We start from the raw sequence: 72,089 nt of genomic DNA, 5'->3' as shown, positions 1-72,089 counted from the left end.
TACCTTACTCGTGTTTTTTTTTTTAAAATATTTTGAAATTAAACGAAATATCACTTTCACCCATACTTTAAATCATAAAGTCATTTATAATTTGTGTAAAGGTAAAATCATGTAAAGGATTAAGTGTCAGATTTTTTTATTTTTTTTTTAAATTCAGAATTTAGCTAACAGAATAAAGAATAAACGGTTACATGTCAAAGCCTCACTTTTAACTCAAAAAACAATTTTAACAACTTATATAATTTTTTTCTGTAAAATTTCGTAAATTTTGTTGGGACTAAAGTATTAAAATTTATTCAAAACCTCTAAATTATGAATATTCTAAAAAAATGTTTTTCCTTGTTTTAAGGTGAATTTCTCATTGAGATTTGAGACACGAAATGAATTTTGATTTGAGCCAAGTAAAATATCATTTTAAACCTTTGATTCTATTTTTCTAAGCAGTAAACCATGTCTTCAACAAAATCTTGAGACAAATCTTTACATCAAATTGTAGCATTTCAAGTGCAGTTTCCATATTGACGAATATTATTTTAGAAACTGGTATATATAACTTATAATGTTCTTGTCAGTATAATTATAGAATCAAAATATATTGTAAATGTATAAATAAGTGTGTCTATCTAATACTAGTATACTTATCAACACCATGAACTTAAACCTATAAAATTAATATAAAATAAAAATTAACTTCAACTTAAACATACTCTGTATGTATTTGAAGTTTGGAAAGGTATGAATTGTGTTATCATGCTGTCGCTTATAATAAGTTGTACTATAGTATAACGTTGAGTCTGAGGTTAAACATATGAACACACTACACCTTCTTTAAAGGACTCACGTTCGTTTCTTACAAGCTTTCAACAAGCTCTATTTTCAAAAAATTACCGGAAGGTAAATTTTAGAATTTAAAATTTGAAAAATGATAGATTTGATAAAGAAGTGAAGTTTGGATTAATAAAAAACAATAAAGAGTGAAAAGAAAATTTATGGATAATGTAATTGAAATATAAATTTTGAAAATGTAAATTAAGATTTAAATAAATTTTACATTAAAATAAAAATTATTATAAAACCTTAATAATTAAAAAAAGAATATTTCGTGATAAAAGTGTTTTAAAATAAATTATCAAAATTTAATTAATTTTCTTTTCGTTTATTATTTATAATTTTATATTAATAAAATATTTATTTCATTTTATTTTATTTTAACATTTTTATTTTATTATAAATTTAATTATTATATATTTTAAAATAAAGGAATAAATATTTAGTTACATTTATTAGATGTAGTCGATTACTTGATATGGTTAATTGATTAAAGGTTAAAAAAATCAACTTTGTTCATAATAATTAAAAAAGGAAAGTCTGACAGTGATTTTTTGTTTCGTTTTTCATTTTCATAATTTCAGATCTTGTTTTTCCAACTTCCTTCACTTACAACCAAACACACTGAAAAAATGCTCAGAAATCAAATTGATTATTGATATATATATTAAATTTAAAACGATTATTTCCAAAGAAAGTATTAGAAAAAAGAATGAACTTGGAAATATTTTCTCATCTTTTTCTTTTTTGGGATCATAAGTCACAGATATGGGTCATCTAAAGTGATACTGCACGTGGTGGGCCGAGCCATTGACTTCAGATGAGTATTTGTTTTCTTTATCTTTTTAAACCGAGTATAATTTTTCAAAACAGAAACCAAACACAGCCTTAGAACTTGCTTTTGTGATGGTATTTATGAAATCAAACCAGAAATATACTTTTAATCTGATTTATCACGCTCCAATTTACTAGCCCTCACACAGTAAACATTATGAAATTGACTGCAAAATTTGAAGGAATGACAAGCTAACAAAACACATAATTTTCCGTGTTACGAATGCATGAAAAACCGGAGTATGACTCCGCCTGGGAACCACAAGATAAACTTCAGGTAACAAGACGCTTTGCTTCACATTCCAATATCTACGCACGTTCGGAGGTTGCACCTTTGCCTTCATCAAATTGCTCGAGGTTCTTATCAAGTTCCCGTGCTCTCTGAAATGGTACATAATGCAGTGAGACATGCATTCGAACTCAGAAACATCTGAATTGAAGCATTAATATATACAATTTCTGTTACGCCCCCAGCTTCTGACAAGTCAAAGAAACTGGTCAAGACAAGGGTGCTGGTTTCTTATTAGTTTTCTTTTTCAGTTGATATTGATGAACTTTTTACATTCTCTTTTCCTGCTTTCTTGATTTTTTGATAAAGAAGTATAAATATGAATTTATATTGTTTTCAGCATTCCCTTCAAAATCAAACAAAGAGAAAACCACTAAACCATCTTACCAAGAACATTAAAACACACAAGTGAACTTATAAGCTATACCCACATTTCTAATCATATATGATAAATGATACCCATATATTGTTCATACAAACAAAATCAGACCTAAAACTCACCCCCCTTACCCTTTTATGTGGAAGAAAAATGTGAAATAATACTCTAATGTTGAATGTCCTCAACATATTCAGACAAGGAAGGACAGTTAATTCACACTAAAATATCAACGTAACGCGGGCCACCGTAAATTACAAATTACAATTGCAGTCAGCTGTCTGTTTTCTGTAAACACTTCCATCCTTGAGAGTCACCACCAGTCACGATGCTCAAACAATCTACCTCAATTGACCAGTAATAATATAAAAAAGAGGCAATTGAATCGGGTGCTATAAAGATCGTACCACTACAAGAATATTATAGGCAGACTTACTAGGAATTTTAAAGAGGTTAATTCCTCCACTCAAAACCTGTGACCTCCTAATCAATGGCACAAACTCTAACTTGTACCAAGGATCTCCTTCAACCAGTTATAATAGAAATTGACAAAAATATTGTTCAGCGTGGCCATTTAAGCAATTAGAGTCAATAACAAGAAATTCAATCTCAACAATCATCACCATACTTTCCCTTTCCCAATTTTTTACTTTATTTTTCTAAGCAGTCCGTTCTCCTGACAACACCCTTTCCACATTATCTTAATTGTATCACCCAATTCAACAATCCACATACTGTTCAATTTTGCCTCTTACTAATGTGCAGAATGTGATTCAATTCTCGCATGAGTAAGCAAGGCAAAGGGCATCGTGACAGGGCAGAAAGGGGAGGGTCTACGCATCTGTCTCCTTCAATTATTGTGGTCTCCTAGTTCCTATTTCAACAATGTTAGCTCTAGGTTTTCAAATTGATGGGAATTAAATCACCCATAACAGATATTTTTCCGTAGCAGCAAATTTTCCCAACATAGCAATATTTCAGTGATTGGAAAGTTGCCTTAATTGTGATCACCCCTGCCTTGCGGCTACTTTGAGCTGCCTAAATTGCTGTGTTGAAAGGGGTATTTAGTTTCACATTGACTAAGATATAGTTTAAATAGAGTATACAAAACTTGGACAGTCCTCACTTTATGTTAGTTTCCGTGGGGGGGAATTAAGCCCTAAGCTAAAATTCTCAGACTTCCTTAAAAGAGTAGTTCCACAAGAGGCGATTCAATTTGCATGTTTGAACAACGAAGAGGGTCAAAATTGAAATAAAGCAGAGATCAAAGAACTTTTGCAAGACAAGGAACAAAACATGTAATCAAGCCAAAAAAGATGAACACAACAAAAATTTCTTCCACTAATAGGGTGCCATGCGGCAAAACATCTAATCGAAAAAAAGTTCCTCCTCAAAGGGATTCATTTCAATTCATAAGGATGAACTATTAAAAAAAAAAATCAAGAATGCAAGTTAACTACCCTCACAGAAAACCTTAAAAGATACGTGGACAATAAATAAACAAACACCAGCCATTTTGAAGACAGCAAGAGTTTAATAAGCATCATTGTTAGTATAGAAGTTTTTACTGTCAATAAGAAATTCTGTTATTAAAATAGTTAAAATAAAAGTCAACAAAATTAAGGATACGTGAATGATGATGTAAAACATATTTACATGGTTCAACAAGGAAACAATAAATGCACAATTAGTGCTAAGGGTTCTTACCACAACTGCCTAAAAAGTTATATCTAACACAATTTTTGATCGGAAATCAAACCAATCTTCACTTCATAAGATCGCTCACTTGTTATATACTATTAAATAAATAAAAAAAGGCAATAGCACAGATAAACCCAGTTCAATTATATTAATAAGAAGGAGGGGACGTAACAACCGTAGAATGTGTAATAGGAGGCAATTGAATATCAAAGGAGCTTAGAGACATGTTAGCGATCTCGGCGATGGCAGCGTCTCTATCCTCCGCCACGTCACTGCTCAAATCCTCGTACGCAGCCTCGAAGGCCTCTTGCCAGAACCGCGGCAACCTGATCCTACGGTTATTCGTGTACACGTCCCACATGTGCCTCACCACCTTCTCTCTCTCCTCCATTTCCTGCACTCACATTTACCCAGTATTATGTCACACATGCCGTTAACCCAGATACGGAAAGGGCAAAAGGGGAACTTACGAGGACGTCGAGGTGGTCGTGGAGCGGCACGTGGAGGTCATGCGAGAACGTGTTAAGCGTGCCCGACCACCGGAGCGAGACGGTGCCGGTGAACATGGACCACAGTGCGAGGAGCAAAATGGCCGCTAGTGCCCAGAATTTGTAACTTCCTCTTCCGAATAAACCTGAATCTGAGGCTAGGGTTTCCTTTTTTGCAATTGGGAGTGTTTCTTCATCCTTCATTTCTTGGATTTGAATTAAATAGAACTGGTTGGGTATGAAATTTGGGCCTACGATTTTCTTCTATCTTCTATCTGTAAGGTGGTGGTGGCTGCTTCTGCATTCGCTTCATCGCTCGGACTCCGATTTGCCGAAAGGGGAAGTGAACTCGATCTAAACTGAGGAAGAAGAACAACACTGAATTTCAGTAACTATTACTATTTTAATTAATCAAAATAATTCTGAAATCGTGGTGTGTTTGGATAGTGGGATGCCACAATAATGTACTGTCGAATCCATTAAGATAGGTTGACCTTTGTCTTAGATGGCGCAATGGTGACCGTTGATTAGACTCAAATCACCGACATCGATACCGACACACAAACGGCATCGTTTTCGTCACACTTGTTAACCCTTTCCACTTTACAAAGTTCTTCATCATGTTGTTTTTCATGGACGCTTAACATTCAAATTAGTTTACAATAAATGTAGAATTTAAAAGGACTACTTAAATGCTAAAACTACAAAAGTAATGGGGGTGTGATAAGAATTAATTTACTCGAGTCCTCTTTCGTCTATAATAGCCTACAAAAATTTCCCCTCACTAAATACACCAATTTAATATTTAATGCTATATTTTGCGGTTGTATCAGTATAATATTTATATAATAAAACTAATAGAAAGTAGAATTTCAGAATTATAAATTAATATCAACTAATCAGCAAAAAAATAAATGACTGAAATATATGTTTTAATTATTTAGGCACTCGTTTTTTTAAGTGTTTTGTTATACTGAGTTAGAGATGATAGGAAATAATAAACAAAAAGATATAAATATAGATTGCAGCTTGTTGAGTTTTACAAGATTTGGGCCAAAATGCTACATAGTTTTGGCTTAAACACGGTGCTTTCTATCTGGGATCAGTTTTCTTGACTACATTTTGACCGCTGAATACTTTGGTAAAAAGCATTTCCATCTCTTCCAGGGGCACGCCTTTGGTTTCAGGAAGGAAAAAGTAAAAGAAGAACCAAGCAAGTATAGATACAGCAGCGAACATGAAAAAGCTTCCACCAATGGTGATTGCTTTGTAGACTGAAATAAAACTCATGGAAACCACAGCATTCATGGTTCTATTCACTGCAACTCCTATGCTCGCCCCTTGCGCCCTCAACCTCAAAGGAAATATCTCCGAGCTGTAGACCCAAGTGACAGGCCCAAGCCCAATGTTAAAGAAAGCAACATAAGCATATGTGGCCACAATGCTAAGGCTCAATGCCCACAACAGCTTCTCACTAGAATGATCAACCATGGTCAAACTAAAACCCAAAAGTGTGAGCCCACAAATCATTCCCCCAGTGCTTACTTGCAAGAGGCGCCTTCTACCAACTCTGTCAAGCAAAAACAAAGCCATCACCAAGAAAACTATCTTTGTCAGGCCAATTCCAACAGTCGCAAGTAAGAGCTTATCCTTACTTCTCACACCAGCTTTCTTAAAGATTCTGGGACTGTACAACATCACAGCTTCAATGCCAGTTGCATGCTCGAAAAAATGAATCCCTATCGCTGCAATCACCATCCAGCGAACTTCCGGTGTGGGCCTCACAAGCAACTCTTTCCAAACCCCTTCACCCTGTGACTTCTGAGGCACCTTCACATTTTCATCACTGCCACAATTCTCATCAAACCCTACCGCCACTTTTATTTCCCTCAACCGAAGTTCAGCCTCTTCTCTGCTGTTTGAAACTTTCAATAGCACCTTCTTCGCACCTTCCAAACGACCCTGCATCACTAACCACCTTGGCGACTCTGGCATTGCTAGAACAACCAGAGCCAAAGCAAGTGAAGGAAGTGCAGCAACACCAAGCATCAACCTCCATCCAAGCTTCAAGGTCAATTTCCCCAAGAAGAAGTTTGATACGTAGCCGAGTAAGATGCCAATGCCGATACAAAGCTCGGGCAAAGAGGTTAGAAAACCCCTGGATGATGCAGAGGAAATCTCTGCTGAGTAAACTGGTGCTATCATTAGAGCAAAACCCACACCCACCCCACCAACACACCTTCCAAGCATTAATATTGCATAGTTTGGGCCATACCCCATCACAACTGCACCCACCATGAAGAGGACGGAGGCTAAGAAAATTGTGTAGCGACGACCAATGTAATCAGAGGTTCTTCCTGCAGCTAAGGATCCTACCAATGCGCATAGGTTCAAGATTCCTGCAAGAACCTCTTGCTGGGTATCGCTGATTCCAATATCATCCTTGATGAATATCATTGCTCCACTCATAACACCCGTATCTGAAATCATGAAATACAGTTTAAATATACATATATTATACACCTAACTTCTCTTTTATAGTAATCATTTTCATCTTCTTCTTTTTTCTCTTTTCCTTTCCTCTATACATCTTAAATTTGGAATCTGTCTTTAACTTTTTCCTATAATATTCTAGGATTCGTGTCTGCTTTTATATAATAAAATATAATTATTTGAAAGGAGACATAACAAAACAAAAAATATTAAACACAAATTTTGGACGCAAGCTTTTTCTGTATTCTCTAATTATAATTGGTTTTTCTTTAATGAGAAACTCTAATACTATCACACACAATCTAGATAATTTACATATGCTAACGTTTAATACTGTTGCTTAAGTTTAAGGAATGCATTTTGGCAGTAAGGAAAATATTATAGGTTATAAGATATTACAACAAGAAAAGAATATATTAATTAGATATTTAAACAGTTTATACGTCTGAAAATCATTTCTCTGTCTATAACATGCTGTGCAGAGAATATAACGCAGTCAAAAAAATAATAACATGAAAAGTGAGAGAGAATGCAAAATTACCATAACCAGATATGATGGAAACCATTGAAGCAACTACAGCACAAGCAAAGGCATATTTGTTGAACGTCGTCGTCTGGTCTTCTCTGCCACCTTGCTCCATTACGATAATAATAATAATAGTAATATTATTAATTATAGCTATAATATTTTTGAATTTAAGGTCACTTTGGCTTCTTCCTAGTTACAAATTTGATGAAGAGTAAAAGGGTTCTGAAGTGATTTGAGTTGAGTCCAATTTCCTGAATTCCAAAGTTGTTTATATAGGAAACCAAGTATATGGAGAAGGGATTGATATGTTCCCAGTAACTGTGAAGTAGTCAGAGATACTTGGTGGTTGCTGTTATACTTAATATATAATATACAAAAAATTATGACCTAAAACTCCAATAAAAATGGGGAAGGGTGGAAACGTAAACAAGAGGTAAAGTTGGGTTTGAATTAGTTAAGCCATGTGGCACACGAGCCCAAACCAATGAGGATGGTTGAGGTGGAATTCCTTCATGTTGTTCGTCTATTTGTAGATGTCGTAATCAATAGCAATTCAATCTCTTCATTTTTATAGTGTAATTTAAGATTTATAATCTTTTTAAACTTTAATGAATTATTTATTAATTATTTTATTTTACTTTATTCATTTTTACATCATAATAAAGTAAAGATTAGATGAAAAATGAGAGTATAAACGAAAAAGCCTAATTATTATTTTCTCAAACTTTAAAAGTAATACTTTCATAACAAAATTAAAAATTCAACCATTGAAAATAAATATAAATTGAAGACTAATTATGATTAAAATGGATAAAGATTGATCACAAATTACAATACACAACCTGATTATTGGTAGAATCTCGTGGATATGTACTGAGAGGATTCTATTGAAAGAAATTGTATGGTTTCTGAAATTTATTCAACTATATTATGAAGTAAAATATGTATCAAGCCTTAATTAAGTCTAAGTGTGAAGTCAATAGAATTGTATGGTTGATTTGAAATGGTGCAGTTTCCTACAGCCAAATCCCTAATTCTGAAAATAAATTAGAGGATGAATTTAAATTAGTATATTTGGTAGAAAATAAATAAATAAATAATTGATTCTATCCGTATTTTATACTTTATACTTTCTCTTTTTTTTATCTCTCTCCAATGCACTGTTTTAATTTAATTTTATTTTATCTGTTTTCACCATTTATTTTATTTATCTTCTCTTGCGTCGAACATACAACAAAAGAGAATGCAGGCTAAGATTAAAATAAACGTGCATGACATGACAAGATTGTGTAACATTTATAGACAAAAATAATAAACGTGTTGTTTTTTCATTATCTGAAGACAAAGCGAAACTATAAAAGGCTTAGGCTACGAATCTTATCTTACCGTGTTCAACGTATGACTTATCCAACTACTGTAATTTTGTCGCTTTATTATTAAAATGGAAATTGTTTTTTAATAATGTAAACATATATATATATATATAATCATTACTATAAATGGTTGTCAATGACGATTTGGAATTTTAGCAAAATTCATATAAAATTCATCATCAATGAAAAATAAATAAAAAATTAAGCACCGCCTTGTCAAATGTTCTTGCTCATCATCACATAAATTTGAAGTCAAACTAAATTTCAAGATAATTAAGTCGTTCTCGATTAAAAGTTTATTTGTAAAATTTAAAATTGTTTTAGTTATTATGTGACATATAAAAAAGTAGGAATTTAAAAAAAAAGTTATATCAATGTGAGCGAAATAAATTATATAATCATCTTTGATAGTTACAGATTATTTTAGAAAATATTATGAGTATTATGGTAGAATATGTAACTTAATCTACAAATTAATGTGGGTCATTTTTAATTAAAAAATATAATAAAATTTTGTTGACTACAATTAATCAAAGATGAGAATTGGAACAATTTTTTCATCAATCACGAATTAATCCTGCACGAATTACAATATTCTACTAAATTTGGAACAAAATCATACCAAAATATCATAGTTTTTGTATAATGGAATTGTGCAATCTTGGCATGAATTACTTTTCACGTAATTTTAAGAGAAATTATCCATTTTAATAATAAATGTAAAAAAAAAAAATACTCCAGTTTAGAAAAAAATCCTTTCGAGGTGTACCTTTACCTGCAATACTAAATATTATTCACGTGAGAGATAGTGGTGGAACTCACTCACACCATTGACCCTAGGACATATGGCAAATGACACAGTAAAACAATATTTCTTAATATAAAAAAGAAATATATATTCTCAACTTAATATAAACAATCAATGTTTAAAAACTAAACCAAATTGAAATTGAAAATAAATAGAAGTAATACAATCTGAAAAAGGAATACAAATAAAAAATAAAATCAAATTTAAAGCATGATCAGTTATGTAACTTACTTAAGAAAATAATATCTTTTTAAATGTTCTCATTTTTTTTTTGACGTATTTGATAGTGCAACTTCGATTTATAATAAAAAGATAAATTATTAAATATTCTAGCACTTTACTTTTATGTTTGAGGAGAATGTTTCTTAATGATTATTTTTATTCAAAATTAACATCTCTATTCTAAACAACTGTTAGATCTAAAGGAATTGACATATAAGAAATTAAGGTTATGTTTAGTTAATTTGTTCAATTTAGTTAAAGTTTAAAATAAAAGTTGTAAAATAAAGTATAAATTATTTAACCGTTTTAACTGAAAAGTTATTTTTAAAAAATAGTTTTTTTTTTATCTTGCATTTCGATGAGAAGAATTTAAAAAGAGATTAAGGTGTGCAATTTATTTTAAAAGTTGTGTCATTTAGTTTCTTAAAAAGGGGTATTTTCTAACATTTTGTACAAAAAAAAAGTTAAGTTGGTTAGTTTTTAAAAACATCTATTCAAAATATCAAACCCAACTTCTCCTTGGCCTTTTTAGTTCATTAGTTGCAATGTTCCATTTTTTTCCCTTTCCTCTAAAGTAATCTCCCTTAAAATGAAGAAACTCTCTTTTTTCTGAAATTACAAGTTGGCCCTTTTCTTGAAAGTTTATATTTTTTTTTCTTGTTTTGGGATATTGGGTTTGGTGGGCATAGTTATCATGAAGATATATAGGTTTGAAGTGATTGGAATGCAGCAACAAAAGAATATGCTTGATGGTGAATGAGGACTAAGTGGATGAGTGGAGGGTGGAAAGCGACGACACATGCCACCTAAAAGCAAAATCTATCACATTATAGATATCGCCACTAAGTGTGGTTCCAAACGATGAAGTAAACATAATAATGAACTTTTTTTATTATAATTATTACTATAAGTTTTAAAAAACTAAATATATTTCTTATGTTAGAGTCCTAAAGCCTTGTACTTTTTTTTGTTTTAATATATATATATATATATATATATATATATATTAGAGGTAAATAATTATTAGAAATATTTTAGTTGTTGGTTAAATTTAAAAATATTGAAAAACAAGATCAAAGTGTAGAACAACACATTATTTAGAAATGTATAGAAAATATAAGGAAATTAAAGAAGAGCTACATAAATAAGACAAGATAAGTGAAGATAGGGTTTATGGTAAGTGAAAACAAGACAAGCAGGAAGAGAAAAATTTGAGAAAGACTACTGAAACAATTATGCAATATTGTTATGTATAATGAATCAATTTTTTTTTAAATAAACACATAGATAAGTGATTAGCGGATGGAGACAATAACTTAAAAACATTTTTACCTCACTTTGTTTGCCATGAGGAGAGGTGATAACATCTGAGGTTTAAATGTGGATGAGAGGTGAATAGAAAATCCAAATGTAATAAAAAGTAAGGTTAAAGAATTTTTTAGGAACAATTCACATAACTATTATAGAAGGCGTACTTTGGATGGAACAAAATTAACTAAAATTAAGTATGAGAATAATGTTGAATTGATTAAACCTATTAAGTAGGAGAATATAAAACAAGTTGTGGAAAAAATGCAAGACTGAAGTGATGAAGTGACAAATGTGATGACCTGAAGGTTATAATTTAAGTTTATTAAGGAGTTTTGATCACTAATTAAAGGAGATATCATAGGAGTAATGACTAAGTTTCATTCCAAATGGTAATTTAAGGAAAGGATGTTTATTATTATTTATATATTTAATTCTAAAGGTAAATAATTCCACACTTATGAATTTAGATTAATCTCTTTCATCAATTGTATTTATAAGATTATTTTTAATGTCATAATAAATAAAATAATGTTTGTTTTTCTAGTAGTATAACAGAAGAGTTTAAGATAGAAAAGAGTTTGAGTCAATCCGATCCATTGACCCCATTGTTACGCATAATAGTAATAAAAAAGGAATTTAAACTTACGAGGGAAGCTATAGAAAAATGGTTGTATAAGGTGGGTAATGACAATTTTGAGGTTGATATACTACAATTCACAAATGACACCATATTTGTAGGAGAGACATCTATGAATAATGTGTGGATGATCAAAAGTGAGCTAGGGTATTTTGAACTCACCTCGGAGCTAAATATTTTCTTTTAAAAAAAACTGTGGTGACATTGGTGTGTAAGATCCTAGGGTTGAAATTATGTCAATTTTTTTAAATTGTAAAACAATTAATTTTTATTTCTCATATTTTGCATTCACATCTAATCCGATAAAGTATGAGATGTCAGAACCTATCATTAGAAAATGTGAGAGTAAGTTGGTACTATGAAAATGGAAAAGAAATGTCTTTAACAAGAAGGATTTGTCTCATAAATTCAGTTTCAAGAACATTACTCATTTTCTTTCTATCCTTTTATAAGATACTAAGTGAGGTTGTTACAAAGATTAAAAATATTCAATCTAGATTGTTATAGGGATGTGCTGGTGAGGAGAGGAAGATAACATGATTGAACTAGAAAGAAACATGTGATCCAAATTCACATGGAGCTTTAAAGGAAAAAGATATAATATATTTTATAGTGTTGTTGGACAAATGAAAATGGAACATACTAAACCAGAATGATTATGAGTATTACTTTCTTATCGAGGCTATAGGTGAGGGATGAAGTGATTTATAAAATAATGGAAAAAGAGGGTAGAAAATTATTATGGTGGAAGAATCTTGAGAAAGTGTGTGAAATGGAAACTCATAACAATTGCTTTTTGGAAAGGGTGGAAATAAGGGTTGGAGAGGATAATCATATCAGTTCTTGGTACCATAGGTGGAAAGGTGATATGACCTTAGCTAAAGCATACCTAAAGGTTTATCTGAACTTGGAACTTAAAGCGGTAAAAACTTAGTCAAACTAATATATGGTTGAATGATAAATGAGAATGGAATCTACAATGAAGAAGATCATGGTTTCCATGGGAAGAGGAGATCATAATTTTTTTTGGAGCAAATTGAAATTTTCAAATGTCACTAAAGGTGAAAAAGATGGTTGTACATGGAATAGTTCTTGTAATGAGGATTATATTGTAGCTTTAACATATGAACTACTACATGATCAAAAGAGGGAAACAAAGAAAGAGACTTCATGAGAGGAACTATGGAATCTAAAGCACCTAAAAAAGTGGTGACTTTTATATAAAAGGGCATCAAAAATAGAATTCCCACTAATAGTTGTAAAAGAAATGTAGTGGGGATAATGAATATGAAATGTCATCTTTGGAAGATAGAGAATAAGATCATTTTGCATGTTATGTTATCTTTCTATAAGGTGTGGAAAATGTGTTATGTTTGGATGAATAAAATAGAATGACTATCAAATAATGTAGGAGAGAACTTTTGGCAACATGGATTTCGAATGGAAGTTGGTGAGAAAAAAAAAGGTGATATATGATATGGTGTGCAATAACTTTTGCATTTTGATAAAGATAAATTATATAATTTTTTTCAAAATGAGGGTTTTAAAGAATGAGAATTGTTTGATAGGATTAGCTACATGACTTGGTCTTAATCATCAATGAGGATAAAATCTTTTAGTACTTTTTTTTCATGTGGTGTTTGAACTCTATAATGAACATTAATAATAGTGTTATCTTATATTAGATCCTAAGATGTTTTCATCTACTATAAAGGATTAGAATGTGGGGACGAGTGTAAAGTTACGTGGTGGAAGTACATGTTTGACACTAGTCCAAAATAAAAAATTGTCATGCCATTTAAGTTAGTTGGCCAAAAATCAATGAAAAGATGCACGGTAACAAATTTGTAAATGTGTAAAACTTTTCTATGTAAATCGTGAGAGGAAGAAACATTCGAAGTACATTCTATAGTGAGTAACATATTAATATTAACAATGTAAAAATCACTTTCTATGTCAATTTCTCCCACAATCGACATATAATATCTTTTTAACCTAGCATCTTCACTTTTTTTTCCTTTGTTTATGTTGTTTAGCTACCTTTAACATTTATTTAGCTTAATTAACATTCGTGTGCACTCCCCTTGTTGTCGTTACCTTCCATTTTCACCATTACACCTGCAATCCCATGACTTTATCCTGCATTGTTGTTCCTCCCTACTGTAACACTGCAAATTGGGGTACAAGCATGTGTCTTTGTTCCTCCTCATTGCACCATTGCAAGTCGTGACACAACCTAGCGCCATTATCATTCTCCTATGTTTCATAATTACTCATGTTCATATTCGTGTCGGTTGTGGTTGTTATTGGTACATACATGTAGGTATCTCCCCATAATAACTGTTTCATTCATAATATACTTATATTATACATGTTAATAACATATTAATTTGAATAAATATACATATTACTAACATATTAATTTGAATAAATATTAGAGCATTAATATTTCAATAGTTTCTGCATGAATATTCCAAATCATTTTAGAAGTTTCGGTACTCACTTACTTAATAAGTGTTTTGTTATTCAAATTCTTTAACTAGACATTTTTATTGCATTACAAGATTTGAGTTTGTTTTGAACGAGTAATTTATTTAAAAAATTATAATTTTTATATTGCTTAATTTAAGAACATCGGTAAAATGAATTTTTTATGTCATCTATTGATTTAATTTATGTAAATAACTCTCTTTTTTCATATTTTGTAAATTTGGTAAAACGTTAATGATTTTTTACATTGATTTCTACTTCAACCAACTTTTATCTCAACCAATGTAAAAAAAATACTCTTTTTATGTATATTAATGTTTTAGACAATTTTACATCACACGATGAATTGACTTAAAATAGGTATTGTTATTGAAAAATGTAATATAATCCAAATAATCAGTGTAAAATTTACAAAGGGGAGGTAGAAGGAGAAACTATGTAGATAGAGAACTTGGGCGTGCAAAGTGATTAAGTTTGGGAAAGTGTGGAATAGGAAATAGATGAATATAATAGATATAAAATTAAAGGTGGAGTGAGGAGTAGCAACTTAATTGGAAAAGAGGTTTGACATATATTTGACAATTTAATAGAGTTGGAGAAATTATTTTGGTAATAAGGTTGAAAAATAATACTTTTATATTTCTTTAAAAATTTACATCCACTTTACAATTCACTTTAATAATAAAATAATATATATTAAAATTTTAAATTAAAAAATTAAAATTATTAAAATATTATTAATTTGAGTTAAATGAATTTTTTATTTGGTATATCACTACAAGAAAATAACCATTTAGTCACTAAATTCAGCGATCGAAAATGAGTGATCGCAATTTGCGATCCAAATAGCCATTGAATACTCTTAGTCTCAAATATGTGACCGAAATAGCGATCAAATGAATTGTTAATGATGTTAGTTAGTTTAGCAACTGAATCGACGACTGAACATGAGAGTGACAAAACCATCAGTTACTAAAGTGGTGATTGTTTTGAATAAACTGAGAAAAATATATATGCGACCGAATTGGCGATCGAAAATGTTTATTTTTTAGTCATCGTTTTTTTTTTCGGTTGCTAAATGTAATTGCTTATTTTTGTCACCGAATTAGCGATCGAAAATATTTATTTTTTAGCCACCGATTTTTTTTCATTCGTTAAATGTAATTACTTATTTCTGTCACCGAATCAACCACCAAATATGTTTATTTTTTAGCTAATAATTTTGTTTTAGTTGCTAAATGTAATTGTTTAATAATAATAATATATTAAAAAAGACTTTAATATCATGTTACTATTTGAACTAAAAATGTGACATAAATTATTATTTTTGAGATCTAAATTTTTTAAATGTTAGAGTAATAGGAAAATTTTGATATCATTTATTTTGCTTTGAATTAAATAAAAATTTAAAATACATTAAATCTTATTTAATAGATAATTTCTAAGTATGCTAGCCTCTTTGCCCGTTTAAAGATTATAAAAAAAATACACAATTCATTTAAATTAAAACAATTTAATCCAAAAAGAATTAAAATAGCCAAAAAAATTATTTTATTTATAAAAAAAAATTAGTCAATATTATTATTGTTTTAAAAGAATTTTCTCATTTTGCTCTTCTTCAAGCTTCAGAGTTATTGTTAGCTTTTATGTACTGTAGTGGAATGGGTAAGTTTTCATAAATCACGTTAATACACAAAGCCATTTGGAGGAGGAAGAGAAAGCTGCGAGTGGTGGTCGGGGTGCACGCATTCACACAAAAAATGAGTTGATACACAAACAAAATGAGCAGATGCGCAAATAAAATGAGCAGATACAACTCATCATACAACACATTCAAATGAATAATCTCATATCAAGCTCTTCAAATCTAGTAGTGGACATCATAAAGGAGACCACATTAGAGATGACAGTTAAAAAGAAGATTAATTGTATGTTGAATTATATAATAGATTTGACTCTTTTAACTAGTTTCCAATAGTTTTTGTTGTGTAATACGATTTACTTTTAATTTGTGTACAACTCTTTCTTAAACTATGTATTTGAATTTTGAGTATTTATGAGCAGGTTTGAATTTTTTTTTATAAAATTGTCAAAATACCATTTTAAATAGGCATGAATAATACATATACAAATAATCACCAAAACTGATTTGGTGGCTATATCTACAAAGTTTTTGTTTAGCGACTGAAACAAAATCGATTGCTATAATTAAAAATAATATTTAGCCACCGAAATAAAATCCGTCGCTATAGGGATCTCCATTTAGTCACCGAATTAACCACCACAAATTTTTTTTAATTAATTATTTTAATCCATTAGTAACTGAAAATGGTGGTCGCTGAGTTGAATCCTGAATTTTGGTGACCAAATTTTCTGCGATTGATTTAGCCACTGAAATTTCGGTTGAAAATTTGTGACAACTTTATAATTCGGTCGTTAAATGCTTTGCGACCAAGATTTTTATTTCCATATTTAGTGATCATCTCGATCGCAGATATTTAACGATTGACTATAGTATTTTTAGCAACAAAATTTGATAGTTGATAAAATTGATTTTTTTTAATATATATATATATATATATATATATATATATATATATATATATATATGAAAAATTTAAGTTAAAGGTGAGGAGGGGATGCCATTATGCAGCAAAAATAGGATGAAGATTACTAACTGGAAAAGGTTTTGATTGCAATCGAACTTCTGCCACGAATACATTACCATGAATGTGTAAGGAAGTAATAATTAGAATGTTGTTAAGATGTATAAAGCCTTCAATAATGTTCAAATTATTATTATTACTTAATTTACATGAGAGTTACTTTTCATTATTTCTCAATTTCGTTTTTTTTTTCTTGTTTTACTATTTTTATATGGGTATTTTTATTGTTATTTTTGTATTATAACTTTAAAATATTATTGTTTTTACACTGAATGGGAAGAGGTCCTTTTCTCTCTTTGTTCTTGTCCATTGCTGATGGTTTCAATTTATGACTGTGACTTTCGATATCAATCTATGACTGTAACTTTCATATCGGTGTGAGATATCTATAGAAGACATTTTAATGGTTAAGTTAAGATTCGGTATGCGTTGATTGAAATATTAATTGTTTATATTTATCTTGTGTTTGGACATGTATTTATAGGAATAATAGATAACTGTGGAGAGTATTTGACACAATTTTTTCTAAGTTAATCTTGTGATTAAAGAAGTATTATGTATATGTATTATACTTAATTAATTATTTTAAATAGAAATTTATCTTTGGATGACATGTGTGTCCGTTTTGATCCTATGTGCCTATGGTGACATGTTCCGACGTTTCTTCGATCACTATATGTAATGATTATTAAAAATAATATAAAAATATATATAATCAGAAATTCCACTACAATATTGATATAGATTCTGTAAAATTAAAAAGAAAACTACAACAACATTAACTTTAGTGATAAATTATAAAAAAGACATAAAACTTTAAAAATATGTAGAATTAAAAGTTACTGTCTGAACACGGTGCTACTAGAGTTTCTCGTGGTTATGTCAATGAGGCATACGTTAGAACAGTAATCCTCTGACTTTGAGAAATCATGCTTATAAGATTGGACGCACATTCAGGAAGTCATTCTAGAAGAAGATTTAAGAAACCCTTGGGTTTATGGTGTTATTTGAGAGCACTGTAAAGACCTACCTCAGATGAAGCGTACGACAATGTTTCGAAGGCCATACGGAATCAGGCTACACCTTTGTTTGTGCGCTGCTAGTACTACACCAAATGAAAGAGACCATGCATTGCAGATCAATAATTATACTTTGAAATCTAATTTATATCGCACAAGGCCCCCACCATTTACATCATCAGGTTACTGTAAGAAAATAAACCAGACACCAATTTGTAGTCATTCCTAAGCTTTTCACACTCTTTACTTACCATGTTGAAGATCTCACTAAAGATTAAAACATTTCATTGTATATAAATGAGTGCAAATTTTATCTTATGAGTTGGTTTTATGAGGTCGAGTTAAACTTAAAGTCCACTTTGTAATATGGTATCAGAGTCATTTCGAGTTTATTTTAGCGAGGGTTTGTTTGGCTTATCAGGCCACCCACTATCAGACCATTATCGAACCATCCATAATATGTTATCTCACGCACGAGCTCTCACTCTCGGTGTGAGAAAGTGTGTTGGAGATCTCATATAAGTGGATGTAAACCTCACTTTAAGTTGATTTTATGAGATTGAATTAGGCTTAAAATGCACATTGTTGATCATTCTCTTCTAATTTTTAAGGTTGTTACTTTGGTTTTGCCAAATTATATGTACTAACTTCAAATAGTTGTCAGTTTCTTAATTACTCGTAATTTCATTGTCATCGGATTGCTTTGCTCACGTAAATAATATTTTTTCTTCTGAATATAATAATTTTAGAGTTTAGTTTATGTATGATCAGTTGTAGGGTTACGTGGATCATATTTGACATGAATTATAAAAGATAGGGAAAAAAAAGAGTGAAGTGGACGTATCTGTTTAGTCAACTCAATTTGATTTACAACTTTTATGCTCGTGGCTGACTCAACAATTTGATTTTGCTTTCTTCATCTATAGTCTACACCTCAATCCCGACTTCGTGAGGGTTAGTGGAGTTCGTGCTCAAAAAAAATGTTTTTTTTAAGCTATAAACGATGAAAGTTGGCACCCTTCTTTTGACTAATATGTTTTTGAAGAAAGGTTCGATTAAAATAGATATCACAAACACTAGTTGAACTTTTAGTTTGTTTATGTGCTAAATTGATTAGTTTATGGGTTGTATTTCTTTAGACAAGTGCTTGGGGTAGAGTTTGTTTGAATGAGGGAATGTGGAGTGGTTGTTGTAAAATTTGTTGAAACTACGTAGTATGGAAGGTCCGATGGTGTTGTTTTGGTCGTGTTATAGCCGGCGATGTTTACCTCTGATTGCGCTGGTTTTTGCACAGTTATGGGCTGTGTTAGATATATTTGATAGTGAGTTTTTGTTTGTATAACACTGTGGACATATAATATGCACATTAATTGCAAAGCAAAATGAAACAAAGAAATGAAGATTATAGACCTAATTATCTTCCTTAACATTGTGAGGCAATGACATGGATTTGGGAATTGTTGGGTATGAAGTCAATACCAATTAGGTTGGGCTGACAAGACATCATGTACACAGTTGAACCGCAGGTGAACATTGTTCCGTGACTTCAAGTGAAATATTGTTGGGTATGAAGCCAGGACCAATTGGATTGGGCTGAATAGACACCATGTTTTAGTGAGTGGGTTTAATCATTGTGTCCTTTTATTATCTCTATTTATCTCTATTTAAAGAGATCATGATACTTGTAATTGGTGTGTAACAGGAGATAATGAAAATCTAATAGTTGTACGTGTAGATGTAGGTTGCAGTTGGCGACCGAATCACGTTAAATCTTGTATTATTTATTTTTCTACCGTTGATTTATGATTGTGTGTTGTTTCCGTTGCGGAATTACTACTATGATATAATATAGTTGGCAGCAAGTAAAATTTTCAGAGTATACAAAGTTTGAAGATAATGTTTTTGAATATAATAATGAAAGATATACGAAGAGGGAAAGGAGCTTTGTCGAGTAACGTTTTGTTTTCCGCAAATTTTCCTACAAAAAATAAACAGAAACAAATACTTTTTTTCAGAGATATTTCATCTTTGTTACAACAAATAAAGAAGATTTATTCGATAATTTACATAAAATAATAAAAGAAGTAGACAAAATACGTCAATTAAATTATACAAAATAGTAAAAGAAAGTTATGAAGTGTTTAAAGGAAATTGATTATGATGAATTTTTTTTTCACCATCCAAAGCAGCACTCTAAATTTTTAACTTCGACCAATTGAGTGCGATCTCAAATTTGTTTTTTATTGTAATAAAACCATAAATAGATGATGATGATTTTTTAAATTGCTGATCAAAATCAACTCTGATAGTTTATTGACAACCGATTTGATAGTTTGACTACGTAAAAAATATCAATTTTTTTAGCATAATTTCAATTCCAAGTTTTCATGGATTATAATTTGGAAATCAACTTCTTTTTATACATGTTCACCGGATTTCTTTTACTAAAATTTTAAATTTGTAAACAAAAGTATGTTGAATTCCTGTACAACATTATTACTGTAATTTTAAAAAATTCAATCCCATTAACAATTTAAAATTAAAGGTAATTTTATTTTTTTAGAAATCGAAACTTTTTAATTTCTTTTATTGAAACTCATGCTAAACAACACTTATCTATCGTCAGATGAAAAATAAATAAATAAAATAGCATAAAATAAATAAACATTAGAAACTACATCAAACTCAAAATAAAAACAAACACTAACCTACAATACTGTACTAAGACTTTAAATCAACAAATAAAAAAATAAATAAAAGTAACAAATAAATAAAAGAATTTTATATAATACGTAGTTCTCATAAAAATAATAAAAATAAATTATTGAATTCTACAAATCTAATCAGATTTTATATTTAATATTTAATTAATAATCAATATCTTCAAAAAAAGTTGACAATTTTTTTTAATTTCTTTTAATAATCAAAATCTTTGATTGATTATTTTTTCAATGGATTTTTTTTTCAGTAATTGAAATATTTGTTTATGGTTTTATTGAAACTCTTTCTCTTTGTTTCTTGTAAAATTGAAGTTCATTTCGATTCCCTTTAGTTTGATTTTTTTTTTAATTAAAACTCTTTCGATTTTATTTTTTAAATCGAAACTTGATAGGCTAAAAACTAAGAAAGATAAAAAAAATAGTTTTTCTTCTTTCATTCAAATATAAATAATTATATATATAAGACACCACAAAAGATGAATACTAATCCTTTTTGTATACTATTCTTATGGGCCTATGTGAGATGGGCTTTTAGCAAAATTTCAATTTGGGGGTTACTTCCTGCATGTCTACATTTTTCTTCCTGCACCCTATAATGTTATACGATGACAAAATTATCTTTAGTATTTTTTAAAAATCCTAAAACGCACACAAACATATACTCTACTCTTCAATTTAAATAAACTCATTTGTGCATTCATATCTCTTTCATATATTGTTTATTGCTTTGTTGGATATTGACTTCTCAATATCATCATCATGTAGACCTTTCCACACATCAACCTCGTCATATAATCTTTATTTGAATCCTTCTATACTGTCCATACTTCAACAAATTAACATTTTACCAACAAATTATTAAAAACTACAACAAAAACAACAACACTAAACCAATGCATTCCGGATCCACCAATCCATAAGTCAAAAACCACATTCAATCCATAAGTCGAAAAAGCTTATGATTTCCTAATCCGTAAGTTAAAAATGTTTTCAGATCCACCAATCCATAAGTCAAGAAAATGCTTTTAGAACACCCCTCATCAAAAAAAAAAAAACTTCACTTATGGAACAACCATTTTGTAGATCAAATTTTCACTTGCGGATTGATCCGTCCGTAGCACAATCACGGATCTCATTTTCTAGGAACCTAAAAAACTCTATAACCACCCACCCTCTCCAACAAAACTCAGTTCTTACCTTTAAAAGTCAATTAACATTCCAACAACACAACCCACATCTCCACCTTACTCCAAGCAGTTGAAATCAACCTCCACCAACGTCACCGATGAACGAAGAAGAAGAACCATGGCCACACAACTCATCCACGGTGCCCTTTTCAAATAAAAGATCAATGTTAGTTTTGAAATTTTAAAAATTGCAGGGGTGCAGGAAGAAAATGTAGGGGTGTAGGAAGAAACTCCCTTTCTATTTTTTTAATCAAATTCTCTTCTATTTTTTGTTTATTTGAAGTACACATCAAATTTTAAAACTAACTTTCAAATTTTTTAATCAAATATTTATTTATTTTTAAAATCGAAACTCTTTCAATATCTTCTTTTTCTAAATTAAAACTTCAAAAAAATTAATCAAAATTATCTTTTTTGTAATCGAACGTAACTTCGAATTTTCTGTTTCTCGTTTTTTTTTTTCTAAATCTACTTTTATAAAGTGAACATCTCTTTGTTTCTTCAGTTCCATTTTGTTTGGAATTTATATATATTTTTAAATTGAAGATCTATTTGATTCTTCTTATACTTTCTCTTTTCCTCGTTCTTTCTTTCTTCTTAAAATTGAGACTCACATATTGATTTTATTTTTTAAATCAAAATTGAGACTTTGTGCTCACATCGTCATATCACAACTTCCATGCTAAGGATCAGATGCTATTTGGATTCTAATCCCAGGGATTAATAAGTCTTCTACACATGCAAAGTCATGTGCTTTAGGGATTTTGACCTAGGGACAAGTCCCTTACATACACTGAAAAGGCCCATGTGCTGAAACAAGTTTCTTACACACTCGAAAAAGGGTCAGTGTTCTAGGAACTTTGGTCTCAAGCACTAATACCCACATATGAGTATCTTTTTATTCACACTTACAACAATTAATTTGATTCTTCTTGGACTATAATAATGAGAAAAAAATTATTGTTTTAATTTGAATAGTATAATTAAATTTAATTGGATTTTAACTGTAATTATTGATTAAATTCATATGACTTTATGAAAGTTAATTTGAAATTGATAAAAGTTGGCAAGATGGAAATTTTAAAAATATAAGAACATTAATCACTTGAACCATTATCAACCTTGAACCATACATCCTAAATTATTATTAAGTATGGTAATACATCGTGCATGAGATTTTTAAACCTTTATTTGTAGTGTATGTTGTTGCATAGGTTATATTAAATTATTAGTAGATTAATAAAGACGTGTGAGTAGTGTTGGCCATAGTTTGTAATGAATGAACCCATTAATATGGGCATATATATATATATATATTGAGTTTAAACTACACAAAACTAAAAATAGTGAACATGCATAGTAACTATGAAATTGTGTGACATGTTTGATGTGTAGGTGTGTTTGTGGTTTTTATAAAAAAACAATGTAAGAAATTTTGTCATACAATATCATCACATGTATTGCAGGGTAATTTAGTCTTTGTGTGTAGGAAGAGAAAGAGAAGATGGAGAAAAGGTAACTTAACTACATACAAAATACAAAGAATAAAGATAACATAATTTCATTTGTCATTGTACAATTGCTTTAAATTATTTATCATGTGTCTATGTGTATATGTCAAATTATCACCATCTTAACGATGTCAACACCAAACTAACAAAAAGGAACATATTAATTCATTTTAACAAAAATAAGAGCTACATTCAAAACAAAAAAATATTAAAGGATCACGTTAACTAATCACGATAAATATTGAGATCAAAAAGTCTATTAAACCTAAATTACACAATAGAAGCATAAAATTAAATGAAGTAAAGCAATATATGAATAATAAAAATAAAAGGTTAATAAACATAATTTTATAGAATTAAAGTGATTATTAGAACTCTCAAAAACTCTCCATTCATGGAATCACACGTGGCACCTTAAAAACTATCTATTGGTGGATTGTCATTTGGTAATCCATGTTTTGACAAACTCTCCATTAACAAGTTGACATGTGATAAAAGGAAAAGGAGAATACAAGTATGAGGGGCTCCATGTGCTCCATGCAGAAGAGGAAAAGTCACCTTGTGAAAAATGAATGAATGAAAAAGGAAAACATCATGTTGAAAGCTCATGTAGCGCCTTGTGTCCGCCATGTAGACATCCTCTTGATTTCTCTAAAACCTTACAAAATCCTATATTAAAAATTCAAATATAAGGTCCAATTTTTTTATACAAAATTTAAAGACTGATATAAGAAAATGATAAAAGATGTAAAGAAGAAAAGATGTTTCTTATTTTCTTATGTGTATATTACATCACTCATGTATAGGAAATATATATGGAGTTTCTCTCTCCCAAATTACAATCTAATTAGGTAGGATACTAATCATGAGATTCTATAATTATTAAATTAATTGCATATAATGGGGTACAATATCGTCAAATATTGCATACAATAATTGCATATAATTTTATAATTATTATTTCCTTAATACTCCCCTCAAGTTGGTAGGTGAAGATCAAGAACCCCCAACTTTGTGTCGTAACGTCAAAAATCGTTCCTTGCCCAATGTCTTCGTAAAAATATCTGCGAGCTAATACTGTGTCGGTACATATGAAGGACTGATTATCCCAGCTTGTAATTTTTTTCGCACAATGTCGCAGTCTATCTCAATGTGTTTTGTGCGTTCATGAAATACTGGGTTTGCTGCTATATGTAATGTCGTTTGATTGTCACAAAAAAGTTGAGCTGGCAAGTTACATGGCACCTTTAAATCCTGCAACAGATATCGCAACCAAACTATCTCCAAACAAGTATTGGTCATTGCACGGTATTCTGCTTCCGCTGATGATCTTGATACATTTGTCTGTTTTTTTGACTTCCACGAGATAATAGATGAACCAAGAAAAATGCAATATCCAGATACTGATCTCCGAGTTGTCTGACAACCTCCCTAGTCTGAGTCGCAATAAGCTGTCAATGTCAGATTGTTTTCGGATGGCAATAACAATCCTTGTCCTGGTGATCCTGTGATGTACTTTAGGACTCGAATTGCAGCATCCCAATGAGGTTTCCGTGGATCCTGTATATATTGACTTAGGGTCCGAACCGAAAATGCTATGTCAGGCCGAGTAACCGTGAGGTATATCAGTCGTCCCACGAGTCGCCTGTATTTGACTGGATCCTTTAATAACTCTCCATCGTTTGGTGTGAGTTTTAGGTATTGTTCCATTGGAAATTTGTCTGGACGAGCACCTGTGAGTCCCGTATCCTGCAAAATATCAAGCGCATATTTTCTTTGAGACATGTAAATACCAGCTTTGGAACGAGAAAATTCAATCCCTAGAAAATATTTTAGGTCTCCAAGATCTTTAATGCGAAATTGTTGTAATAAACAATCTTTAACACGCTGAATTTCTGTCAAATCATTTCCTGTCAGAAGAATATCATCCACATAAATCAAAAGGACAGTAAATGATGAGTTATTCTGTCTTATGAATAGAGAGTAATTTGTCTTGGACTGTTGAAATCCTACAAATTTAATCAGAAAATGTTGAAAACATGTTCGAGATGCTTGTTTGAGACCATAAAGGGATTTGTTGAGTCGACATACAATGTTCTCCCTCTGTCGATGATGTTCGGGTGGCAAGTCCATGTAAATAATTTCATGCAATGTGTCATGTAAGAAGGCATTTTGCACATCTAGCTGGTGAGTAAACCAATTTCTGGCTGCTGCAATGGTGAGGAGACACCTCAAAGTTGTTAATTTTGCTGTTGGTGAAAAAGTTTCAGAATAGTCGACACCTTCAATCTGAGTGTACCCCTTTGCGACAAGGCGCACCTTATATCTGTCGACGCTACCATCTGAGTTGTACTTTATTTTATAGACCCATTTGCATCCGATGGGTTTCTGTCCAGCGGGTAACGATGTCAAGGTCCACGTTTGATTTAGCTGCAAGGCGGAAAGCTCTTCGTCCATTGCTTTTTGCCAATTTGGATCAAGGATAGCTTGAGCATAAGTGTGAGGTTCTTTGGTGGCTGTGATGTTAGCAAGATATGCACTATGTGTAGAAGAAAATCGTGAATTAGAAAGAAAATGATGCATAGGATACCTGGTTCCATTCGGTCGGTCTTGGACAGTGGTCGAATGATTGGCTTGGGATCCCGTTACGTAGTCTTGAAGCCAGGAAGGTTGGGTTGATGTGCGACTGGATCGTCGAACAGGAAGGTCGGTTGGAGAAGGTTTGGTAATGGGTGCTAAACTTCTTGGCATGGGAGAAGAAGGTTGGTCTACTGGAGGTTCAAGTGTATTATGATGAGTAGGAGAAGAAGGTTGGTTTGATGGAGGTTCAGGTGCATTGTGACGAGTAGGAGAAGAGAGTTGGTTTGATGGAGGTTCAGGTGTATTGTGACGATTAGGAGAAAAAGGTTGGTTTGATGGAGGTTCAGGTGCATTGTGATGAGTAAGAGAAGAAGGTTGATCGAGTGAATGTTGGACAAGAGTGGGTAAGTCAATGTCAATGGGCAAAATACCTTGTAATGGAGGTGAGGATTGTGTCTGTGACGGTTGGCAGAATGGGAAAACACTTTCATGGAAGATGACATCCCGACTTGTAAAAAAAGTGTCTGCATCTATATCAAATAATTTGTATGCTTTTTGACTGTGAAGATAACCAATGAAGATGCATTGTGGGGCACGCGGATCAAATTTTTGCTTAGGTGAAACAACAGTTGCGTAACAGAGGCAACCAAAAGTTTTTAGGTGAGAAAGTGAAGGTGGTTGATTATATAGTAGCTCAAAAGGTGATTTATTTTTTAGTAAAGGTGATGGCAAGCGATTAATGATATATGTGGCGGTTAAAACGCATTCTCCCAAAAATTCTAATGGTAAATTGGACTGAAATAGGAGGGCTCGTGCTGTGTTTAAAACATGTCTATGTTTGCGTTCTACTATCCATTTTGTTGAGGAGTGTAAATGCAAGTGCGTTGACATTCAATACTTTTTTGAGAAAAAAATCATACATTGAAATAAATTCTTGTCTGTTGTCAACGCGGATGGTTTTAATAGATGCCTGAAATTGATTTTGTGCAAATGTAATGAATGACTCTAAGAGATGTTGGGTTTCAGATTTGTGATTCATAAGAAATAACCAAGTACATCTAGTATAGTCATCGACTATAGTGAGAAAAAAACGTTTTTCAAAATGAGTTGGGGTTTTATGAGGACCCCAAATGTCACAATGCAATAGATTAAATGGAGAATTAGATTTTATTGTGCTTAAAGGAAAGGGTAGCCTTGTCTGTTTAGCTTTGGGACAAATACTACAATGATTATGAATGGGAATGAGATTTTTACTGATAGGGATAGGTAGTAGGGAAGATACAAGTTGTAGACACGCTGGAGAAGGATGTCCAAGGCGCTTATGCCATAAATCAGGATCGGTCGATATTTGAGATGCGTGGGCTTGCTTTGGAAGAGGGGACATGTAGTATAAGCCTGCGTGTTGTTTACCCGAGCCAATCATCCTCCCCGTAGCCAAGTCCTGTAAAACACAACCATGTGGAGTAAAAACGACACAACAATTTAGTGAACTGGTTATCTTACTAATGGACATGAGATTTAAATTAAAAGAAGGAACATCTTTGAGAGTGATTTTGTCATTGAATTTAATTGTGCCTGTAGATGAGATGGGCGCAGTTGAGCCTCTAGGCAGATTAACATTTGAAATAAATGATGATGAAGTGTGTGTGAAAAATTGTGAATCAGATGCAATGTGATGGGTTGCTCCACTATCCAAAATCCATGGTTTCGTAAAAGCAGAATTAGAAAAGGAGTTATGGGCAAGCAGACCTGCAGAGCTAACAAACGTGTCACTTTTACCGTTATTGTTGAGCGAGTAAATAGCCCTTGCCAATTGCTGAATTTGTTCGGCATTGAAGTGTTGTACGAGGTTTCTATCGGACTCGTTACTTGTGTCTTCTTTGCTAGACATGATTTTTTTATTTAGGGGATAAAAATGGAGAGACTGTCAGGCACCAAGATCGGTGCTCTAATAGCATATAAGAAAATGATAAAAGATGTTTCTTCTCTTATGTAAAGAAGAAAATACTAATAATGAGATTCTATAATTATTAAATTAATTGTATATAATTGGGTACAATATCGTCAAATATTACATACAATAATTGCATATAATTTTATAATTATTATTTTCTTAATAACTAAAATTAAAAATTTATCTACTTATACAATTTTTAAGACTTACGAAGGAGATATCTCTAAAAGAGAATATTTTGATAAAACTTTTTTTTCTTCTAAGTATTGTTTAGAGGGTTGGGATGTCCTTCATCAATAAGATATTCCTTGCTGCAAATAATTTGTTATTTGAACATCAAACTCATCACTTGACCAACATTTTCTCCATTAAAAAAGAATTTTAATACTATTTTTTCCTTTGAAAGTTATTAGTTGAAGTATTAAATTTATCATCTTCACAATATTCTATCGTTTACGGAAGTAAATATTATATCATAACGTAATTATACTTGTCATACACAACATAAAATAAATTGTGGGAGAAGAATAAGAACAAAACTTTTCAAAGATTTGTGTTTCAATTCTTCTCTAAAGCAAAACTAATTTGGTATAAATGAGTATCAACTTCTCAAACTTATCTATTCCTATTCAAAATCAATCTTAGTATTCCCAAAAACATAAACTTAACTAAAGAGGGGGCAGTGAGTTTATATTTTAGAGGAATGAAGTATTTTAGTTTTTTTTAATCTGAATCATTAACTCTTTTTCTTTAGTATATCTAACGGTGAAAAGAGATAACTCAACCGTGTACCACGCATTCTGCTTCACCGTACTCACTCTGAATATAATAAAAGAAATGTAATAATTAGAAGCAAAAGGAAACGTGGCAAATCCAGAGCGGCGCAAAGCACAGGAAAGCCATCATGGGTTCTTTGACTTTGTATTTCTTTGAGAAATTGTTTTGTTTTGTTACCAATATTCATCGTTTCGCCAGTGCTCTGTCTCCTTGTCCCTGTCGGTTGCTACAGAATACGGATTCAAACTACGCAGACTCAAAGCACCAAACGACAAACGTGGGAGTAAAACACTCCCTTCACTCTCTCAACAGTGTGTCTGGATTCTTCCAAGTTCTAACCATTTGCTTCCACAAGTGGAGGAACGCACGATGAGAACTTGTACAAAAAAATCTTTCTTTTTCTCTCTCTATGTTCCTTTCTTCACCGTCCTAACATAACACAAGGGCATGCATATATAATTAAACTCTTTTCTCACTTTGGAAATACTACCAAGTTAACTTGAGGAATAAATAAAGAAAAACGGAAAAATGAATACAAGTGTGAAAACTGAAAAGTGTTTCCAGGACTTGGTTTTTTGTTCCGTTTTAAGGTTAATTTTGGTGGCATTATTGGAGGTGTAGGTAGGTGGTGAAGGTAAATGGGAGAAACGAGGTTAAATAAATAAATATATATAAAAAAAAAACTGTGGAGGTTGACCGGTGGATATTAGAGTAGTGAGTAGTAGCAGAATAGAAAGAAACCCTAATGAGAAACCAAACCAAACCAAAACTTGATCCATCATAGAAGTTGGTGAATAGAGTGAGGTTCCCATGACGGTTGATTTGGACAACGTTTCCACAGCGTCAGGGGAAGCAAGCATCTCTTCCTCTGGCAATCAAACAAAACCCACTCCCAAGAGAAAACGAAACCTCCCTGGCATGCCAGGTACTAACCTCAATCAAATCACAACTTCTAAACAACGAGATCAAATATTTTATTTAATTTAATTTGTTTTTGTCAGATCCTGAGGCAGAGGTGATTGCTTTGTCGCCGAAGACGCTGTTGGCGACGAACCGGTTCGTGTGCGAGATATGCAACAAAGGATTTCAGAGGGACCAGAATCTGCAGCTTCATCGGAGAGGTCACAACTTGCCGTGGAAGCTGAGGCAGAGGTCCACCAAGGAGGTAAGGAAGAGAGTGTACGTGTGTCCCGAACCAGCGTGCGTGCACCACGACCCTTCTAGAGCCTTGGGGGACTTGACGGGGATCAAGAAGCACTTCTGCAGGAAGCACTGTGAGAAGAAGTGGAAATGCGACAAATGCTCCAAGAAATACGCCGTTCAGTCGGATTGGAAAGCGCACTCCAAAGTCTGCGGCAATAGAGAGTATAAGTGCGATTGCGGAACCGTTTTCTCCAGGTTCTTTTTTTACTCTCTCTCTCTCTCTCTCTCTCTCTCTCGATTTTGGATTCTCTTTGTAAAGGCTCTGTTTGGTGGTTGGGATTTGAAGGAGGGATAGCTTCATTACTCATAGAGCGTTTTGCGATGCGTTGGCAAAGGAGAGTATGAGATCTCACACTGATGTTACCAAGGCTAATGAGGAAAATGATTCAAAGGTCTTAACCGACTCACCGCCGCCGGAGGTGGCGGCGGCTACAGCCACCAGCCCTGCGCAGTCAAACAGTGCCATATCTTCTGGTGGGCAGACGCAGAACCCAGGTAGATTGGATGATTAATTCCGTATTTGGCAAAAACATGCGCTGTTTTTGGTTTTGTCGCGTGTGATGTGGTAAAACTAGTCAACAAAATCAAAGTTATGTTTTTTTGTTTTCGTTAGCGAATGTGAGCCTGAAGGTTAGTAGATTTTTTGTCTGATATTGTTTTTTGGTGTGACTTGTGGTGTGATAAAAAAGGATGGAACAGGGAAGTAATCTGAGATTCCATGGGCGGAAATGGAAATAAAGAACTTGAAAAGGTGTTCATTGGGACTGGGATCTGAATCGTGCAATTGATAACAAGTGGTGTTCAAAGATACAAAGCTAAAAAGAGGAAAAGATTTGTTTGTTTTTTGGGGATGGAGGGAAAGGAGGGTGGAGTGCGTTTTAGTAGAGGAAAAACTATTATTTTGTTCTTTTCTTCTGAGAATCTAACTTAAAAAGAAAGACATTAACTTTCCTACTCTGTGCGTGTTCTACTATTTAATTAATAATAGTTCATTATAATAATGTTGTTGTTGTTTTCCTTTTCTTTATTTTTTGTTTCTGGCGTTTCAGAGTTGCCAGAAAATAATCTCCCACAAGTCACTGAGGAGCCACAAGCTCTTACTGCTACAAGTGGGAGCTGTGGCAGCAACAGCAGTAACAACTGCTCAACAAGCAATGGTGGTGCTACTAGTAATAGTAACAGTAGTAGTATGTTTGCAAGTTTGTTTGCTTCTTCAACATCAACTGGGACTCAACAATCTCAAACACCAGCATTCAGTGACTTAGTTAGAGCCATGGGGCCTCCAGATCATCATGCAGACATCTCAGCTCCCTCTTCATCTGAGGCCATATCTCTTTGCCTCTCCACCAGTAATGCCTCACCAATATTTGCAACAGGAGGGCAGGAGCACCGGCAGTATGCCTCGCCTCCACAACCAGCCATGTCAGCCACAGCATTGCTGCAGAAAGCTGCTCAAATGGGTGCTGCGGCCACAAATGCCTCTCTGCTTCGCGGCTTTGGCATTGTGTCGTCATCTTCAGCTTCAACTTCATCAGGCCAGCAAAATGGCCTGCAATGGGGTCAGCCTCAGTTAGAATCTGAGAGTGGCTCGGTTCCTGCTGCTCTTGGACTTAGTCTTCCATGTGATGGTGATTCTGGACTGAACGAATTGATGATGGGGACACCCTCAATGTTTGGTCCTAAACACACAACTCTTGATTTTCTAGGATTGGGGATGGCTGCTGGTGGAGGCTTATCTGCCCTCATCACATCTATTGGTGGTGGTTTGGATGTTACTGCTGCTGCTGCAGCAGCAACCTTTGGTAATGGGGAGTTTTCTGGCAAAGATACTGGAAGGAGGAGCTCTTGAGATTTTGGTGCAAGAACTGCCTTTATCAGAGCAAAAAGTTATGTATGACTGTAGAGTTAAATGTTGTCTTTGTGTAGAATGTTTGGTAGCAGCAATGCACAGGAGTATCAGTAGTATGATAGAGCATGCACATATGGAGCAATGCAAGAAATAGTGCGCAAATGGGGAACTTTTTGGGCTGTGTTTTGCCCCCCTTTTGATTTGAGTGAAATGACTGTATTTACTGTCTTTGAAAACGGAAAGGTGGCAAATTCCAATTAGTGGCACAAGTTACAATATGCTTGCTGTGCTCTGAAGGAGGGGTAGTTGTGAATTATGGTTGTTTGCAAAGTGACAGTGACACTTTTGAAGATATATCATCTTGGTTTCGACATCTTGGGCCTCCACAGTTTTGATCAAATTTGAATTTTGCCGTTGAAAGCTTTGATCCGTAGCCGTTGGCATAAATCAGGAAACTCTCATTAGTATAGTGTTCTTCTACTTTCGATTTATTGTAACGAGGTTGGTTTTCATCCATGCCCCCATTGTTTTGTAGTTAATGGTTCATACAATACTAGTGAGAATTAATGTTTTAATGTAAACTTCAAAAATAATTCTAGCGTTCCTTTGTATATGGTTAAAAATTATAATAAGTGTTATTCTTCTATTAATTTGGAATTCAATTTTGGTAATTATTTTTATTAACTATATTGTATATATTATTAAAGTGAAACTTTAAATATAATAGGAGAATATTAATTAATTGCAACGCGCTTGCAAGAGAAGATGTTGACATCTAATGGTGACCGTAAGAGGAGACAAGATAGGGATGGAAAAGTTAATAGGAAAGAAATTACAAAAGTTCCTAACTTAGGATTCAAAGAGGAAATGAAGAAAAAAAATACAGATTAGTAGCTAGTATAAAAAAAATTACATCTATTATATTTATAAGCAATGTAGAAAATATATGTTAATTTTTATATAAGATCTATATAGTATCAAATGTCTACGTCAATTAAAAAATTACTTATATGATCTATACATTACATTTTATATATTTTTTAAAATAAAAGCTTTCATAGTATTAAGTTGGACCACTTTATACATAATTCAATGTTATTTATTTTTTAAATTATGTTAAAGTTATTAAAATCATAAACAAATAATAATTTTAAATCAAGTACAATTAACTGTCTTACATCAGAATGTTATTTTCTTCTTCCTAACTTCTTCTTGCACTCCATATTTTTTTTAAATATTTTTTATTTTATTGATTTTTTTTTAATTTTATGAAAAAACTTCAATTATATAATTTAAAAGGCATTTCTGAATTTGAAAATATCTTTGATATTTTATAATTCAAATGTATTATTTTTAAGAAAAAAATCATTTCAAATTGTAAAATTTGAAAGAATTTTTCAAAATATCTTATGAATTTTATAGGATGTGTAAATTAAAATAAATACATTTTAGATCATAAAATTTAAAATATATTTCGGTATAATTTGTAATGTATTTTCTTTTAAAAAGAATATTTCAGATGATAATATTTTTTATTAAAAATAACATTCAAATTTTATAATATATTTTTAATGATAAAATTATCTTTTTATCTAATTTATAAAAATGTAAGGAAAAACTATGGATGTACACGAAGAAATAGCCCTTAGATCTTTGCCTAACATTTGAACGGAGGAGCTTAGCCCAACTTGATGTCTAATAGAGCACCTCTTTTTTGATTGTAGTCCAGTGTGAAAGAAACGAAATGTTGGACTCCCGTTTAATATGCTGAAACAGAAAACGAATGTTTTTTTTTTAAAAAATTGCAAGAAAATAAGTGTGTTTCATTGACATAAATTTTAGTACAATTTTTTACTTCTTATCACTTTTATTATTTTTCTATAATTTTAAAATTAAAATAGAAATTCATTTTCAATATCTCATTATTGAAATTTGAAATTTAAAATTTGATGCAAGAAAAATAAGGTTAACCTTTATTTTATAAAGTAATAATAGGTTGATCCTTTCATTTCTCTCTTACATACTTCATAAATTATTATTTTATTACAATATTTTATTTATTTTATTTTATTATAAAAAAATTTGAATGAATGAGTAGTTAAAACTTACAACAATTAATGCTGAAAATGGTCCTAGTCCAGTGTATATACTCTTGTTATTTTTCCATTGTCTCATATATACAATATCAAAATCCTTTACGTTCCTAACCTAACCTTGTTTTATTTGACGTGGCCACAAAATATTGAAAAATAAAAAGAAGATTCTTTTTACTTTTGAAAAAAAAGGAAATTTTTTTAAAAAAAAAAGTCATCGTGATTAAGTTAAGAGGTAAAACCATTGAATTAAATTGAATTTTGATTCCTCTAGTTTAAATTTTGTGGTGATTTTGATTTTTCAAAAAATATGTGATTTAGATAATTAAGTAAAGCTCTCAACAATCCTTTCAAAATAAAGGAAGTCTGAAGTAGCAACGGTCTTTCATCAATTATTTTCATGCCACTTGCTCTGCATTCCTTACACTTTACAATGATCAAATCTCCAAGAAATCGCACACATTGTGATCAATTTGTTTTCTTCTATATGACCTATTGCTCTCGTGGCATGATGATTGTTTTCCTAACTGAGAAAAGGGAAAACATTTGAATGTGAATAAAAAAATTATTATTGAAGAACTAAATTTTTGAAAATAAATTTTCTTTATTCAAGTTTTTTTTTAAATTGATACAATTTGAGAAATGGAATATAAATAATTTAGAAATCAGTATTGATATAAAAATTTGGTTAACAAAATAATAAAAAACAAAAGAAGATAAATATTGCAAAAAAAATTTATATTGATTTAAATCATAAATTATCCTCCTACACCTAATTTTAAAGTAATTGAATTTCACTATCTTTAAAGTTTGTAAAAACACTCAAAATTACAATTATAGACACAATATAACAAATAAAAGTTAATTAAACTCTTCAACACACTCAAAATTGTTCAACTCTTGAACACCCAAAGTTACATAAACAAAGAAAAGGAAAGAATGTAAAAAAAATCACATAAACAAATGATAAGGTTGATACAATCAGCACGACATAATATTTTTTATTCTAAAAAAATTAAAAGCATTTTTGACAAATGAAAATAGCTCACATAATTTCAAAAGAATTTATGTTTTTCAATAGTATTTATTATAAATAAATGAAAGTAATACTTTATTTATAAAGTTTAGAAAACATTGATTTAGAGAAATTTCAAACATATTTAATAGATTATACTAAAATTTGAAAAACTGTTGCAATGCTTCTTATTTTAATTGATTATCAGATATATTAGTCAATTATTATTTTGGCTCTGCAGTTAATAGAAAAAGAGAAGTTAATCAATTATATAAGAGTTCAATATGGTATTCTTCTTTTAGAACATTAAAAATATTTAAATATATTCTTTGATTTAATTAGTTAATAGAATGAATAATTGATTATCCTTCTCTTAATCCACATAAATAGTTGAATTAGTTATTAAAGACTTAATCAATGAACAATTTTTTTAAAAACTTTCTCATATTTTTACGCTAACAAAAAGATTTTTTAAAAATCGATTTTAGTATAGATTTTAAATTAAAAACTTTATTAATACTTGTACAAAAGACTCACAACATATCTCGTATGAAAGCTAAGAACTTAAAAGTAAAACATTTTTCAATTTTTCATCTTCAAATATTATCATCAAGTAATCTTCATCTATACTTAGTCTACTCTTCAAGTACAACATTTATATTATAAAATATTATTATTAATTTTTGATATAACGTTTGATTTGGAGAAAAGGATAATATTTTTATATTCTAGCAAATTTACTAGACGATAATAGAAATATAACTAGAAGAAATCAAGACTTTAGAAAATGGGGTTATGGTTTGGTGAAGATTTATAGATAAAACTATAAAATGTATTCAGAAACCGTAGTTTTTAATTTTTCTGATCTCTTTTCCTGTTCAGTTTCCTTTCTTTTTTATAGAAAATTTTTCCCATGTCCTTCTTTATAACGGTTCTCTTTTATGACTTAATTCCTTCATAAATTCTCGTAATCCCACATTCGTCAAATTTGCACTTTATTTTTTATGAAGATTTTGCAGGTATCGTCATTAATTTCCTCGATCGGACTGTTATAATATATTAATTGGATCGGCCCATGACCTCACAATCCCTTAGTGATCGTTCCATGACCTCACATCCCCTCAATAATCGTCCCATAATCTCACAATAACTTAGTAAAGATAATTTCGAAAGATTTCAAAATGTGGTCCAATGATACTATGGATAATAAGAGAAATTATTTTCATATTTTAAAGATTACTTAATTTTTTTTCATATGTACAATTATATTCTTTCATATTTACAACTACTTATCAAGCACTTTTAATCTAAAAAAATAATCCTAACATCTTAATAAACTACCTTTCTTAAATTTCCTATTCAAATATAAAAGATTATGAGAGTTGTTGTGCTAATTTACTTCAAATAACATTTCAAATATAATTTCTTATTTAACTTTTCTAAAATTAACTTTCAGTCTGATACAACAGCCGGTTCTTACAATTTGAGAAATTTTGCTTTAAACTAAAAAATTAAAATCAAATTTTTGATATTCTATACTTTTAAAATCGAGTTTTTAAACTTAGTAAAATTCCCACTAGTTATTATTTTAATTTTATAAATTAATCAAGAGAATCAAATACGAAACTTATAAAAATCAAAGATCTAGATGAAATAATTAAAAAAAAATCTCAAACAAATCAAGACGCAACTGATTAAACCTTAATTTTATCGAAGTGTATTAAAATTTTTGGGTGTGATATCGAACTGTGTTCATTGTTTAAGAGCAGTTAGAATTTTAACGCAGATACAAAATAAATAAATAAATGAAAATAAAATATTCAAATTTGAATTGAAAAAGAATCCACAGAGACGTAGCGATAAAGAGGGCAAGCATTGGAATAGAAGACGGAGTTTTGTCTCATTCAATCTCCCATCGCAAGTTTGTGAGGCTCTAGCGGAACCGAGACAATCTCCTCTATCTTGGTGCTTCTCGCTCTTCTCCCATCTCAGGTTCACGTTTTTCATTCTCCGCATTCCATGGCAGCTTCCGCTTCCAATGCTGTTCTTCTCGGAGACGTCTACTTCGACGAAGTCGCCGCCAAGCCCTCCGGCGTTCGCTTCCGGGACAGGACGCGCCGCACCGCTTTGCGAGCTACCGTCAATCTCACAAGATTGCAACCCTTGAACAGTCTCTTGAACTTCGGGTGCTCCACCTCCGATGCAACTTGGAGGAGTTGGAGTCCGAGCTCGCTCCTTGTCGGAACCAAGCACTCCTCCTTTCCTTGCTGCTCCGCCGAGACAACGCCTCATGTTCAACACCTTGCCTCCTCCACATTTTCATTCGACCAGTACGTGTTTCTCTATAAACCCTTGTTTTCTTTTCTGAATTTACATGTTACTTTTAGGGTGAGATGTGTTGTAGTTTCCTTAATTTTTGGTTTTAGTCACTGTCTCACTACACTTACATCTACCCTTCAAATGGAAAAAAAATGAAAGCTACTCTCTCTGTAGCTTCGAACTTGACGTGAATCTAGTGGTGTAGAATGGGAACCAACCAAACACACGGTTATAAATATTAGAAGTAGTTTGGTTCCTGGATTTTTTACAATTTGTGCATTTTGTCCCTCTTATGGAGTTGAGCGAGGACCAGAAACGTTATTTAACGTATGGAGATTAAAACCAACTTTAGATCGAAACTTCAGAGACTTCAATTCAAATATATTTTACCCTATTTTTTATGTATAATGATGGTAAAAATGAATGATTTATTTATTTTATTATAATGAACATCTTGTACTAAAATGGCCGATGGTTACCCTCCTAGGAACTAGAATAAGAGTTAAACATGATGCTTTTATTTTAGAGATAACCCTTATTTTAATCATTTGCTCAAGTTATTTTAATTTATGACTTTGTTGAATGATGGTAAAACATTATTTGCGTTAGTTTATGAGAAGGTATTAGTGTGAATAACGTTTTCACTGTACAGAAGTGAAGTAATTTTTTTACCAGAGTTAAGTACTACTACAATTGCCTACCCACACATTTAGTATCAAGATTGAAGAGGAGGTTTACTCTTTTAATTTATCTTTCCCACGAGTACAAGGTAGACATGTTGAATAATGATGTTTTTTCAGAACAAATTTTGGTGTCGAGAGGTTGAAGTTGTTTTCGGGGTCATGTTACCTACCACATCCGGATAAGGAGGACTATGGTGGAGAGGATGCACATTTCATTTGTGTAGAGGAACAAACAATTGGTGTTGCAGATGGTGTTGGTGGCTGGGCAGATGTTGGTGTTAATGCTGGACTGTTTGCTCAAGAACTCATGTCCCATTCTGTTAGAGCAATTGAAGAGGGACCAAAAGGTCCTGTTGATCCCGCCAGTGTTTTAGAGAAGGCTCACTCTTGTACAAAGGCCAAGGGTTCATCAACAGCTTGTATCATTGCTCTTACTGATACGGTATAATATTATTTTTATTTAAATTTTTTACTATCAAAGTAGTTTTCTTCCTTTTCTATTGGACAGAACCAGATGTGTGCAGACTTTTTTCATTGCATTTTTATGCTATATATTAAATATTTGTTTTTTTCACCTTGTTGACGTTATCAACATTAGATTAGATTATGCATCTCCCCAACATCTGTATTTTGTCACATGAATGGTTTTCTTCCTTTTCCATTGGACAGCACTAGAGGTGTCTGGGCTTCTTTATAGTATTTTTAATGCTATATATTAAATATTTGTTTTTTTTCACCTTGTTGACTTTGTCAACATTACATTAGATTATCCATCTCCCTAACATCTGTATTTTTATGTCATACGATGTCTGATATAAACTCTTGTACATTAAAACAGATTCTTGTCTACGTCCAGAATCAGACTTACTGTTATGTGAAAGTGATGAGTTTAGCATGTATCTACTGTTAGGTTCCTTTGAAATCAATATCTAAATGGCATTGGGGGAAAATTAAAGCGTGCTCAAATTTTTCCATCTTGTTTTTCATGAATTTGGTGTCATTTTTCTCGACTATACTCATGTTAATATACAGTTCAGACATGAACACATACACAAATATCTTTAACTCTTGTATAACCTGCTCCTAAGCCCCAAGTTATTGATGTTTTAGTGTGCATCATACTGAAGCCCAATAGTTCACAGCCAGCAAAATCTGGGTAACTTGCTTTTTTAAGTCTAAAAGGAAGTGTCAGAGTAAATCAAATGATTGATTTGCTTACTAGGTATGGTTTATTGGTCCAGGGACTGCATGCCATTAATTTGGGTGACAGTGGGTTCATTGTGATTAGAGATGGATGCACCATTTTCAAGTCCCCTGTTCAACAGCATGACTTCAATTTTACGTATCAACTGGAGAGTGGCGATGGATGTGATCTACCCAGCTCTGGTGAGGTAAGTTGTCGCTAATTTCACACATGATTTAGTTCTAAAGGCATTAACATTAGCAATATGGAAATTTCAAAATTAGGCTCTTATTTGTTGAGGCTGTACCTTCTTGCCTGTTTCTGATAGCATGCATGCCAGGGACTTGTTGAGACAGTATAGTCCAAGTCTTACTGTTTCTGACATTATGATTCTGGTGCCATGAAACAGAGTTTTCAGAACTTTCCTCCAAACTCTTGTGATTAATATAGGAACCAACTGAAAGACTGGCATTTGAAATTTTCTTCATATCGTAATCATATTTTCAAGGTTGATTTCGTAAAACTTGGGGTTTTTATTGGCAAAGGTAATAATAAACAGAGGGTTTTTATTTATTTTAACTAAAGAAAGGTCAGGGAGAGAGGAGTGAAAATGAAAGTTTAGCTCATTTTCAATATTCCCTTTTGTATATTAAGCACATGTAAGATGATTTTGATATGAGATCAGAAAATGTTACTGAATTGAAGGTTGGGAATGTCACCTCCCAAGGAATTTAGAGAAGAATGATTTCTGAATAATGTTTCTTGTCTATTCATAAAGGTGAATTATACATCCATAGATAAGGAAAGTAACACAGAGTCATAACACAATGGTAAAGGAAATAATCCTATAGCAATTTGATAGCTCATTACTAAGAATCCTTAATAGATTGTGAAATCTTTAGTGCATGAAATCGTCCCATGCAGAGGGTGGTTTGGTACTACGCTTGGGCCTTTTATTAATATCCAACATCAGCCCATCCGTTAATGCTGCAGTTGGGTCCATGGTTGCTGGACTCTTATCACCCCTGGCTCTTCGAAAATTACCTTGTCCTCAAGGTGGTAGGTGGCAGTCAAGTCAGCCCAATCCTCCCAAGTGGTGTCTTTAGGAGGGAGTCTTGCCCATTGGACCAAAAGTTTGGGACAGGGAAGGTAACAAGTTTTTTCCTATTTAGAATTCAAAATGAAAAGTGCTTGGGTAATTAACTCAAGACTGGAGAAGATAGGAGAAAGGTCCTTAGTAGTGGGAATGGGTCTATGATGTAATTTGAGTAGTGGAAAACCAGATGGATCTTGACTGATTCAAGCTAAGCAAACCACAAGGAACATGACCAACAACTTTCATGATCTCAAAAGGGCTATACAAGCATTTGCTCAACTTTTGATAGGTAGTGGAAAACCGGATGAATCTTGGTGGATTCATGCCAAGCCAAATGACAAGCAACATGACTAACAACTTTCATGATCTCAAAAGGGTTATACAAGCATTTGCTCAACTTTTGATAGGGGGAGCCCAAAATAGAAACTTAATGGTAAGGGTACAATTTTACTTATACACTGTCACCAATCTTGTAAGAGACATGATGACAATGATAATCAACATAGGCCTTTCGTAGTTTTCTAAGCCTTATGCAATTTGCAAGTAAGAGAGGCAAGCAAATCTTCTTATGAAGAAAGGAGTCAACAACTTTAATATGGGAGGAGCCTGAAAAGTAGATGGGAATGGTGGGAGGAGATTTCCCAAAAGGTGGCTTTGAAAGGGGTGATCCTTGTAGCAAAATGGGAGGTGTTGTTACAACACCATTCTGCAAGGTTGAGAAATTTGGGCCGCTGAGAAGGTTGACCATGGGCACAAGGACAAAGATACAACTCAAGAACTCTATTAAGAACCCCAATCTTGCCATCACTCTGAAGGTGATAGGTTGTACTCATGTGGAGCTTGGTACCACTCAACTTTAAAAGTTTTTGCCAAAAGTGTTGATAAAGAAAGGGTCCCGATATAAGGCTTCTTGGGAACCTATGAAGTTTGTAAACCATATCAATGAAGATGAGAGAAACTTTGTTGTCAGTTAAATGTGTAGGGAGATGACCAAAATGTTGCCCTTCTGGAAAATGATTAACAACAACTAATATAATGGTGGAACTTGAAGGTGGTGGAAGTCTGGTTATGAAATCTAAAAGGACAAACCTCCCAGAGGGTAATAACAAGAGTTCTAGGTTGCAATAAACTAGGGGTCTTGGTGTTGTACTTTGTTTGTTGGAAAATTGAATAGTTAGTGATGATTTGGATGTCGTCCTACTTCATTCCATGCCAAAAGAAATTGGTAGGGTTAGCTAAGAGCCTTTGTAATTCCCATATGGCCACCCAAGGGAGAAGCATGAAATTTAGTCAATAGCAAGGGAATGAAAGAACAACTGTTAGGAAGCCAAACACTACCTTTAAAAAGTAACAAGCCATCAACAATTTTATAATTACAGTGACGAGCGTGAAAGAGAGACCTATTGTTTGAGGGAACAATATGCGTTTGAAGTAGGTCGTCATTGCTTTAAATTTTCTAAGAACTAAAATTGTAGAATGGAGAGAAACCTACTAACTAGAGTCCATTTCAGAGTCATGCACGTGAGAAAGAGCATCGACAACAACATTGTGCTTACCTTGCTTTTATTGAATGGAGATAGAAGGAGAACAAAACTTGAAGAAGATAAAATATTTTCAATTTAACAAAGAGGATGAATAAGAGAAAAGAATGGAAGAGAGAAGCTTATGGGATGGAGGAAGCCACACCACTTGTTCAAGATGAGTGTTGAATTGAATTGTCACTTGATCCTATGATCCAAGATAAGACTCAAGGAAGTAGATGACTCTCTTCTTTCAAAGAAGTCTAGAAGTGCTCTAGGATATCTCTCTCAATTCTCATATATTTAAAAGTTATTCTACAAAGAGATGAGATGATTATTTATAGCCCAAGACCTTCTCCTAAATGACAATCTAATGTTATGTAAATGTAGGATCTAGAGGCTTTAAGTTTGAACAAAATTTAAACAAGAAAAGGAGGGAAAATTTATATTTTAAAATTTAGATCTAGATCAATGGCTTAGATTTGTCCATGTTTCCCATACCTGAGGCTGAGTCACAATTCCCGTGCTTCCTTCACACCTGTGATCCTAGCTTTCTCCTTCACTTTTGTAAGTACAAAATACAATTTTTGGAATGTCATCGGGGGCCATGTGAATTTGGTGAAACCCTTGAGCAAGGTCAACTTTTGTGAACCTTGAAGCAATGTCCAAGTTGTCCATGCATACTCACGTTGTCCCATCCTTTTTGTGAACTAGTAACATTGTAAAAGAGAATGGACTTTGATTGGTTGAATCAAGCCATCACAGATGAAATCACCAATTTGATGTTTGATTTCTTGCTTCTACAAACGTGGATAAGGTATGATCAAACATTTATTGCGGCAACAACACTAAGAAAAAGGTGAATGTGGTGGTTAGTAGTTCTTGGTAGGGGTAAGGAGTGAAAGGCTGAAAAATGGGTTCAAGTTGTGGTAAAAATGGGTGAAGGCATGTCATCAGGTCCATCAAAATGGGAAACATCAAGCTTCAATTCAACAGACAACAAGGACCGTGAGGGTAAGAGCTGGTGGTAGAAGTAAACAGCTTAGAGTAGGTTTCTATGTTAGAAACATGACTGATGACCTCATAAAGTTTGGAGTGGAGGTGGCTCTGATCACTTGCAAGGGTAATTTGGTTCTGGGTAAGTTTTGCAACAGCTTCCCCAATACAAGCCAGCGCCTCAACCTGAGTTTGAGCATGTATCTGGTTAGGGCAGTCATTATGGATGCCAATGAAAGGACCAATTGAAATGAGAACAGAAAATGTTCCAGAATTGGAGGTTAGGAACGTCACCTCCCAAGGAATTAGGAAATAATGATTTCTGAATAATGCTTCTTGTCTATTCATAAAGGTGCATTATACTTATACATCCATATATAAGGAAAAGGCTAAACAGAATCATAAAGGAAATAACATACTTTAATTGTTATCCTATAGCAGTTTGGCAGTTCATTTCGAAGAATCTGTGATAGATTGTGAAATCTTTAGTGCACAAAGTCCTCCCAATGAAAGGACCAATTGAAATGAGAACAGAAAATGTTCCAGAATTGGAGGCTAGGAACGTCACCTCCCAAGGAATTAGGAAATAATGATTTCTGAATAATGCTTCTTGTCTATTCATAAAGGTGCATTATACTTATACATCCATATATAAGGAAAAGGCTAAACAGAATCATAAAGGAAATAACATACTTTAATTGTTATCCTATAGCAGTTTGGCAGTTCATTGCGAAGAATCTGTGATAGATTGTGAAATCTTTAGTGCACGAAGTCCTCCCATCCAAAGGGACTATTGGTACTATGCTTTGTCCTTGTATTAACATCCATCGTAGGAACCATCCGTTCATGCTGCAGTTGGGTCCATGGTTGCTGGGCTCATATCAGATTTGCAGATCAATTTTTTATTTGCTCCAGTTTCCTCTCTTTCCTTTTAAATATCAATCTGAAATTGTCGAGCAGAGTATTATTTGGGTCTTGGCACAGTCAACGCCCTAGAATTTTTCCCTAGGAAGCCACGTAGCATATTAAGTTTGTGTATTTCAAAATAAGTTCATATATATATATATGTATATATTTCTGGAAAACAAACAGACTAACACACCCATCACAATCACATATCCAGGTATTTACAATATCTGTTGCACCAGGAGATGTTGTCGTTGCTGGAACAGATGGATTGTTTGACAATCTGTACAACGATGAGGTAGCTGAAGTTGTTTTGAATGCAGTTAGAGCTGGACTAGAACCCCAAGTAACTGCTCAGAAGATAGCAGCACTGGCTCGTCAGAGGGCACTGGACAGGAATAGGCAGTCACCTTTTTCTGCTGCCGCTCAAGAGGCTGGGTTCAATTATTATGGTGGGAAGCTTGATGACATAACAGTTGTTGTGTCATACATAACTGGCTCAACATGTGTGAGTTTTTCTCCATCTTAGCTTTGTTGCATTGTGTATATTCCTGTTTATCTACAGGGGCTGGGTTGCTAGCCATGTCTGTCATTTTTTACCTGAATGTGCTACTGTTTCAAAATTTTCTCTAAAAATTTGAGTTGTTCACATGCTAGTGATTTACCATATATAAATTCCTGCACAATGTTCATCTTCTTGCTTTGCATTTTATATGCCACCAATTATTTTGGCCATCTATAATTTTCTTTCACGAATGTGAAGAGCTTTAGTATAACGATCGTTGATCATCATCAAAGTAAACTATCCCCTGACAAAAAGCAGCTGCAAAACCATATTCAATTCTTTCTTAGATGACCATATTATTGTAGTTACAGGCTAACCCTTTGGCCAATCTAGGACCTTTGAACTAGATAGAGGTTAATGGGTTATGTCATTATTTATTTTTGGGAAATGACAACTGAAATTTTATCCCATTCTTTCACAAAATTCCCATTCGGTACGGTCAATTGAAATTTTATCCCATTCTTTCACAAAATTTTCACTCCATCCTACTGAATGGATGTAATTAGTTTTTCTGTTGGTTGACTCACAATAGTTTACCAAGGTTGAGTGACACTCACGAGCATGAGTGTGGGTAGTGTCACAGTGGATCTGCTAGGGGCTCGACTACAACTGGGGATGGTTTTTGATGTTGGCAGGATAGTCATTCATGGTTGTGGTTTATGTCTGGGTTGTTACAGTTAGGAATGGTGACAATGTCACAATGGAGGTTGATTTCTGAGGGTTGTCTTTTTGTAGAGGTTGATGGTGTTCTTTTCTGATTAATTTGACTGCAAATGGTGTGTTTCCTGAAAATAATTGTATTTAAGATGGTTGGTGAGGTTGATTGTGGCTCACAATGGGAGGACTTGGTAGTGTGCAGATAAACACAGCAGCGGTCTATTTTAGTTGAGTCTCTGCTATGAGGTTTAGGTTTTCTTCAGATCATTTTATTTGGTTCGGATATCCGTTTTCGGACGGGACAGGATGGTGTGTTAAACAGGTAGGATGGGGTTGTGCATATTTCATGTGTTTTGATGTGGAGCTTGCATGTGATGCTGTTTATTTTCCATCATAGGTTTAATTGTTGGTACAATACGGAGATGGATTTTTGTGAGTACGTTGGTTCTGTTTTCGTGTGCTTTGTGTGGTTATGGCTGAGGAGTTGTGTTAATTTCCTGGTTCTGTTTCAGTGAGGGGTCAAAACCAGGGGATTGGACTGTATGCTGAGAAGCTTTCATGGTAATAAAGAAGGGAATGTTTGTAGAGATATTACAAGGGAAGACTGTCATCTCCAACCACCACTAAATGGAAGCATAACTCTGAAACTCAATCAAATAATGATGAGTACACGGAAAAAGGAGGAATGACCCCCCTCCCCCAGAAAGCGGTAGCAAATGCCCCAATGCTCCTTTATTTATTTATTTCATATTCTAGGATTTTTGAAAAGTTCTGTTTCAAAATATATTTCCATAGACATTTATAGAAGTAAATAAGAAAGAAAATAGAATAATCTTTTTTCATAAACTAAAATTAATTTAGGCCAAGTTAAAATCAATTTTTTAGGGAAGCTAAATGACTTATTATTTCATTTAAGTTCTAACAAGCTGATTTTAACTTAAGAAATAAATTATTTCATTTTACGTTTTTATATAAATATTTATGAAGAAACTAATTGGGATAGGATAGGACTAAGAATACGCCCTTGGGAATACTTCGGTAATAGTTACTGCCATTATGAATGGAGTTCAAGTTTTGGGTCAGAATGGAATTATGTGTTAATTAGTTAAACTAAGCTGTTGCTGTTGCTGGGTTAATTTAAATCTGTTCTGTTATTGTTATAATCATTATCTATGTTTTCCTCTCTTTCCGTATATGGCAGTGTGTGGGAAAGTACTGCCCTGGGAATAGCATTTATGCCAGCAGATACAACCTATAGCATTAATAATATTATTTTTTACAATTAAACCTTAGTGCTTCCTATAATTTGAGATTTAGGTTTCGTAAACTGAAAAGTTATAGTTTATTTTTTTAAAATCAAGCATTGATATATGATAAGCTTTTGATATACATCTGCCCCCTCCCCCCTGGTAACAAAACACTACAAAAATTTACCTGGAATAATTTTGGGCATTTGAGCCAAATGAGTAATGTTTTAACCAAGGATACAGCATCCTTTTCTTAAGTTGTTCATTGTTTGTTAAATTGAATCAACGACTTATTTACTTACGTTTATTACATTTTTATCAATAATTTATGCTTATAAATAGTATATAATAATTTAATTGAATCAGTTGATCATATCTTTGAATATAAAAACACTAAGGATTTGTTAGAATCTCCTTAACGTAACTGGGTGCATGGAGATGTCGTGTCGTCGATTGTGAACATTAAGGTGAACATGCCAATATCATAATTCCTAACTACAGGGTTCTGTAAAATTTCCTTGTTGCATGAAGCACGTGTCTGGTTGTTTAGGCATTGCCTTGACTATTTTGTTTATACAAAATCTTAAATGAAAAGGGAAATAAACCAATTTATTTTTATGGTTCCTAGTTTGTTGAAATTCATACTAAGTATTGGATTAGACATTTAAAAGTGCATCTTTGGTGCTAGGTGAAAAAGACGGCATAAATAAAAGTTATTGTTTAGTCATGCCATCTATCAAACGTGCCTTTTTGTTATTTGTCCTATCCTCAAACTTATTGTGGGATACAACCCATGGACCCATCACACAACTCATTTCAAAACCACCAGACAAGTTTCGCATCTTATATGAAAGGCCCAAATTACAAACTTTAAGCTCCCACTTTTACTTTTTTTTCTCGCCTCAATTTCTTGTCTCTAAATTCCACTTTTTTTTAGCTATATGACATCATCCAATTGTATTTTTTATTTATTTTGTTTTAAAGGATATATATCATGAAAAATACTTCATTTTTCTTATTTGGATATCTATTGAGATAGATGTAGGATAAAAGGTGTTGCCCTCACATATAAATATATCGAATACTATAGTCAATATTCAATATTACTAAAAAAATGCCAATCACATTTTTGTATTTTTAATTTCTTATATTTAATTAACAGTATCAATACTTCAGATTACTTCAAGTTAACCACACGAAGTTGTATGTGGCTATAATTGAATTACTTTTCAGGAGAGGGACAAAATTTAAATCCTCGAAGAAAATATAACTGTTGCCAGAATCTCGTAATTGAAATAGTCACAGACTAATCTTCCCATCGAACATGGGTCTCACTAATCAGTGTTTAAGGAATCACTAATTTTTTTGGATAATAACTTTGAAAATGTCAAACTAATTGTGTAAAAAAAATAGTTTTTCAGCAACTTGTGCCATAAAATTAATTTGTATCACATTTTTACTATCAAATAAAATGAAATTATATCACTATTTAAAAAAGAAAAGAAATAATGACATTAATCATTATTAAATAATACCCAATGTGACAAATATTTTAAGAATGTTAACTATGAAGAAAAAAATATATTTGCATATGAAGTTTTGAAAATAATTATACACCGTTGCTTTTTTATCAGAAAAAAATTAATAAAAATATGAAGTATTTTAAAAATAAATGAATAAATGTAGAATATTTTAAGAATGAATTATAAACCATTGTATTCTACGGGGAAGTTATATTATTTCATTATACAGAGCTTTTTTAAAATTTAGAATTTTCATATTTTTAAACTATGAAAATATATAATTTCATTAATATCAGACATGAAATACATATTTGATTAGATGAAAAGACAGAAAAGAAAAATAATTATCCAATAAGAGAGATCTATTTTTGATATGGAAGACAAAATTTCCTTTTTGAAGTGAAGGCATTGGAGTTGATAACGTCATTGATCCATTGAAGTGGCAGAAAATAGTATAAGTACCACAAATCTTTCTGACTTTTTCACAGACCACAAAGTTGTGTCATAACATCTCACGTCAACTAATGTCAAGCTAAAGAAGAAGAAGATTACGAACATAAATATGGGAAGGAATCACATGCCCCAAATACAAAACCTGGTAGCTAGTAATAAAAACTACACTCTATATTCAACATCTTCAACTTTAATATAATATAACCTAACTCACGTTCAAACCCCACCAGATTCGGTTCAGTGGGAGTTTGAGTAATATGACGAATTTTAATACTACCACCATAACCATCTTGTATTATACATATCATTTTAATGAAACAAATTACGTTTAATGTTAAATTAAGAAAAACTAAAATTACAATTTAACATAGAAAAAACTAATGAGTATTAATATGACTCATAAGATTTATTGCACTCATTCATAATAAGAATATAAAATTGATGTATATAGATTTGGATGGTTTTCAATTTTTTTTTATGAATATATATATCATAACATGTGAAACATTCTTAAATATTTTTTATTTATTATAAAAAATGAATAATAAAAATATGAGTTTAGGTTAAGAATAATAACTTTTAATTTTTGAAACTTGTTTTATTGCAAAGTGGACTTTAAGCCAACCACATAAAACCGGCTCATGATATTCTCATCTCTAGTCGATGTGGGATCTCCAACACATCTCTCACGCCGAGAGTGATAGCTTGTGCATGAGACAACATATTATGGGTGGTTCGATAACAAACCGATAGTGGATGGTCTGATAAGCCCAACAAACACTCAATAGGAAATACTCGAAATGACTCTGATACCATATTGCAAAGTAAACTTTAATCCTAACTCAACCTCATAAAACCGACTCATGGGATGAAGTTTGCACTCACTTATATATAATGAAATATTCTCATCTTTAGTCGATGTGGATCTCCAACATGTTTCTAAATTATCGGAATGAAAGTTTTGAAGACATGAATGAAAGAGCTATTGTTTGATGTAATTTCTTACAGCAGTGTTTTTTATTGTTTTTTTATTTTGTCTTAAGGATTTAGGTCTCATACGGTTAGTGTCTGTGATAATAGTTAATAGTTTATTTTTTGTTTTTTTTCCTTATTTTGTTGAAATGTTTAGTTGGAAAAGCTTAAAGTTTAGTAGATGAAACGTTTTTAATAAAGCGGATTGTCTGAGTTTTGTATAAGGGTTGGAGTATCCTGAAATATTCTATTTTATTTATTTAATTCTTTGTTGATAAAAAAATATATTAAAGAGCTATGAAAGTGTTTTTTTTTATCACTAAGGTATGAATGTGGTATGATAACATAGAGAAGATAGAAGATACTCCACTATTATTCCCACAAATGAAAAATCACATCCTCCAATTCCTGAATACCCTTTAGCCTTTTTCTTTCTCTTTGTTTGGGGAGTGGGTGAAGGAAACCCTCTTTAAATGAGTCATGATAGAAACCAGAATCTCTTACTCTCATAACACTCTCACCTTTTGTACTCTTCAAGCTTCTTCTCTCGTTTTCCCTAACGCGTCACTCCCGTGTCCTTCATTCCTTCCTCACAACCTTAATGCTTAAGTATATACATATACACATTCAATTAATTAATAATTCTTCCCTTTTTATTTTATGCATGCATGTGTTTTGGCTAACCCTAATTAAACAATAATTTCCATCACCTTTGCACTATCTTTAAAAATACTCAGTTCCATGATTAGGTTTCATTTCAATCTTGTGATTGTGAGTCAATCAGTTCTACTAAGATATCCATTTAAAAGAAAAAATTAAAGATCTTTGGTTTTCTTTTATTTTATCTATTAATTACCTTTTCAAAGGTCCATAGAAATGATATACTATTTCTTTTATTTTAATAAGTTTTATTGTTGACTTCATAAATAAAAAGCATTCAGTAAAATTCCTATAAACGCTTCGATAAATTACGTGTCCGAATGTATCCTTGATTCTTTTGGATCTTTCATTTATTCTCGCCAGTTTCTCACTAGATTATAGAAAAGCTAGTTTATTTAATCGTTTAAAATAAATTATTTTATGGTATGATTTTCTTAGACTTCCTCTTTAGGTTACTCATTTTAGGTTTTAAAAACAACATTTTTTAATATTACTTATAAAAAAGTAACAAATAGTCTTTCTCTTTTGAAAAATAAAAACATATAATAAAACAAGGTCTTTTAATTCTATGCATTAGTTCCACCAAGCTACAACACAATCTTGACTAATCAAAGACCTCAACTTACAACAAGAAGATATGCACTGGATGGGACTCGAACCCGCGTCTCCCATATTAATATTGCAAAGAAACTGCAGCAACCAGTTTAAATTCCCAGGAGAATAGTTAACCACTAGAACAGACAAGTTTTTTAGTCATATTATCATTTTTATTATACTTATTATTATTAACATAATTTATACATATTAATATAATTATTATTATTAATAATAAAATAAATTATATTCATATTATTAATATTATTAATATTATTAGTATTATTAGTATTATTATTAATATTATATTCATATTATTAATATTATATTCATATTATTAATATTAATATTGTTAATAATAATAAGTATAATAAAAATCATAATCATACTAAAGCATTTGCTTGGTGTAGTGGTTAAATTTTCTTTGAGTTATTTGAAAGAACATGGCTCTGAATCCCATTCATTGCACATTTTATGTTTTGGTGCCAAAATTTACATACGGAAAAATTCGTATGTAATTCGCGTTTTTCTTGTAGTGATTTTATACTTTCCATTTTCTACACTCTCCCTCTTCCATTAGTTTTCTTCTTCCTCTTTTCAATTTTTGCCCCTTAATATTTGTATAAGATATGCTTCTGGTTGTGTTTCCCAAACAAATTTCCTATGTCTCCCTACTAAAGTAATTATGTAAAATAAAGTAATTATTTATTTGTTTTTACCACTACAAGAAAATCATGAAATAGAAATTAATTTTTAGAGATCAAAATAATTAGTTGCAATAGTAACTAAATTAGAGACCATTTTAGAAACTAAATAAAAAATTGGTTTCTAAATTAGTTTATATTATTGTTAAATAGTTTCTAAATTGGTATCTAATTAGCAACCAAGGTTTTAGAGACCAAATTTAGAAACTAAATAATTGATAGTTAAAACCTTGGTTGCTAATTAGATACCAATTTAGAAACTATTTTACAATAATAGAAACTAATTTAGAAACCAATTTTTTATTTAGTTTCTAAAATGGTCTCTAATTTAGTTACCATTACAACTAATTATTTTGGTCTCTAAAAATTGATTTCTATTTCATGATTTTCTTGTAGTGTACGATTATATATGTCACACTTGCTTGTTTATGTATTTAATCTAATGAAAAGTGTATTTGAATAAGTGATATTTTTAAATCTTTTATAGATAAATATTTATATATCTCATAATAAGTGTTAGATTAAAGAATAGAGACATGATGTTTATACACCTCCTTTTCTATCAGTTCACAATTTTTTTTATAATAATAATATTTTGAATCAATTAATTATATTTTGATAAATAATTAAAAGTAAATGGATGTAAATAATTATATAATTAATATTGGTTATCAACTCTAAAAAGTAATGCTTCTAAATTTTAAAGAAATAAAAGATAAAATAAAAATATGATAAAGTGTTTTTTGGTACATTTTTTTCTCAATAAAATGTTTTACAGTTTGAAACTAAAATTTATTTATTTTAATAGAAACTAAAAATAATTATATCTAATTTTAAAAGGATAAAAAACATTTTAAAAAAATTAAGCTCCCTTAATTTTAGTAATTAAAAAGGTAATTAAATCTAAAATATATTAATAAACCCAGGATTTAAAACATAAGAATCTAGACACATCACATATAATACCATCCTTAGTGTAATATTTTCAATGTTGATATCTTAGATACAATATGTGACTTTTACATACCTCCCACTAAAACAACAATTAAGATCTACAACATGGAGGAAGAGTTTCTGTAAAAGATCTTAATAATTTTTTTTTAATATTCTCATACCAATAAAAATTAAATAAAAAAAATTTACTGAAGATTTCAAAGTAAAATATACCATTAAAACAAACATTAGATAAGATTTTATATTCTATATGGTACAATAAATTTAACTAAAAATGTATAAAATCTTAAAATACAACCTACATTAATGTCTTTGTTTTTTCTTACTAAAAGTTTGATTCAAAGAATATGTAACGAGGATGTAATCTTCTTTCTCCAAAGAAAAATCATGAGAATGAAATTAAAGTTAACAAGATGACTCACAGTTTTATATCTGTGAAGGATGATGACCTTATATAGTTGAACAATTTGTATTCTTAAAAATGATCATGTTGGCAAAAATGTTGATCAATTATAGATAAACATTATTTTCATTTCAATTTCTTCATTAATGTCCTCCTTGATACTCATTTATTCCACCTTAATCCTATATTCTGTGATTATATTTTTATACAATAAAATAAAATAAATTCAAAACTATTTTATTTATATCATAATTAAAACGATCTAATTATCATTATTTTATAAGTAAAAAAAACATTTATATAACTACACATATAATAAGTATTTATATGCATAAACAAATATAGTTATCAATACGTACAGAACAAATTTTATAAATACATTATTTTCAAAAATAGTTATTAAACTAACAGATAAATAGTTAATAAATATAAAATAACATTAAAAATATAACTATATAAGTTTTATTATATATATAAATAAAATTTGTGTTTTTAAATAAAAATATATCATTATAAAATTATAATTTTATATATTTTTAAATTATTAAATTCAATTTAAACTTTTAGTACTTCTATTTATTTTTTAAGAGTTGTATATGTTTTTTATTTGAACAACTTAAAAATGAGTTGATCAAATGAGTATAAATTAAATTAATTTTTTTATTCCAATTTTTTTTTATTTCTGAATTTAATAAACTACTGACTATTTTTTATATTTTTTATAAGTTTTATGGTGTGTAATTTTCACATAGCATCATGTAAGTAAACATTTTTTATGCTAATTTGTAATCTTAAAATTAAATTATTTAAAAACTTATTTGTGTGTTATTTGTGTGAAAGGTTGTCTCATTCGAGTTTTGTTTATTAGATCACTAAGTCTTTTTATTTTAAAAAGAATTGTTTCTAGTTCGTTTTCTTTCATCATTTATATTACATTGTATTTTTTCAAACTTTTCCTTTCAAAAATGAAAAATCATCATAATCTTCATTATAATTTTAGAATAATCTTTAGGACACACTAGATTATAAATATAAACTTAATCTATATGTTATTATCGTTACCTATTAAGATTGAACATGTATGAGGAGGAAAATTAAATCCTTTAGCTTTGCATACTCTGATTGGGTTTTAGATCCTCTAAACTGTCTACATTTTCTATGATGTTAAGGTAGTGGTATTGTTTTGGATAATCTGTTTTGAAAATATACTATACAATGGTATGTGTGTACATGTGCAGGATAAAGGTAAGGTTGCAGGAGTATCTTATGTTGAGAAAGGCTTCAAATATCAAGTAACTTTGGGAAGTTGAACACGAGAAGCATATACAAGTGCATCAGCATGGGCTTGAGACAATGTAGGAGGATGTGGTTGAAGTTAGAAGGATAATTTTGAAGGAGGATGTTAGACGAGATGTTGGGAAAGGAAAGAAAGCTTAAGATGCATAACTCGACAACATGCTTGATGGTTGTATGTAAAGTTCTTTTGTAGGTTTGAATCGTTTTTGTTTTCTATTTTGTCCTAAGGATTAGGAGTGTTATTATGTAGGTTTCTTTTGTCCGGTGTTCTGGATTAAGTTGGGTTTTAAGAACTTCTTGTCAAGTTTCATTGGATGACTATTGTTGGAAGGTTTAGTTGAAAAGCTTAAGCTTTAGCAGAGGATATGTATATGGTAAAGTAGGGACATTATCTGGGTTTTGTATAAGGGTTGAAATATCTCTGAAATGCTCCATTTTACTTATTTAATTCTTTGTTGATAAAAAAAATAAGCATATAAGAGTAAGAGTGTTTTTTTTTTCTTTTTGTCATTTCTCAAATATATTCAAAATATAAATTAGTCTTTGAGTACATTTAGACAATAAATTTTTTATATGTTTTTTATATTAGTTTATTTCTGAGTTGAATTGTTGTCTTTATAAAAAAAAACAATATTTTTTTAATCCAATCCATCTTATCTTACATTTTTTTTTTTACATTTTTTTCAAAATGTGTTAGATGAAATTTTTATAATTTACTAAATCAAACACAATACTTTATAATCCTATTATTATTATTAAATCATTCATCTAATAAAATGATCAATAATTTATTATAAAGATATAATTTTACAATTTTAAAATTTTGAAATGTTACAAACTACAAAGAAAAGTTTAAATTAAAAAGTAAATCCCAAAATATTAAAAATGGTATAATAATTAATTTTGTCTATAAGATTCAAATATGTAATAATAAGTAAAACAAAATTCAAGACAATAAGAAAATGTACTAAAATATAAAGGACACCAATGAAAGAAGATTAAATAAGAGATATATACAAGTTAGAAGCTAGTTGAAGTAGCTTATATCTTATAAGCTAGTTGTATTCCAAGTTATTTTTCCCTATAATAATAGTGCTTTGGTTGGTTAAATTAAAAAGAAAGAGAGCTTTTTTATTTACTTTGCTAAATTAATTACAATATTCACAGCCTTTTAAATATATATTAACTAGCCAGAGTATTACATGATGCCATCTTAGTGTTGGATACAACTATCATCTTAGTTAATAGAATATGCAAGTAATTAAATTCTAGAAGGACTACATAAATAAATATAATTATAAAAAAAGCTGATTATCAAACACTTTATCCAAACAACAATGAATGTCATAAAAAAATCAATGGATTTGTTTTCTTTGGTTGTTAAAAGAATATACATGAAAAAGAAGAGATACAATATTTGTAAACAAAATTCTTACACAGTGTCTCTAGAGAGCTAGCATTGGATCCTAATAAGTTGTGTTTGGGATGATTCTAGGTATTATAATCGTTTAAACCATATGGCAATAAAGATTATAATAAGCGATTACATTATCCTAAAAAAGAATGATATTAAAAATAAAGAGAATTGTGAAAAGCTGATAATGAAACGCGTTATGCATGTAATGACAAGTGTGTATAGAGATGGTGTTACGTTTGGAATAGAAAATGGGCATAAAGAGACTTTATTTTTTAGGTGGCCAAACTTTCCGTTAAAGTGGTCATTCCATTAACAATGTTTGCCGAAAAAAAAAAGTGGAAACATAATTTACAATAATGGAGGTGGTAGATAAAGATATGTGCGGTGTGTCTTCGCTCTGTAAATGAAGGGACGTATTTCTATCTTACAAAAATCTTTATGCTCTTTCTGTCACGTAACATATAATATGTATCTTCATACTTCCGAATATATTCCATTCCACAAATTGTTTTTCTAACAAATTTTCACACAACTTTTTTACAATTATTTCAAAAAAATATATAAAGCACCTGTATAATACAAATATATTATATGAATTCTTTTATAATGATTTTTTTATCAATAATAAATAAATAAATTAAATTGAGTATTTCAGGAATATATCAACTCTTATAGATGACACCATTTTAATCTATCAACACTTCAGACACCACAAAAATCCTACAAAATATCCTTCAAAAAACATTATATACATTGATCCTATTACTTTCTTAAAGTTAGGAACTAAACTCTGTACAGAAAAGAAAAATTAAGATTTCATAATACACATAAAAACAACTTTACTCGTACAACCATTGAAGATCCTACCTTGTATTCTACCTTACCACAAACTACTTCAATTGATATGCATTACCAAACAAAACCTTACATTTTAGATATGTTTTACTAAGATTAGTTTCCATACTGGTTCACTACCCGTTGCCTCCCACTATAAGAAAATCATTAAATAATAACTAAATTTAAAGATAAAAATAATTAGTTACTATATTAACTAAATTAGATACTGTTTTAAAGACTAAAAAATTATTGGTATCTAAAATGATTTCTATTATTAATAAAAATTTATAAAATAATTTCTAAATTGGTATCTAAAATAGCTAACAAGGTTCTAGCTACTAATATTTTTAATTCTAAATTAATTTTTAAAAGACTAGAAACTAATTTAAAATATAAATAATTAGTAGATAATACCTTAATAACTAATAATTAGATACAAATTTAAAAATTACTTTATAAATTTTTGTTAATAATAAAAATTATTTTAAATATTAATAATCATTTTAATTTATAAAATAATATCAAATTTAGTTAATATAGTAAATAATTATTTTAGTATCTAAATTTAGTTTATATTTAACAGTCATTTTCTTTTATATTCTCGTAAGACCATTGGCAATGTGACATAATGTTAATAACCTTTCTAAATCTGAAAAGCCATCTTCATTCCCTCTTATTTACATTTTTTTTCACTTTTTTTTTATTACACATCCCTTTTTTACTCTTTTAGTTGTGTTCCCTTTGTTTTGGGTAAAACTCTATCATATAAAAATAAGTTTGATTTATTTTCACTTTAGTTTTTGAAAAACAAATTCAAATTTAATCTGAAAAATGTAAAATAAGTCTTTTAAAAGGTTTTAAATAATTTAAAATAAGCCATAAAATTTAACTATTATGACTTAAACTATTTATAAAATATTAAAAAAGTATAATTTACGTTACTCGAGCTTTTTATATTTTGTATATAAAATATTTTCAATTTTTCTTACAACATTAATATATAAAACCGTTATATAGTTTTATTATCGCTATTAAGGCAACTTTAATGGGAGCTTTTCATATTATTTATTTATATATATATATATATTTAGAAATAATTATGATATTTGATAGTTTAATAACATAAATTAATTAAAATTCAATGATTTTTTTGAAAAAAAATAATTAATTAATAATACGTAATAATATGTTAATTAAAAAAAATATCAATTACATAACATTTAAATAAATGTATAACAATGAAAATCAAATGACATTGATATAATTAACTTATATTTAAAAACATCCTTTCTTTTAATGTAATTAAAATATTTATTTTTAGTACTTCAATTGATTTTCAAACATGTTAGTCATATTTCTTTTAGGAGAATTTCGTACTCTAAAGGTATTTCTTACCACATTTTTAATTTAATACTTTTTTTTTCTTTATTTCACTCTTTATGAAAGAGAGATCAATATATACGATAACTACTGCTTATAATAGTTTTTATTTTATTATAGAGCAATATATTAGTGATGATATCTCATTCATCAATTTTAATGGATTTTTTTTAGTTGGAAAATAATGAGTATGCATTTAAGAAAAAAACATTCAATCTTTTTGAAGAATTATACACAAATGTTAATTATTTTGATTATTTTTTAACCACAACAACCAAACATCTTTAAATTCAACTCTTTTCCTTTTGAATTTTCACTAAAAATGTGGTATGAATGACATAATCAATATTCTTTTCAACTAAATCATCCTTCTTTTGTTTCTTTTTTAATATGTGATAAAATTTTTAACATACATATTTTTTTTATCAATAATAAAAAATAATTAATAGAAGTTTTCAAAGAATATTTTAATTTTTTTAATTACATGGAATAGTTTGTTCGAAGGTTTTAATTGATTCATTATAATTTATAATCTCCCACTATTGAATTTAGGATTGACTAACTTCAATAATAAGATATTTTGACACATTGAACTTATTTTCTTCATTTGAATAAATACTAACCTATAACATTTCTTTCCATAACATTCTACAATATTGTTCTCTCCCTTCCCTCTCCTATAACCTTACCTTTTGTAATATTTTATTTCTCTTCTCTTCTTCCTCCTATGAGCAAATATTTAAATTATAGTATTTACGAAATACTCCCATTTATTTATTTTTTACTTATTAATAAAAAAAATTCAATCATTTTTCTTTTTTTTTTCTTCTTTAGCCTTTCTCTGCTCCTTCTTCTCTCTTTCTACTGCAAGCTTACTGATAATAATATAAAATCTCGAAGAACGAACAGCTCAAGGAGAAAATCAGTACAGAGATAAGTCAAACGTAAATTTGTAATTATTTTATTTTAATTTCATTGTTATTTTCACTATTTATAGCAATTTTTTTTTATTTTGATTCGATTGTGATGTTATGTTCTTTTTCATCTATTTGTTATGTTTTTTTGTTTTGATATCTGTTTGTAAGTTTTTTTGATCTATTTGTATTCATTATTTATATTGATGTTGGTGGTGGTTGATGTGTATGATAGTGGTTGTTATATTACATAAACTAAAATAATAAATTTTGTATTTAAGCAAGAATTACTTGAATAAGCAACGAGTTATTTTTAAGAAATTTTAATGAGCACATTACTTTTGTTCCATAGTAAAATTAGTACTCTAAGCATTTATGATACATGTCCTAGGCATTTATAAATTTAAACAAGGCTATTTGTTTAACAATCAACTATAGCACTCAGTGGGTCCACACTTGTCTCCAAATACATCATCATAACACGTCACTTGCTATTCTCACGTGTGGAAAATATATATTAGAATTAAGTCTAAATAAAAAAAAGTAAATCAAATACATAATTAATTTTAAAATATAAATTTAGAGTAATTAAATAAACATTTTAAAAAATTATATGAATAAATAATTTACATATATTAAAAAGTACCGCACATTTGTATATAAATTAAACAAGTATAAAAGAACACATTGTACCATATATAAATATATAAACGAAAATATATTCACAATGCTTCTAGGGTTAAACATTGTCCATCAAAATGCGGTGATATTTTTAAAATTAAAACGAGTTTAAAACAGAAACTATGAATTAAAGCGTCATTTTGGACCGTGTATGGATTGAGGAGTGGATGTGTGAGAATCTGAGGGAGTGAATGTGTGAGGATGTGAGAAAAAAATGAGGTTGTTTGAATTGGGGTATGTTAGGGTGGATGTGTGAGAAAAATTTATAGGAGTTTGTGAGTGATAAGATGGTTGTGAGGGAGTTTTATTTATTTTTTAAATTGTTAAATGTTACTTTACAAATTTATCCTTGCCTATTAAATTTTTTTAATAATGAAATGAGTTATTTTTGTTTAAAAATAAACAACTTTCACATATTTTGTAAATTTAAAAATTAAAATTAAAAAATAAATATATATTAAATATAAATAGATATAATTTAAAAATTATAATTAAAAAAAAATGTATTCAACAAATTAAATAAAAATAAAACTTGAAATAATTTCTTAAAATATTAAACATATACATTATAAAATTAAAAAATAAATAAGATCTTATATAAATAAAAGATAATATTTGTTATTGTTAAAAATCCTACTGTAATAAAAAATAAAAAAATACTAAAAAAATATAACGTAATTAACAATAGAAAATAATTTCATAAAAACTATTATCAAATAAATTACAAACTCATAAACATAATAATTATAAAAAAATATATTAATATAAATACATCAACAAATTAAATAAAAAGAGAACTTCAAATAATTTCTTAAAATATTAAATATATACTATAAATTAGAACAAAAATCACATCTTATATAAATAAAAAATATTATTTTTTAATATTAAAAACTCTTGAATATGAATGAGGGTAAATTCAGAAATAGCACATGTTGATGTGACTTTTCTTCTACATATCTTCATTTTGAGGGGAGAGGAGAGGATATTTACTGTTCATAGGTATATCCTCTCCTTCTCTTCCCTGCAAAATTCTGGATCCTTGATATTCTCTCACTTCTTTCCTTGTGAACAATACATCCATGAAAACAAATAGAGTCTTAGTCTACAAAGACGGTGACTATGAGTGGTAGCCGCTGTCTTAGAACAAGTGCGTACTTTAAGATAAGTGACTACCACTCATAGCCGCCTTGTAGACCAAACACTTTAATCTAAAATGACGAATTTATCTCAAAAACCTCTTACGTGTATATAACTATATAACTTGGTTAACCTTATTTCTTCATAGCATTAAGAAAAGAAAGCCCTTTGTGCAGTCGAATTTAATTTATGGCACACTTAGTGTTCTTCTGATTATAAGATGAAATAGTATAGTATTATGAAATTGAAAGCAAAAGATGCAACTGATTAAACTTTAGAATAAAAAAACGGTTGAATTAGAATGTCAAAGGAGGCCATAAACAAGTAAAGCTTAGTAATAGTAAGTAACAATTGAAATTGGGACATGAAAACCTGCCACATGAGTCATGCATCTATTTCAGCAAAAGAATAAAGCTAAAGTACTTTCTTTCTTTGTACGGACAATTTAGTCGATGTGATTGGATGGAGTATCGATGACCATGCAAATCTTGCATGCTGGTTAAACACCATCATTAATTCCCAACATTTTTTACTGCTCAACTTTATTAAAACTCACTAAGTCAAGACCACTTTATTCCTTTTCATCACCACTCTTTTCTTAACTTCAACCATTTTCACATTTTACATCCATACTTACTTTTCATTCTAATAATAATAAATCCTAATAATAATAATTTGCATTCTAACGCCAGTTTATCATATTTTTCTCTTGTTAAATTTAAACTCTTGTATCCATTCTATGGAAAGTGATAGAATTGTTTTTATAGTAACAAAAAGTAAATTTATTCTTGACAAGAAAAAAACAAATTTAAGGTAGATTTTTAATTGATTATTAAACAATAAAAAATTATCTTCATTAAGTAAATTTTTAATTTTTTAAAAATTCAATTTTATTTCTTACCATTAATAGTTTTATACTTTTGTAATTAGAATGTCCTTTACAATTTGTTCGTTGCAATGGCAATTTTTTTCATGCAGTGAAAGATAAAGCAGCTATACCCCCATGAAAAGTAGTTAATGATGAACCTTTTTCCCTTAACTTCTCTCCTGGGGTATAAAGATGGGTGGTGGTAGTACTTGTCTTGGAGGGTCCACTCCCAGCTTTTGTGGGTCCAATTTCAAGAAAGAACGGTTTAACTTGGAGCTTTAGTGCTGCCACTATTTGACCCTTTTAAGACTTTCATAATCAAAAGATTTATATCTTTCTGAATTGTAGCTTATACTTGCCTCTAGGTGTTGTTTTTTTTCACAAGCCAGTGAAAAATAATTATGTTTAGAAGAGATCATGGGAATTGAGGAAGAAGGGAAAAGGATAGAGTAAAAATAAAAATTAACATATTCCACTTTTTTCTCATTGCTAGATTATATAATAAAAGTGGAATTTTGCACATATATAACCTATTTCACCCCAAAAAATTACATATCTATGATATTACGAAAATGTCTTTGTTTACAACTCAACTCAGAGGACACATTGGTTCGAGTTATTTACTTTCCTCTAGAGAATGTTTCGGCCTTAAATTTCACTTTTTTTAATCTTGTTAAAAAGTATAAAACTCACAACTTTTTTAAGATAACATGAAAAGAAACACCTCCCAAAATTACTCAGAAAAAATGTTTAATGGATATAGTAAGTTGAGTGTTTTTAGGTGTGGAGAGGGAAGAAAAGTAAAATGAAAAGTTGTGGAAGTTTAGGGTAGCTTGACGCAGAAGCTTGAGATGGATAAAAGGTTTTGTCTCTCTGGTGTCCGATGTGGTGCATGGTGGTAGAAGATGGATATGTATGCATGGATGTATATAGATAGATGGCATTGAATAGAGAGAAGAGAGAAGAGGGTGTTTTACACGCACGCACGCACGCAGAGAGTGAGAGAGAGAGTGAGAGAGCACAAGACACGCAAAGATAAAAAGGAGAGGATGATAGGAAGCAAAAGCCCTCTCTCAGTCTCGTAAACTCTTCCACGTTCCACAAGGAAAGTAGCCATCGAACAAACAAGAAGAGAACAACTCTATTGGGAAAGCCACAAAGGCATCATAATCATCACAGCTTTTCCTTCACTTAGAGATGAGAGTTCCCTCATCCCCACAGCCCAACACCCATTCTCCCAACCCAAACCTCCTCCTCCACACCCTCCCTAACACCACCAATCCCACCTTCACCTACGAACCCACCTCCGTCCTCGACCTCTGCCGCAGCCCCAGCCCTGAAAAGAAACCAACTGTCCCCAAGCCAGAACCACAACATAACACCAACAACATCACCACCATCACCACCACCAACAACAACAACCTAGACCTGGACGATCATGTCTTGCCAAATTCAGATTGGTGGGAGTCCATCATGAAGGACCTAGCCTTACCCGAAGATTCTCCCACACCCCTCTCCAAGCCTAACAACATCAACCCATGCATCCCTGATTTTCCACCTTCTCATGATCCACCCTTTGATCACCCTCCAGACTTCACCTCGCTGTCAGAAATTTACAACCAAAACCTCCCCTACAACTACACCACCACCAACGCTTTGGACCATTCCTTTCAAGACCTCAACCACCACCACCACAACCCCACCAACAACGTTAACAACAACTGGGACTTCATCGAAGAGCTTATCCGGGCCGCCGATTGCTTCGACAGCAGCCACTTCCAACTTGCTCAAGCCATACTCGAACGCCTCAACAACCGCCTCATTCGCTCACCCATGGCCAAGCCACTCCACCGAGCTGCGTTTCACTTCAAAGATGCTCTCCATTCCATTCTCTCCGGTTCCAACCGTGCCGGTTCCAATCGCCTCTCCTCCATGGCCGAGATTGTTCAGACCATCAAAACGTTCAAGGCCTTTTCGGGAATCTCTCCCATCCCAATGTTCTCTATCTTCACCACCAACCAGGCCTTGCTCGAAACCCTAAACGGATCCTCCTTCGTCCACGTCATCGATTTCGAGATCGGGCTCGGAATCCAATACGCCTCTCTCATGAAAGAGATCGCAGAGAAGGCTGCCGGAGCTTCGCCACTCCTCCGCATCACCGCCGTCGTGCCAGAGGAGTACGCCGTCGAGAGCCGCCTCGTCCGCGAGAATCTCAACCAGTTTGCGCATGACCTCGGGATCCGCGCACAGGTGGACTTTGTCCCGCTTCGGACCTTTGAGACGGTGTCGTTCAAGGCAGTAAGGTTCGTCGACGGCGAGAAGATTGCGGTGCTGCTGTCACCGTCGATCTTCTGCCGCCTCGGATCCGGCGGAGCCAACGTCGGCGCGTTCCTCGCTGACGTGAGGAGGATGGCTCCCGGAGTGGTGGTGTTTGTGGACGGCGAGGGGTGGACGGAGGCCACAGCTGCCGCGTCTTTCCGGCGCGGCGTGGTGAACAGCTTGGAGTTTTACTCGATGATGCTCGACTCGCTGGATGCGTCTGTGGCGGCGGGAGGAGGCGGCGAGTGGGTGAGGAGGATCGAAATGCTTCTGCTGCGGCCTAAGATCTTCGCAGCGGTGGAAAGCGCAAGGAGGAGGGCGCCACCGTGGAGGGAGGCATTTTACGGCGCCGGAATGAGGCCGGTGCAGCTGAGCCAGTTCGCCGATTATCAAGCGGAGTGTTTGCTGGCGAAGGTGCAAATCAGAGGGTTCCACGTGGACAAACGGCATGCTGAGTTGGTGCTGTGCTGGCACGAACGAGCCATGGTTGCGACGTCAGCTTGGCGGTGCTAGAGTAATAATAATAGAGTATACAAGAGAAGAAGAGAAGAAGTAAAATAATCCATCGACACCAAAACCTTATCTTTCCTGTTTTAGAATGTGAACTTTATTATCAAGTTCACTTTGACAAACATTGTAGTTTAACTGTAATTTAGTTTATCATGAAAAGTTTAAAATGGAAAAAAACTGGAAAGTACATAAACTTGTATTTTTTCCAGACTTTTTTGTTTATGTAATGTAGATAAATTGTGGGGGTGTCTGTATTCAATTTGTTTGAGAAGAGTTACCATGTAATGCTCGCTGGATACACCTGGCTTTTCATTCAAAGTATTTAGTTCTATCTTTATGGTTTATGTGTCGAATACTTTGGTGCAAAACTCAGACATAAATTGCACCACACGTGCATGATCATATTCGGTGAAGAATACTACTTCAGTCCTCTTCATTAAATTTCTCGTATCAATGGCATGTATGTGAAATGTTCTAAAAGCAAACTGCAACGGTTGTTGGACGTGACATGCATGATTTGGAACATCTGTTTGTGAAGCATCTATTAATGCAAAAAGGAAGAAAAACAAAGCGCCAACCATTTGTGTGGGAGTAGCCCCTTAGTATTGTGTTTTCGATTAGGTGAGCAGCATCAGATGAAGCTTTTGAAAACCCTAACATTTTAGTTTTACTTCACCACAACTATTCCAACACATGATAGAACTACAGAATTTTGTTAATACACTAAGACGTCTAACTTTTGTTACTAATTAGGGCTTTGTTATTCTATAAATAAATATTAATGATTTTTAAAATGAATAAATCGACATAGGGTTCCCACCCCCAACATACCCAAAACCCATGAGAACTAAAAATTGAATTTATTTATTCATTAGTGTGCCTTGATAAAATCCATGAAGACAAAAAAACTCATCAAAGAAAAATATTTCAGAGAAAAGAGTACAATGCAGAAGTTTACACAGAACTCAAGAGTTAGTTATCGAAGTCAATGTTCAGCATTGGTACCATTTAATACATTGGTATATTTACTGGATAGAACAATGAGAATTGTAAGAGTTGCTTCCAATTGGGGACAACATATTACGTTAGCAAAAAATGGGGCAAAAGTTTTCCAGCAATCAATTGTGGTTACACTGATAAAACTTTCAGCAGTGTGCTAAAGTTCAAAGTGCAGAGTCCTGCAATGCAAGACTGTAATAAGATAGAGGAAAAAAGAAAATTCAAGCATATAAAAATCCATAATAACCACAAAATTCATTTAGAAAGGAACCTGATAACTTTGTGATACAGGTATTGGTGAATGGAGCGAGTTGTTAAAGTGCAAGCGGAAGAAAAAGTTGTGAAGCGAGTAGTGAGTTTTTTCAAATTCTAGTAAATGAAAAATACTTTCTCATGGGCAAAAACGTTAACATCTTGAAACATCTCATAAATGTGACTTAATCATCCAAAGTTTGAAAATCATAATTGATTGTGGTCTATAAGCCACACTTACTCATTTTCTTCTAAAAAGCATATGAGTGATTCAAGAGAATATCTAAAAAAGGATTTATTGTGAATTAGTTTTTTGAGTGATCGAAGAGGACGCACATATGAAAAAGGGTATGTTGTGAGTCGATTGAACTAAGGACATTCATAAATGTCATATAAGAATTGAATAATGACATACTTAAAATTAATATTATTTATGTAATCATTTTATTCAATTATTTGGAAAATACCATTTACTAATTCAAATGCTATTATTATTATATTACTAATAAGAAGTTAATTGATTATATACACTGGAAAAAATTCGTAAAACCATATTTTTTATGAGAAGTAGAGTTTATTTAATTATTTTTTCATAGACTTTTTGTCTATGACTTTCCCAACCCACGCATCAGTTATTATTCGTGTTCGTTTGGGATGCTCTAGCCTTTAAGGCACAAGAAACAAAGTTAAACATTTAAATTTATAATATTATAAGATTAAATACTATAAATGGGGTAACTTTTAGGGCTTTGCTATTAACACAATATTTCTATAGAAAAATTCTCACCTCTCCAAAAATTGTTTTTGTTTAACATTTGACACTTCACAGTACACGAGATTCTATTATCACGACTAAATGCACAGCTAAAACATATTTTTATAATATGTAAAATATTATTGAGATACATCAATTTTTTTATTATTGTATATGTCGACAAAGGATATATAACGATGTATGTATTAATAAGATTTTTCAACATATACAAGAAAAAATCGTTTATATTTTGTATTTATTTCAATTGTGTCGTGATATGCTAAACGTCTAGATATTTTTCTCAAAAACCACATTTGTGAAAAGATGTTAATTTAAATAGCAATTTTCGGGGTACTAATAGCAATGTCGTAACTTTTAATAGGGATGATCGGTTCATCGTAACTGGGCTTCAATTTTAATTGATACCTAAGTGGACCTTTCTTCGACCAAATGGCTATGGACTATGATGGAAAGCTACGGTTTCACTCTTGAAACAAAAGAGTTAATCACGTACGCTTTTAATTAAGCTTTAACATTGACGTTGAATTAATGACATAAAGGAAGAGAATTTATGTTTGATTAAAGTTTTTATCAAAAGTTAATTTTAGTCTCACTAATGTTAATTGCAATTACATTTCAATCATAATTCTTGAATTGATCTATGATTGGATCACTGCCCCAGTTTAGTGTTACCTCAGATAGAAAAATGTTTAACATACATACAATCCCTTTTTATTGAGTTAATTAGATAATTGATAATATCTACTAATTGAATTTAGCGGATTTTATGTTCATGCATGCATCAGCTTAGCAAGCCATTAATACTATCGGAAGAAAATGAACCAAATAACTTTAAAACGTTCGAGCTCTCACTAGTGAAAAAGAAGAAAATGATACGCTTTATTTAGTGCGGCTTTTGCGCTACCGCTTTCGTAAAAAACGAGATGGCATTTTTGAAATTATTTTGATTTACGAATGCGGTTATTTGTATAACCGCACTTGTAAATCAAAGCGCTTGATTTACGAATGCGGTTATTTGAATAAACGCATTCGTAAATCAAAATTCTTTGATTTACGAATGCGGTTTTACCTTTAACCGCATTCGTAAATCCTTTTTTACCCTAAATTTTGAACCGCGCCACACACAATTTCAAACTTTATTTCGCGTTTGCACTCTGAGTTCGTCTCCTTCTGCTGCATCTGCATTCCATTTGTGCAATGTAAGTTTCTTGAACTCTCTTTCTTCCTCTTCATCTTCACAAATATATGCATAAATGTTTTTCGTTTTTCTTATATATGTTTTTTTCCTTGCATTGGTGGTCTCGAAGCACTGTTTCGTTGGCTGACATTCGTTTTTTTTACATTGTTTGGTTTCTCGCATTGCTCAGTACTCTTTCATTGTCTTCGTGGTTTCTTGTGAATTTTTTGGTTTGCTCCGTTGCTGCTTCCCTGTCCGCCGTCGCTTCTGCCGCCGCCACCGTTGTTGGCGCTCCCGTGACTCTTCATCAACGTTGGCTTCACACAAGATTGACGATGTTTTAAAATTTTTAATTTTTTTTTAATGATTTGGCATATACAAGTGCGGTTAAAGCAAATAACCGCACTTGTAAATGGTATTTATAAATGCGGCTATATAGCCGCATTTATATTTCTTGATTTACAAGTGCGTGTTGATCAAATGCGGCTATAAAGCCGCATTTATAAATTCAAAATAGCCGCATTTGTTTTATGTTTCTGCACTAGTGTCTGCATGCCTCCAATCAATACAAAAAGTTGAATCAAATCAATTACAATACGTTGGACCTAATTAAACAATTATCTATACTTATATATATATATATATATATATATATATATATATACACGGTAGGAGATCCCACATCGACTAGAGATTAGAGTCTTTCATTGTATATAAGTGGGTGCAAACTTCAACCTTATGAGTCGGTTTTATGGGGTTGAATTAGACTTAAAGTCCACTTACTAATATAGTATTAGAATAATTTTCAAGTCTATCCTAACGAGTGTTTGTGTTGGACTTATCGTGTCACCACTATTGGACCACTCATAATATATAGTCACACTCATGAGTTGGCAGAAGTTGAGTTAGACTTAAAGTTTATTTGGTAATAGTATATATATATATATATATATATATATATATATCACTATATCATGAATAACAACCATTTAAAAACTATTTTTTTAGTTTCTAAAATGGTTTTTAATTTAGTCACTATAATAATTAATTATTATTATTATTTTAAAATTGATTTCTATTCTATTATTTTCTTGTTGTAGGGTATATAAATTTTTGCAATTAATAAAATTCTTTCAGTTTTCTTCTCTCATACGAGTGCTCTCTTTTCTCTCTTCTGCTCCACTCTTTGTTTTCTTGCTTCTTTCTTTCTTTAAGACTTTCGAAGATCTCCCTCTGCTTCTATAAATGTTTGTCATGATACATGAACATGAAGCTAAGCTTGTTTGCTATTTTGTAATAATTATCTCTCATGCTTTAGCGTTTCTCTTTATCCTATCCCAGTTTTTCTCTATTTTGTACCTGAATCATGGTTGATGGGGTCACTTCGTAGACTTTTTCTAGATATCTGTCTATATTTGGTTGAAAATTATATGGAAATATAGCGTTGGTGTCAGTGTTATATTTATCTAAATCCAATTGTTTGAAACTATCATTAGGATGACAATGGAGGAAATTACACTTAAAACCAGAATTGTATATGTGTAAACCAATCAAAATGAAAATCGATCTTTTTTTGGTGATTTTGTAGTTGAAACGAACCTCTCTAAAACATAATCACTAAATATTATTAAAATAATATAAATTATTTTTCATCTTTTGTGTAGAATTGAATATTTATGTGTGGTTAGATGGATAATGAGTGATATGATATAATATGCGAAATGAATCTCATTAGAATAGAATTTGTTGTTATATCAGAAGTGATTTAAAGCATAAATTCTTGTCCCATAATCTACTTGTAAACTCACTTAATTTCCGATAAATGTGTTATCTTTTTTTTTTAAGAATTTATTGAAATAGATTGATATATTTATTACAAATTATCTTCAAGAATTCTCCCAACATCCACATAAATATTTATGTCATAAAACAATTCTAAATATTTATCACATGTTGTTTATAAATTAATAAAAAAAAATTCCAGCCAATATCCTTTTGAGCTCATGATTCTCCATTATAGAAGATTTAAGATGGAGAGTGAAGAAATTGATTTATGGCAGAGGAAAAACACGTGGAAGAGGAGGATTTTCATAGTACATAGTACACATTGTCTCGAACTGAGAACCAATAACGTTATTACAACAAGCAAGCCACATACTATCAGAAGAGTCTGTAACAGAAACAGCCATATTTATTTAATATAGTAATAAGAGTAGCTGTTAGACGAGGCTGTTGACAGAAACAGCCATCTTTATTTACTGTAACTTTGTGTGTGTGCATATATATATACTTATATATCACCAACACTCATAAAACTTGATTTCAACACGAAGGCGGAAATAAACATCACCTTCAAAAGCATCGGTCATGATGGTGGCGATTCCTCTATGCATGAAGAAATCTCCAGTGCCACCTGTGACTGAGATGTCTCTGGTCTTCTTCAAGGTGGGGTCAGCTCCAGCGACGGTGATGGTTCCCTGATGATTTGCGCTATTGAGAGCAAAGTTGAATCCGAGGTACGCAGTGTAAGTGTTCTTGGTGTCGTAAATGTAGAAGCCCTGTGCCCTACCAACAGGTTCGGAGTGAAGGTTGTTGTCCAAGGTGACGGGGTCATCGAAAACTACTAGATTTCCGAAATGGAAGTTGTTTGTCAGTTTGGTTAGGTTGGCACCTTGTGGCGCTGCTATTATTGCGGAGGTTGCATTAAGAGCGTTCCTTCCATTGTAGATGATGTCGTGGAAGAAGAGGACCAGGTGTTTGCATGGTGCATATTGCTTCCTCTGGAGTGGGAAGGTCGAACATAAAGCAAAGAAGGTGAAGAAAACAAAGAGGGCAACTTTGGCACCCATGGCTCTAGGAGAAAATGGGAGAGATGAACCCAAGAGGACTTTGAAATAGGGAAGGACTGTCACCAATAACTTTGGTTCACTGCTTCTATTCTATGCTCCTTTTTATAGGGAATGATGGTTGCAGTTTCTTGAAAACTGAGGAAAAAAACACTGTCTAAATGTAAGCAACTCATGTGAATTCTTCTACCCTTCAACTCAATTTTATTCAAACACTAATTAGCTTTAACTCAATTTTGCTCACAAGAAAAAATTGTAAAATAATTTACATAACATATAATTTTGTATGTTTTTTATTCAACTATGATGATGGTATAGAATAAGAAAATTACATAATAAACTTTCTAGTCTTTTTTTATAATTTTTTTATTAATAGGTATAATCTTCTTATGTATATTTTTGTTAATATATGAGTTTTATCAAGTTTTTCCATATTTTTGTATTTTTTTAATAATATTCTTTTTATGTGATGAAAAATTATTGTTGTTACTTAAAGTAATATAGTGATACTTATTAAAGCTTTTTATATAAAAAAATTACATAATATATTTCAATTCTTAAAATTAAAGTGTTTAGAGTTGTTATGAGAAACATGCTTAAAAACATTTTAAGTAACTTACTGTTAAGTCAAACTATCCCAAAAACAATTATTTGAAATGATCAAAAGAATATCTTAATTATTTTCTATTGAATACTGTACAGTTTGTACTACAGTGAAGACTTTTGGTCATGTTAAATTAATAAAAAATACACTCATGGGTACATTATGGTCATTATCCTTTGAGATTTCTCTCTTTTCTATCCAATCAACTTTTGTCAACTATTGTACCTTTTTTTTTAACTTTTTGTTTAGTTAAAGGGGGATTTAAGCAAGTTTTCAACCTTTAGACAAACATGCCTAATAAATGCAGCATTTTCTTTTGGAATCAGAAACAAGTTATCAGTGTTATCTAGTTTAGTCCAGCAAAAAATATCATATTGTTTCTTACTCATTTTTTATCAGTAACCGATAATCTCTATATAATTACTAGGCTAATCTTTAAATTAAGAAGATTTAAAACTCTTTCTTTTGTAATAAATGTTTACTTATATCTAATCTCACTCCATTGATTTTTAAAATTTACCATACTTAAAAGTGTTCTTTCTATAAGTTACCAAAATATAATCTTGGCTAATAGTTTTATAGTTTTCTGTATGTGGTCAAAAATGCTAAATTTTTTCAATGTGGAAATTGGGTTAATAATATCTGGGTGTGAAATTTAATTTGGAGAAGAGGTCTTTTCGAGTGTGAGAAGAATCAGGTTAGTCAACATCTTTAAGAGGTGCATGATTTGAGTCTCGTCCTAGAAAATGAGGATAGATGGGTTTGGAATGATGACGAGTCTATTAAGTATTTTGTTAATTTTGCCTATAATTTCTTAAGGGGAGAGAAAAAAGGGAAAACTAAGCAGTGATATAGTTCTTTCTCGATGATAAAGGTTTTGCCCTCAGCTCATGTCACTGCTTGGAGGGTGCTGAAAAATAAGTTAGTTACTAAACTCAACTTGGAGAGACGTGGGGTTGAATTAGAAAGTATTTTATGTTACCTGTGTGAAGCGAATGAGAATGAGAAAACAACAAGTCATTTGTTATTTGGTTGTATAATTGTTTGGCTAGTTTGGAAACCTTTGCTTCGTGTGGTAAGGGCTCAGCTCGGTTGTGCATTACACTTCTATCTCATCTTTTATAAGCACCTACTTTTGTGAATTTAATTTTGGGAAATGTCTGGATTGCGGTGGTAAGTGAGATTTAGAGACATAAGAATAAACACATATTTAAAGGTGAAGTGATTGATCATTCTGAAATTTTCTCCATCGCTCAACTAAAGGTCTGGTCCTAGGCAACCTCTAAAGTCCCTTCTGCTTATTTTTCCTTTTTTGACTGGTGTTTGGATCCCCTGGTTTATATATATTCGATTAAAAATAAGTGATTTATTTAGGTTGGTCAGATTGTAATTGTTATAACAGGAAGTTAGTGACAAGCTTCTCAGAGGAGGAGTTATTTGTTTGTGTGCGATTTTATACATGGATTGGATCACCTAAAGTGATTCTTATTTATTTTTTATTATTAATAAAAAGAATTAGTTTGACATCTACCATATTATACCACCATTTAATAACTACAAATATTATTATTTTATTTCAAAATTATTTATATTTATTTTTATCAATTAAGTATAATACTTTATCATTAAAAAAGGTTGTAAACTAGATATAAGTGAAAAAAAATGTTTCAAATAATAACTTTTCTT

General features: G+C 31.3%; 5 protein-coding genes across 5 annotated transcripts; 3 read left to right on the top strand and 2 right to left on the bottom strand.

Moving 5' to 3' along the window:
* Positions 1–1,713: 1,713 nt before the first annotated feature.
* LOC137805694 (probable polyol transporter 3) lies at positions 1,714–7,750 on the bottom strand. The gene is made up of 5 exons (XM_068605633.1): positions 7,551–7,750; positions 5,615–6,996; positions 4,499–4,780; positions 4,204–4,422; positions 1,714–2,043 (listed from the first exon to the last, which is right to left on the bottom strand). Exons 1-5 carry the CDS (start codon positions 7,648–7,650, stop codon positions 1,972–1,974), a joined length of 2,055 nt encoding a protein of 684 aa, XP_068461734.1. The 5' UTR covers positions 7,651–7,750; the 3' UTR covers positions 1,714–1,971.
* Positions 7,751–28,874: 21,124 nt separating this feature from the next.
* Positions 28,875–32,495, top strand: LOC137808379 (zinc finger protein GAI-ASSOCIATED FACTOR 1-like). The gene is made up of 4 exons (XM_068609455.1): positions 28,875–29,718; positions 29,795–30,191; positions 30,283–30,491; positions 31,046–32,495. Exons 1-4 carry the CDS (start codon positions 29,604–29,606, stop codon positions 31,843–31,845), a joined length of 1,521 nt encoding a protein of 506 aa, XP_068465556.1. The 5' UTR covers positions 28,875–29,603; the 3' UTR covers positions 31,846–32,495.
* Positions 32,496–36,701: 4,206 nt separating this feature from the next.
* LOC137808378 (probable protein phosphatase 2C 55) lies at positions 36,702–45,730 on the top strand. Its single transcript, XM_068609454.1, has 5 exons — positions 36,702–37,283; positions 38,073–38,397; positions 39,197–39,346; positions 43,874–44,164; positions 45,391–45,730. Exons 1-5 carry the CDS (start codon positions 36,973–36,975, stop codon positions 45,391–45,393), a joined length of 1,080 nt encoding a protein of 359 aa, XP_068465555.1. The 5' UTR covers positions 36,702–36,972; the 3' UTR covers positions 45,394–45,730.
* Positions 45,731–61,811: 16,081 nt separating this feature from the next.
* On the top strand, positions 61,812–64,087 carry LOC137808376 (scarecrow-like protein 15). Its single transcript, XM_068609453.1, has one exon. It carries the CDS (start codon positions 62,119–62,121, stop codon positions 63,751–63,753), a length of 1,635 nt encoding a protein of 544 aa, XP_068465554.1. The 5' UTR covers positions 61,812–62,118; the 3' UTR covers positions 63,754–64,087.
* Positions 64,088–69,003: 4,916 nt separating this feature from the next.
* On the bottom strand, positions 69,004–69,898 carry LOC137805970 (disease resistance response protein 206-like). Its single transcript, XM_068605845.1, has one exon. It carries the CDS (start codon positions 69,800–69,802, stop codon positions 69,251–69,253), a length of 552 nt encoding a protein of 183 aa, XP_068461946.1. The 5' UTR covers positions 69,803–69,898; the 3' UTR covers positions 69,004–69,250.
* Between the last annotated feature and the right edge of the window lie 2,191 nt (positions 69,899–72,089).

This window comes from Phaseolus vulgaris, chromosome 3 (assembly GCF_000499845.2).
Source record: "Phaseolus vulgaris cultivar G19833 chromosome 3, P. vulgaris v2.0, whole genome shotgun sequence".
Classification (NCBI taxonomy): domain Eukaryota; kingdom Viridiplantae; phylum Streptophyta; class Magnoliopsida; order Fabales; family Fabaceae; genus Phaseolus; species Phaseolus vulgaris.
The sequence above is the reverse complement of the archived record's forward strand: the minus strand, read 5'-3'. Positions and strand labels throughout refer to the sequence as shown.

Excerpts from the sequence above, each read along its gene's own strand:
- LOC137808379 (XM_068609455.1), top strand. The coding sequence starts at position 29,604 with ATGACGGTTGATTTGGACAACGTTTCCACAGCGTCAGGGGAAGCAAGC. Across the intron at positions 30,192-30,282 it reads TGCGGAACCGTTTTCTCCAG|GAGGGATAGCTTCATTACTC; the intron begins GTTCTTTTTTTA and ends TGGGATTTGAAG. Across the intron at positions 30,492-31,045 it reads TGGGCAGACGCAGAACCCAG|AGTTGCCAGAAAATAATCTC; the intron begins GTAGATTGGATG and ends CTGGCGTTTCAG.
- LOC137808378 (XM_068609454.1), top strand. The coding sequence starts at position 36,973 with ATGGCAGCTTCCGCTTCCAATGCTGTTCTTCTCGGAGACGTCTACTTC. Across the intron at positions 37,284-38,072 it reads TCCACATTTTCATTCGACCA|AACAAATTTTGGTGTCGAGA; the intron begins GTACGTGTTTCT and ends ATGTTTTTTCAG. Across the intron at positions 38,398-39,196 it reads TCATTGCTCTTACTGATACG|GGACTGCATGCCATTAATTT; the intron begins GTATAATATTAT and ends TTATTGGTCCAG.
- LOC137805970 (XM_068605845.1), bottom strand. The coding sequence starts at position 69,802 with ATGGGTGCCAAAGTTGCCCTCTTTGTTTTCTTCACCTTCTTTGCTTTA.
- LOC137808376 (XM_068609453.1), top strand. The coding sequence starts at position 62,119 with ATGAGAGTTCCCTCATCCCCACAGCCCAACACCCATTCTCCCAACCCA.
- LOC137805694 (XM_068605633.1), bottom strand. The coding sequence starts at position 7,650 with ATGGAGCAAGGTGGCAGAGAAGACCAGACGACGACGTTCAACAAATAT. Across the intron at positions 4,781-5,614 it reads TAGTCAAGAAAACTGATCCC|AAGAAAATCGTAGGCCCAAA; the intron begins AGATAGAAAGCA and ends GATAGAAGATAG. Across the intron at positions 2,044-4,203 it reads CTCCTATTACACATTCTACG|AGAGCACGGGAACTTGATAA; the intron begins GTTGTTACGTCC and ends GTACCATTTCAG.